Source organism: Rhineura floridana, chromosome 15, assembly GCF_030035675.1.
Source record: "Rhineura floridana isolate rRhiFlo1 chromosome 15, rRhiFlo1.hap2, whole genome shotgun sequence".
Taxonomy (NCBI): Eukaryota; Metazoa; Chordata; class Lepidosauria; order Squamata; family Rhineuridae; genus Rhineura; species Rhineura floridana.
The window spans coordinates 36,848,143-36,915,132 of NC_084494.1; the positions used below are offsets into that span (position 1 = coordinate 36,848,143).

General features: G+C 45.6%; 3 protein-coding genes, 1 long non-coding RNA gene and 1 pseudogene across 10 annotated transcripts; 2 read left to right on the plus strand and 3 right to left on the minus strand.

Annotated features, from left to right (window-relative positions):
- Positions 1 to 5,364: 5,364 nt before the first annotated feature.
- On the minus strand, positions 5,365 to 8,071 carry LOC133370555 (uncharacterized). The gene is made up of 3 exons (XR_009759155.1): positions 7,911 to 8,071; positions 6,000 to 6,271; positions 5,365 to 5,889 (listed from the first exon to the last, which is right to left on the minus strand). It is a non-coding gene; the product is annotated as an uncharacterized LOC133370555 (long non-coding RNA).
- Positions 8,072 to 11,059: 2,988 nt separating this feature from the next.
- Positions 11,060 to 25,328, plus strand: LOC133370554 (transmembrane protein 229B-like). 4 transcript variants are annotated; one of them, XR_009759154.1, is made up of 3 exons: positions 11,060 to 11,144; positions 19,447 to 23,607; positions 25,218 to 25,328. XR_009759154.1 is itself a non-coding variant. In XM_061597025.1 (3 exons), the coding sequence occupies exon 2, from the start codon at positions 19,457 to 19,459 to the stop codon at positions 19,949 to 19,951; it is 495 nt and encodes a 164-aa protein (XP_061453009.1). In that variant the 5' UTR covers positions 11,060 to 11,144; positions 19,447 to 19,456; the 3' UTR covers positions 19,952 to 19,961; positions 23,212 to 24,115. The 4 variants fall into 4 exon arrangements, 3 of the variants coding, with proteins under 3 accessions (XP_061453009.1, XP_061453006.1, XP_061453008.1); XM_061597025.1 differs by lacking the exon at positions 25,218 to 25,328 and having other exon boundaries at positions 19,447 to 19,961; positions 23,212 to 24,115; XM_061597024.1 differs by lacking the exon at positions 25,218 to 25,328 and adding an exon at positions 16,873 to 17,047 and having other exon boundaries at positions 11,062 to 11,144; positions 19,447 to 24,107.
- Positions 11,116 to 34,159, plus strand: LOC133370553 (transmembrane protein 229B-like). 4 transcript variants are annotated; one of them, XM_061597019.1, is made up of 2 exons: positions 11,116 to 11,144; positions 30,812 to 34,159. In XM_061597019.1, exon 2 carries the CDS (start codon positions 30,822 to 30,824, stop codon positions 31,305 to 31,307), a length of 486 nt encoding a protein of 161 aa, XP_061453003.1. In that variant the 5' UTR covers positions 11,116 to 11,144; positions 30,812 to 30,821; the 3' UTR covers positions 31,308 to 34,159. The 4 variants fall into 4 exon arrangements, with proteins under 4 accessions (XP_061453003.1, XP_061453002.1, XP_061453005.1 ...); XM_061597018.1 differs by lacking the exon at positions 11,116 to 11,144 and adding an exon at positions 25,571 to 25,653; XM_061597021.1 differs by lacking the exon at positions 11,116 to 11,144 and adding an exon at positions 26,432 to 26,820.
- A 6,506-nt stretch (positions 34,160 to 40,665) lies between these two features.
- LOC133371084 (5S ribosomal RNA) lies at positions 40,666 to 40,774 on the minus strand (annotated as a pseudogene).
- A 143-nt stretch (positions 40,775 to 40,917) lies between these two features.
- On the minus strand, positions 40,918 to 50,794 carry LOC133370710 (mRNA decay activator protein ZFP36L1-like). The gene is made up of 2 exons (XM_061597389.1): positions 50,619 to 50,794; positions 40,918 to 45,383 (listed from the first exon to the last, which is right to left on the minus strand). Exons 1-2 carry the CDS (start codon positions 50,670 to 50,672, stop codon positions 44,472 to 44,474), a joined length of 966 nt encoding a protein of 321 aa, XP_061453373.1. The 5' UTR covers positions 50,673 to 50,794; the 3' UTR covers positions 40,918 to 44,471.
- Positions 50,795 to 66,990: the final 16,196 nt, after the last annotated feature.

The following is a 66,990-nucleotide window of genomic DNA, read 5'->3' on the forward strand; positions in this document are numbered from 1 at the left end:
ATTTATAGTCATATCTTTTTACCCAGGCTTTTGCTAACTCATCAGATTGGACTCTGTTGTTCCTGAATTCCTGTTGTTAACCTGTTCCTATCAGTTTTTATAATGCTGTTTTACTCTTTTGATGATGCTGTTTATTTGTTTTTATGTTATTTTTATATATTTTTGTACAGGAATTTATTTTTTAATATTAAGTGGTTTAGAAAAGTTTATAATTAATTAATTTAATTGCATTTTCATACAGAAGGTCAGGTCTCTGCCCAGAGGCCCTTACAGTCTATAATTCAATGCAGGGAAGACGGGGAAGAGTCTGCATTTATTTCAGTTACACATAATGTTTTGGCTTCATTACAGGGAGGACTAGGAGGTTGCACCAAGGGCTCTATAGGAAAGGCAGGTTTTGAAAGGAGGGAAATTGGTGGCATCCTGCCACCATACTGGTTGTCATCATACTCAGGGCCAGCACCAGAGGACAGCCAGGTCGGGCCCTGGCCTGGGGCCCCAAAAGGGCCCCTCCTTAGGACGGGAGGGTAGTGCTCCCATTCCGCAGCAGTGTCGACTCCCGATCTTACTGCAGATTGCAAAGACAGAGCTCCCAGGCACACACCCCATACAGACCACATGGGCTTCAATAAGCCCCACACACACACACCACCTACCCTATTGCCGTGAATGCTGTGTGTGCTGTGTGTGCATGCTTGACATCAACCAAGATGGCAATGGAGGCTTCCCTAAGGGGCTGACACCTTGGTTGATGGCAGGCTTATGTGTGCCAGGGGCATCAGCCCTTTATGGAACTCCCCCCATCTTGGTTGATGGCAGGCATGTGTGCACAGTGCACATGGCATTCACATGAGGCAATGGGAGAGGTAGGTGAGGCGTGTGGGCGAACACTGCAGGCCTGGGGCAGGCTGGTGCCCAAGGGCCCAGTCATGCCTGGTGCTGGCCCTGACCATGCTCCTGAGCTGATAAGTGCAGTATGACCCAACACTGAGGAGGAAAGCTTTTCCTGGGGCTCCGCTGGCTTGCACTGCATGTGCTAGGCCGCTTGTGCTGCCAGCAAGAACTTCTGCCACCCAACTGCCACCCAGCTTCTGACTTAATGGCCCCCACCCATACCCAAGATGTGTGGCATCCATATGACTGCAATTACACAGAGGTGAGAAAATGACACTCTGAACATGCCCAGAAGCTGGTTTCTTCTGTCCCTCCCATTAGGCTTTCTTTTCCTTTAAAACCAGCATGAGGCAAAAATTCAGCGTGCAGCTTTCCCCAACATGGACATGCAGTGATGGAGCATAGCTTTACCCCTGAATTTCTGCCTGTTGTTCAGCTCTTCAAAGTGCGGAGCATTTCCAGGGAATATAGCAGCCGCTCTACCTAAGGGCTATTCCCCTGAACTCAAGAAATGAAAAAAGACAGTAGGGGAGGGGGACCATTAAACCCAGCCATCTCGTGCTGAGGCTCATGGGAGTTGTAGTCCAAAACAGCTGGAGGGCACCTAGTTGGAGAAGAGGCTGATCTAACAGTTTGCCAATTACACTTCCTCTTTTAGCAAGCTTTTTAAGTAAAGACCTTAGCCCAGTCTGTGCCTGTGTTGGAACTGCTTTTAACGATGTTTTTAAAGCTTTCTTTGAAAAGATGTTTTTAAAGGTGTTGTTTTAAGATGTTTTCAGAGTGCTTTTAATGTTTTTGTTTGCCACTCTGGGCGCCTTCTGGGAGGGACAGCAGGATATAAATTTGATAAATAAATAAAATAAGTGTATGTAAATTGTGGAACTTGCCAATGCAATCGACAGGGTTTATTATTTTCCCTCACCCTCATTGCTTAATTTGGGGAGTGAGGGGAAAAAAGGAATAGAAGATTTTTAAAAAGGAGAAGAAGAAGACGAGGAGGAGGAAAAAAGAGGAACTGGAAAAAAATGAAAATGGAGGAAAACAGAAAAAAAAGCAATAAAGGGCACCGCGGGGGGGGCAGGGGGAGGAGGAAGCGAAGCAGGCAAAAGCTTCCCATAAATGCCTGCGTAGAGCGCACAAGCCTGGCAGATCCCTCCTGTCCCTCCAAAGATGGCGCCAGGCCAGGTACCTAGACGCACACGCGTGATGGCGTCATAGCTTGGGTGTGGCGTCCCTTAAAGGGCCGGCGGCGCGGCAGGTGAGAGGAAGGCGGCTAACAGCGGGCAGGCGGCAGGTGAGAGCTGCGGGGAGACGGCACCTGCGAAAAAGCGGTGGGTGCGTTGTATGGGTGCATGAGAAGCAGGGCTCAAAGCCAGGCAACGAGCGCGCAAGTGCAAGCAGTGTGGTGTAGTGGTTAGAGTGTTGGATTTAAGACCTGGGTGACCAGGGTTCGAATCCCCGCTCGGCCATGAAGCTCGCTGGGTGACCTTGGGCCAGTCACCATCTCTCAGCCTAGCCTACCTTACAGGATTGTTGTGTGGATAAGTGTGTGTGTGTGGGGGGGGTAAGAACCATGTCTGCTATGTGCGTGTCCTCACAAGAGCTGGTGTTCTTCCGCAGTGTGAGGGATCTGTGACCCCACCAGGTAAAACAAAACAAGAAAGCACGGTGTGCATGACAGGCAGTGTAATGTAAAGCAGCTTTTGGCAACCTGGCGCCCTACAGGTGGATTGGGCTACAGTTCCCATCAGCCCCAGCCAGCACGCTGGGAGTTGTAGTCCAAACCACCTGCAGGGTGCCAGGTTGGCAAAGCCTGATGCAAAGGACTGACAGTTTTAACGGAACAAAGAGGTGCTTGCACATTCTTAGGCTCAGGCTGCACCTGGCTGTAGATGAGCCTTTGTTGTACGAGCTCTGATCTGAAGATGGGTATTATGATACTGATCTACCTTACTGGGCCATTGTAAGAATGACTGGGGTTAAGTGCTCTGAACATTAGGAAGAAGTGTCATGAAAATGGTTGTTTGTGAGGATGAGGATTGCTTAAAAGAAGCACACATTGTCGTACAGCAGGGGTGGGAAGCCGTTGGCCTTCCAGACATTGTTGGACTTCCAGCATGGCCAATGGACAGGGCTGATGGGAGTTGTAGTCCAGTGACATCTGTAAAGGCACAGGCCTATTTTTCCCCCAAAGCTGGAGAGCGAACTGTTGAGTAGCTGTGTGCCTCTGTACTTATCCGTAAAATAGGGACAAAAGATCTGACCTGTTTCTTAGGGTTATACGTGTAGGTGGATAAATACCGGGTTGCATTGCTTGCACTGGTACCCAAAGCAAAAAAAAAAAAAAAAGCTTTCTTGGGAGGGGGCGAGAAGGAGTAAAGCACATTTCTATATGGCAGGGGGCGAGCTTTGAAGCACGTGTGAGATTCCTGAAAGAGACGTATTTATTTACGTTTGCTATTTAGTTATTGCGTTATTTCACTACTTTTTTAAAGGCAGTTGCACCCTACTCTTCAGTTGATAAGGCTTCCAGAGTGACTAAACTAAATTGAAAGAAGACAGACCCTCCCCACAGGCTTACAATCGCAAAGGCACAACCCAAAATGTGTGTGGGGGGAAGGGATGTGGAGGCAAGAGGGCAACAAGCAAACCCCACCCCCAGTTCACCAAATTACAAATAGTTCTTGTAGCAGCCTGCTAGAAATGGAAACGAGTCAGAGAGAGGCGGCTCCTGATGGAGCTGGCCCTGCTTGCTGCCTTTCTCTCTGCTGCAGCCTGATGGAATAGGTCACAGCGATGCTCCCATCTGAAGCCTATTTCCTGTGAAGTCCTGTTGATTTCGGTGGCATCAACTTCGGAACAAGCGTGCTTCAGATGGTACCCTTAGGTTAATTTCCAGTTTATCGCTCAGTTATAATTTGTATGTGAAAAGTGTGTTTCCTTCAAGTAACCCCAAAGACCAAACAGTGGAGGAGGCAGGTAGGATGGGCTGTTTGTCTGAAGCCACTGCCCTTTGCCCCTGCACCATTTATGACCAGGAGGACTTATTATTTATTTATTTATTTATTTGATTTATATCCCGCCCTTCCTCCCAGCAGGAGCCCAGGGCGGCTATCCTTGAAAGCCTGTGACATGAACAGGAACGATGTTCTCTGGCCACGTGCAGAGTACCTTTCCCTCACCACTGAATGAGAACAAGGAGCTTCCTGCCACATACCTCCACTATCGGAGGCAGTATGCTTCTGAATAAATATCAGTTGCAGGAAACCACAACTCTCCGAGTGCTGTTGCTCTCAGGTCCTGTGCCGGCCCTTGCTGTTGGTCAGCCACTCTGAGAGCAGGACGCTAGACTCAGTGCAGCCCTGTCCGGATCCAGCATGCAATTCTTATGTCCCTGTCTGGGGCTAGGAACAGGGCATCCCAGCATGGAAGGCGCAAGCTTGAGGTCAGCACTGTTATTTTTTTAAGCCACTGCCCCCCCGCAAAGGATAGGGCTGTTTTTCCTGACAACGTAACTGTTCACCCCGTCTTCCTGTTCAGCAAGGAGCATCTGTGACACAATCCTGAGTGACCCAAGGCCAGCTCCTTGTAGAAACCAAGCACCAGGTGGGTCCCTTTCCTTTGCAAATCTGTCTGCTCTCAGGCTCCTCCTCCTCTATTACCATCTTTACTTTGCCTTCCTCCCTTGAACAGACCTGGCAAGTCTCATTTTTCACCAGGACTAGGAAGGTTGTCCCACGCCCACACTTGACATTTAAGTGTCGCTCTCAAGTGTGGGAAGGCAGAGGCTTAAGCAAAAGCAACCTTTCCCATGTTGGACCCTTCCAGCTCATCCCCTCTCCTTGGCAGGACCCTCCTCTAGCAGAGTTTCCCCCTACAAGAGAAATGCAAGTCCCTTTTTGGCTCTCTAAAAGTTGGATCAAGCAGCCCGTTGCCTGGGCAGGTTGGAATGAGCCACCTGTGACCGGGGGGGGGGAGGGTAGGAGTTAACGTCTGTGCGCAACTTTTGGAGAGCTGGCGAGGGTAGGCAGCTTCGATGGCAGCTGTAGGTTGATTTTGTGAAAGGTGCATTTCCTTCAAGGGAAAGGGTTGTAGCTCAGTGTGAGAGCACCTGCTTGGCATGCAGAAGGCCTCAGGTTCAGTCCCCAACGGCATCTCCAGGTAGGGCTGGGAATATCCCTTGCCTGAAACCACGGACAGCCACTGCCAGCCAGTGTAGACAATACTGAGCTGGATGGACCCACAGCCTGATTAGGTAGAAGGCAGTTTCCCCTGTTTCCTTGTGCTCCTACTATGAGGAAGGGCGGGATATAAATAAAATGGAATAAATAAATAATAAATGACTAAAGAAATGACAACAGAAGATTTATGGAACTTTAAAGTTGACAATGAGGACACTGAACTTGTCAAGGATTATCAATACCTTGGCACAGTCATTAACCAAAATGGAGACAATAGTCAAGAAATCAGAAGAAGGCTAGGACTGGGGAGGGCCGCTGTGAGAGAACTGGAAAAGGTCCTCAAATGCAAAGATGTATCACTGAACACTACAGTCAGGATCATTTAGACCATGGTATTCCTGGTCTCTGTGTATGGATGTGAAAGTTGGACAGTGAAAAAAGCAGATAAGAGAAAAATAAACTCATTTGAAATGTGGTGTTGGAAGAGAGCTTTGTGGGTACCATGGACAGCGCAAAAGACAAATAATTGGGTGTTAATTGGGAACAAATTCAACCAGCACTATCATTAGAGGCTACAATTATGAAACTGAGGTTATCATACTTTGGACACATAATGAGAGTACATGATTCACTAGAAAAGATAATAATGCTGGGAAAAAGAGAAGGGAGTAGAAAAAGAGGAAGACCACACAAGAGATGGATTGATTCCATAAAGGAAGCCACAGGCCTGAACTTACAAGATCTGAACAGGGTGGTTCACAACAGATGCTCTCGGAGGTCGCTGATTCATAGGGTCGCCATAAGTCGAAATTGACTAGAAGGCACATAACAACAAAATAAAATGATGAAATGTTCCCATGTTTGGAACAGCAGACAGATTAGGGGGATTTCTGCTTTCTCATGATCCAGACAGGTAAGACATACCTGCCCTCAGGAAAGACATTCAGGCCTACTTCAGCCATGAGGAGCCAGAGTTTTCCTTATATCCGGCCACATACTTCAGCATCTTCTCTGGTGTTGCAAGGCGCTGTTTGAGCTCTTTGGAGCAGCGAAATGCCTTGGAGAGGCCTGATTTGTCTCTGTGTGTGTTGAGATGAAAACGGTGAAAGTAAAATCTCAAGTAAATGTTTGAAATGTGCTTGGAAAACACTGACTTTGTGCTTAAATTTTGTTCACCATCCCCGTCTATGGCTGCTCTGAAATATCAATTGAAAAATAAAAGAAATAATAAGCCGTAAAAGTATTGGGAAAATGGGGGAAACTGATACTGCCTCAAAATTCATAATCAAGATATTGGGCAACTAAGATGAGGAAGGAAGGAAGGGAAGGGTTGGGACTGGCCAGTGAGAAGTGATGTTGCCTTCCTGGGCTCCTACTGGGAGGAAGGGCGGGATATAAATTTAATGAATAAGTAAATAATAAATAATGTTCTACACCAGGAATAAACAGAAGGTTGATTGGGATCTTTGGGTGAGTTGCAGGAGATCAGCTTACTGTTGTTGTTGTTCTTTTAGAAATATATAAACTTTGTTAGTAATTAAATATCAATTACACAATGAAATTTCTTACTGGAAATCTTTCTGTTAAAAAGGGAAAGTGTTTTGTTGATATTTCTATGTGTATGATTTATACACAGTCGATCCCATAATAAATTATTACAAGTATAATATATAAGTTCATTATCGTCAGCTAGTAGGTTAATGTTGATCTACTTAGCCACCAGGATTAGGAAACCTCTCCCCTGGGCTGCCAGTGAATGCGCATTAAACAGGTGATGTATAACTTTCATGCATGTTTTGTGTAAATGTATCAACATGAATGCTCAATAAACAGCTGGTCTGGAAGCTCCCCAGTTTTACAGCACCAGCAAAAAACTGACTCGCCTCCAGCCCTAAATTATACAGTTGAAATAAAGTAAGTGTGGGAGGATTTTTCTGGAAAGATTGTGTGTTCCATTTGGTTCTTCTGATACTCACAATCTAATACCCTGGGCTCGGAAGATTTAGAATTCTTTCATTTTAAGCATATGTCATTGGCACCAGGCTCAATGTGGTGAATTTTGAGGTTTAAATAATAAAAAAGGAGACCCCTCACGTGTGAAATCTGCCCACCCCTCTTCTAAACCTCCCTGGCAGTGAAAGGCACAACTACTGAAAGGGAAGGAGAAGGGAAAGGAAGGGAAATGCGTGGTGGATGCATTGAAATGGTAGGAGAGCAAATATTAGAGGGGTAAACATCTAATTCTTTCCCACCACAGTAATGCTTTGTTAGTGGGGCTTTTTTACCTTTGTTTGTTTGTTCTCTGTTGCTAGTATTTTAGATGGCCCTCCCCCATTTATCAAGAGTCCAGAGACAATGTACAATTCAAATATTGCAATAAACCCCAACCAAATCCTCTTTAAACCGGTGTTGCCAAAATAAAATAGAGTCAGAACAGATAGGACAGACTATTCCTTCTGTGACTGCAGCCTCATTTATTTCCAGAGGTTTGATTCCTCCCGCACGGAGAGGCAGGACAGGAGCAAGCTGTCGAATTGCTTTGTCCGGTCCTAGCTGGTGGAACAGACTCGGCTGGTTTGCAGAGAGGATGAGCGCAGGTTTTGCCTCCCTGGTGCAGGTGGTGAAAAAACCTCCTTGCAGGCTGAGACGAGGCATTGCTGGAGCCAGAAGAGGCATTGCACAAAAGCACACAATGAAGCCCTAGTGGGTGTGTTTGTCTCTTTAAAATGTAAACCAAATTGGTAGGTGTGGAGGAGGTACTTAGACCTTTCTCTTTTGGTTGTTTCCCTGCTAAACATCTCTCTCTCTCTCTCTCTCTCTCACTTATTTACTTACTTAATGGGACGCAGATCAGAGATCAGAGCTGGCTCCAGGCTTTGGTGGACCTGTGGGCAAGACACCGTCCACGGGCCCCACACCGTCAGTGAATCTACCTCCTCCTTGCCCTTATCACCAAAGGCTTCTCTGGCTTCTCTTCCTTATCATTTGCTACCACCCGCCTGGGTGCCCAGCAACAGGCGAATGAACAAGCTGACAGTGCCATTTCTAGCTCCTCTTCTTCACACACACCCCTCCGATATCTGGGGGAGGGCAAGATGTGGGTGAACAAGCTGAAGAGCAGGTCCAGAAGGCTTTTGTCAGTGGGACCCCTCCGATGATTTGTCCCATGGCCGGAACAGAAGTCAGCCTGGTGAATATGATTGGTATTCTCTCTTGGTGTTGCTTTCAGTCCGCAAACAATACATAACTGCATTATGTTTCCGTTCCATTGAAATGAATTGGGTGGAATAATATAAAGACAACGTAATTCATTAAGTAAGTTCTGTAATTTCGCGACAGCAGGCAGTGAGATGAATAATGTCATTTTTGGTGGAAGCTGAACTGCAGCAGAACGGAAACAGTGCTGCAAGTGAGGAATGCCAGGCGAAATGGAAAACAATCCTTTCTTACATCCCTCATCTGTACAATAGAAGCCAAACCTGTGGAAAAGCCACCTAGATTCCTCCATTCTGCCCCAAAAACTCTGTAACCGTTGTCCACGGGACAGGCCAAGACTTCTTGGTATTTGATGTGAGAAACAGGATGGCATATCTCCCGTTCCAGATACAGAAGCTGATCAGACTAGCAGTTGACTCCTGCTTTGACACTGGTGATGGAACAAGATCCTACCTGAGGGCGGCTGGCTCGCTTAGTGGGTGCAGAGCAGTCTGCCTGGCGCACACAGCTCTGTCCACTCCCTGCCCCTCAAGGGCTGCCTTATTCTGCCTAATGCATGTATGAGGAACCTTTGGCTCTCCAGAGATTGCTGAGCTACAGGCCCCACCAGCCCCAGCAAGCATGGCCAATGGCCAGGGATGATGGGAGTTGTAGTTCAGCAACCTCTGAAGAGCCACAGGTTCCCCACACTTGGCCTAATGATAGGACCGGCTTTGTAGGTTCACAGTACGCAAGTGTCCTCTAGAAAGAGACATTCAGTGTTTATATATATTCAATGTTTTTAATACATTTTAAAGTCTGTTTTTATGATGGGTTGATAGTGTTTTTGTTTGCCACTCTGGGCTCCTACTGGGAAGAAGGGGGAAAATACATTCAATAACTAAATAAATAAAGCAAGCAAGCAAGCCTTTCCAGTGTTCAAAGTGCATCAAAGTGCAACCCCATAGGGTAGTCCAGAACTGTGGAAACAAGTTGCACAGATCAACCCCCCCCCCCATGTAATGAGTAAGCAGCTTGGGTTGCCTGTCAAAATACAACAGAATTGCCACATTACTGTGGATGCATCAAAACACGGAAGGACGAAGCTGTTTTTAATTGATGTTGCCGCTGACACAACCTTTCCTGGGGGAGGACTGGGTAAGCATGCCTAAGGATGGCAGACACCACAGGTTGATAAAGAGAGTCACAGGATCTAGTGGTTGCACCAATGGTATTTTTCACCTGTGTCAATCTCCCTCCTTCCCTGCCTCTCCCCCGTCCCACTAAGGGAGGGTTGCAGAAAGAAGGAAGGATGCCAAAGGGAATGTCTCTGCACTGGAAGGGGGTGCGTTAAATACCATTTTGTCTGCTTCAGTTCAAACTTGTCCATGCCCTGTGGAGAGTTGTGGGATGTAATGGCGCAAAAGCCACAACTGCAACGTAAAGAGCAATTTTTTTGGGGGGGGGTCTGCACGTGCATGCAAATGCATTTGTGTTGGATAGAATCCAAGTTTGCCTCTTTTTTCTTTGAAGAATATGAGCCTGTGTGAAATGCTAGAAATGCCTTTGCTTTCATACCATCGCAGCCTTGATTCTGCTAGATGTGTAGCTGCAAAGTGGATCATTCTTCAAAATGGATATTAAAATGCATTGCTGAGCTCTAAAAAGCTTTTGGGGTTTCCTTATTTTATATATATATATATATATATATAATTTTCACACAGAGGTTTTTGGAAAAATAAGCCATTTATAAATGCTTTTCAACAAGTAATATATAGATAAAATACAATGAATGTAAAATGTACTTATATTGGAATAATCTTACAAAAACTGAATTATCTGAATTAACAAAAACTGAATTAACTCTGAATAAAATAGACTAGAGATGTTCAATTAAAAGACTACCCTATCGTAGCGACAACATGCTTTTCTTTTCCCTGTTGTTCACTTGTTTTTGTTGCTATATTTGCTCCAAGAAGAAGGACAGGATGTAAATTCAAAAATATATAATAATAACAGTAAAAATAGTTTTTAGTGGAAAATGAACTGCAGTGGAAGAGAAACAGTGCTGCGTGCAACAAATACAGGATGGAACAGAAACCAATGCCTTCTTGCATCCCTGTCTCAGCCAAACGTGGCCCTCCTGCCCTTTCTATCTGGCTCTTGGGATTTTCTCTAGACCTTCCTGCTCTCCAGGCCACCCCTCTCACTAGCCCTGCACCACACCCTCCTTGAGTGCTTTTCACTAGCTGAAATGTGGCCTGATTTGTGATAAAGCCCCTTCTGGAGACATCTAATTTTTGTATGGCTAGAATGTAGGATCCTAAATCTAAGCGCCACATCCATTGGCCCACCCCCTCTTGCTCCTGCCCTCACCCGCCACTGGCATGTGGCCCCCGGAAGGCTCTCTGTGAGGGAATGCGGCCCTTGGGCTAAAATGATTATCCTCCCCCGGCTTAGACCTTCGTAGGAATAGGCCTCTGACCTATTTATTGGCTTTATTTTATTGGGGTTCTAGTTTGTCAAGTGATTATAAGGCCACAATGGCAAGAAGGAAGGAAATGGTGCTTCCTGCATCTGTTTAATTACCCCAGCCTTGAATGGTAGAACCTGGTACCTTGGCAAGAGGAAGTGACTCACTCACAAAACAGGGAGTAGGACTTGCTATTCTGGCACCCAACATCGCCCTAATAAAAGACTGCTCTTCTCCCACAGCCGGAAACAGACTTCAGGGATTTATTCCACCCTGCTCCAACCCCTAGACAAGAGTTCTTCTCTACCTTCCAGTTCTACTCTGCCTCCCTTGTCATTTGTTGGTCCATATATGTGAACAAAAGGTACATTGGGGGAGAAAACTGTAGCAACAATTCTGGGGTAAGTACCTCCTTTTTGTACTGTTTGGATGAGAGGGAGTCTGGAGAACGGGCTCTAACGAACTTCTTCCCCATCTGGATCAGGGTGCATAATTTCATGTGTGGAACTCTCTGCCACGACAGCCACTGCTGGAGGGTTGTAAGAGGGGATTAGGCCAGTTCATGGAGGAGGTTAGTCATGATTGCTACAATGGCTGAACCTCCATATTCAGAGGGAGTCTATCTCTGAATAACAGCAGCTGGGAAGCAACGGTAGGAGACAGCTGTTGCGTTTGTGCCTTGTTGCAGACCTCTGACACAGTCAGGCACAGGGTGTTGTCAACTGTGGAGGCACATCTGCATGAAGGGGAAGGTGCTGTGGAGTGGAATGGAAGAGAAGCTCTGGCTCATGGCTGAAGTAGGCCTGAATGCCTTTCTTGAGGGCTGAAAAAATGTCTTTGTGGCGTGTGAGAAGCAGAAATGCTGACAAGGCCTTCATTGAGCTATCACAATGCTTCAGTGTGAAGAAGATACAAGATTTGTTACTCCATGCAGCCAACAGCACTGGGTGACCTTCCTGTACCCTGATAAGGCTGGAGACCATGTCAGCCCCTAAAACAAGGGAAAATTCTTCCTGCAGGTGTTTGTCCTGTGACTTGTTGCCGTTTACCGACATAGAACTGAATTTTTAGTGAGAAAAAGTGGGCTGAGAGGAAAGGATGAATCAGAAGGCAGAAAACTTGGGCTGTCAATGGGGATCAAAAAGAGACCGCTCAGTGCTAGAGCCCGCTTTTTCTTTGCGTCTGCTTTTATTTTTGCTTTTGCCTTTTCTTCTAGGAAAAAAGGGGATTTCTGGCATTGAACCTGTCTAAACTGTTCTGAAGCTGTTTGTGGCAATTCCCCTCCACACTAGTCCTTTGGGGCAGGGGATTTGACTCATGAGCAACTTCGAACAGATTTAGCTTTTCTAGTTCATATATATGTCTTTGCTTATTCCCATTTTGTTTTTCAACCTTTCCCCTTCATCTGGATTCTTCTGGATCCTACCCAAAGGATCTTGAATTCATCTCCCAGGTCTACATCAGGCACTCCCAGGTGGGCTGTTGATTGAGCAGTCATCCTGATTCATTTGCAGGGAGGGCAAGTGTCATACCACAACTTTCCAGTGCATTTCCCTGTCACTTTCCTTATCGCAAAAGTTCCATTTTTGGGGGGTAGTGAGTTTGTTGCGCAAGAGCTCCCAACCAAAAATAATTCTGCAACCTGAATTTGCTGGTACTGTATGTGATTGAATCCCATTGAACGCAGCAGCAGTCTGGAAAAGCCTAGAAACTGGTTCCTTTGAACACCTGCTTGGATAGGTATCTTACCATTTTCTCTCGTTTTCCTTTTTCTTAGCAAAACTTTTAACTGATGGTGGGAATTTTAGGGGGCAAATGAAAGTACAGTTGAATAGTAGTCAAAATTACTACTAGTTTTGCTTTCCATAATTAATGTTCTAGTCATTCATAATATCCTTCTTCTGAGTCAAGTTAAGTTTAAATGATAAGTTGTCTGTTCATATCCTGTTTTGTTTTCCGTGTAATTGTTGCTTGCCTATCCTCTTGCTTCCCCTTACTCTTCCCCTTCCATGAAATTTGTATGTATAATGTGCTGTTGATTCTCTTTGATATTATTAGGCTTACATCTTTCATAAACTGAAGTGCATTCACTGGTATTTAAAAGAAATATTTCCAAATTGATTTTACCCTCTTGGGTCCTCTTTCGTCACCACCACCTCGCCCACTGGGGGAAATTGAGGCTAGGGGCTCCCCCAGATAAACCTATTTATTCAGCACTCATCCTGATTTCCTTGCATAAAGCTTACACAGTGGTTAGACAATGTACAGTTATTATTCAGCATTTGTTCTGATTTGTGGGGTGCTTATTTGACAGTGAGCATTCGTCCTGAATCCCTCCTGATTTGCTTGCAAGGTGGTTTATATATCTTCCTGTTATTCATTCATTCATTCTGCAATGTTCATGCATTTCCCAGTCACTTTCCAAACTGCAAAAACTCCATTGTTGTCCTTTTTTTTCATAAAAGTGTGTGTGGGGGGGGGCTTGTGCCAGGGTGACAGAGCCTTGAACCTCTCCTGCAAAATACGAAGCGTTTAGCAATACCCTAGATGGTCCTTTAATCTGATCCAGCAAGGCTCATATTTATGTTCAGGGGTTGGTCCAGAGCAGCTGGAGACATACACAAGCTCCATCTCCTGCAGGTGGGGGCAGCACAGTCCTCACTCCTATCTCTACCACAGTAGTGGAGACAGGAGAGAAATCTGCACATGGTCAGAGGTCCTCTTGCATGTCATGAATTCGTATATTCCACTTCAGTCTGAGCCACAACATCAAAGTCGTAGTAATGACGATTAAGGTGGGGGTAATAAAGGTTGCTCTGGGCGCAGCCTGGACGAAGGGGGAAATAAATGGGCATCACAATGTCATGTAACGCATTGACAGTTAAATTGCACAATGTTTATTTCTCCATGTGGAACAATTAGACACATTTTGCAAGTTGGTAGATGAAAAGTCAGATATCAACTTGCTGGGAGGCTTACAGCGCCATTCTAACCATGGGTACTCAGAAGTAAGCTCTATTTAATTCAGTGGGACTTACTCCCAGGTAAGTGAGGTTAGGATTGCAGCCTTAGTAGCACTGTCACAGTTCCCATTGGCCCACTGCTCATGGCGTAATGCAGTGCAGTACAGTACATTCAAAATATTTGTGATGTGGGAGATTTGTGATCAGATCTTCTGGGGTCAGTTTTCCAAGGAGGGCAGGATTAAATGATAAATAAACAAGTATTATTATGTTTACATCCTACCTTTCTTCCAGAGAGCTCAAGGAGTGTATACTCAGTTCTCCCTCTCTGCATTTTATCCTCACAACAACCCTGCGATGTAGGGTTAGGCTGAGAGACAGTAACTGGCCCAAAGTCACACAATGAGCTTCATGGCTAAGGCGAGGGGGGGGGTTGAACCCTACTCTCTCAGGTCCTCTAACCCAGCCTTTCCCAACCAGTGTGCCTTCAGATGTTGTTGGACCACAATTCCCATCTTTCCTTTTTTTTTTATAATAATTTTTTATTATTCAAATTTTTATAAAAACAAAAACAATACAACAGAAAAAAATAAAATAAAAAGAAAAATTTGACTTCCGACTTGTCACAGATCAGCTATAAATATATAATATATATCAAACCTGTCCCTTAATACATACAAAATCACTTTTCTCCATAGTCTATCTTAATTAATCGTCAAATCCCATTATCATCATTTCATTTTTTTCTTTCAACGAAAAGTCTAAGAGAGGCTTCCATTCCTTAAGAAATGTATCTGTCGATTTTTCTCTAATAAGACATGTCAATTTGTCCATCTCAACTAAGTCCATTAATTTCAATAGCCAGTCTTCCGTTGTTGGTGTTGATTCCATTTTCCACTTTTGTGCATATAGTAATCTTGCTGCCGTGATCATATATAATATTATTCTTCCATATTTATTTTTCCTTTTGTTTATCCATAAAACCCAATAAAAAAAATTCTGGTTTTGACTGAATATTTATCTTTAAGATTTTTTGCATCATCCTACCTATCTGTGCCCAAAATAATTTTGCCTGTTTACACGACCACCACATATGATAAAAAGATCCTTCTTGTTGTTTACATTTCCAACATACATTAGAAACATTACTATACATTTTTGACAACTTTTCTGGAGTCATATACCAACGATACATCATTTTATACAAATTTTCTTTAAGATTATAGCATAATGTAAATTTCAAACCTTTTTTCCACATATTTTCCCATTGATCCATTTGTATATTATAACCAAATTTTTTTGCCCACTTAACCATACACTCTTTTACTTGTTCTTCTTCCATGTCCATTTTTAATAAAAATTTATACATTTTTGCAATTATATTTTCATCATTTGTACACAAACCTATTTCAAAATCAGATTTATTTATTTCAAACCCATACATTTTCTTGTCCATTTTAAATCTTTCTAACAATTGTAAATAGGCAAACCATTGTGAACTATAATAATAATAATAATAATAATAATAATAAATTTAATTTCTTCGTCGCCTATCTGGCCAATGGCCACTCTAGGCGACTTACAAAATTATTAAAATACAATTAATAAAATACAGTAATACAATAAAAACAATAGATCTACAACAACAATATTAAAACTGGGTAGGAGGCATTACAATTATATCGATTAACCCTCCCCGGATACCCCGAAGGCCTGCTGAAAAAGCCAGGTCTTTAAGGCTTTCCGAAATACATTTAGGGAAGAGGCATGCCAGAGATCTTGTGGGAGGGAGTTCCAAAGAGTGGGGGCCGCCACTGAGAATGCCCTCTCTCTTGTACCCGCCAATCTGGCTGTTTTTGTTGGCGGGGTTGAGAGAAGGCCCTGTGTGGCCGATCTTGTCGGGCGGCATAATTGGTGGCGTTGAAGGCGCTCCGTGAGATAAACTGGGCCGAAACCGTATAGGGATTTAAAGGTCAATACCAACACCTTGAATTGGGCTCGGAAAACAACTGGAAGCCAGTGTAGGTCGAACAACACTGGTGTGATGTGATCTCGGCGGCGACTATTCGTAAGTAGTCGAGCCGCCGCATTTTGTATCAGTTGTAATTTCCGGACCGTTTTCAAGGGTAACCCCACGTAGAGCGCATTACAGTAGTCCAAACGAGAGGTGATCAGGGCGTGTACCACCAGTGGGAGCTGATGAACAGGAAGGTAGGGTTGCAGCCTTCGTATGAGGTGTAGTTGGTACCAGGCTGCCCGGCTCACTGCCGAAATCTGAGCCTCCATGGACAGCCTGGAATCAAGCACAACCCCAAGGCTGCGGACCTGGTCCTTTAGGGGTAAACTCACCCCATTGAACTTCAGGTCAATGTCACCCAACCTTCTCTTGTCCCCCACAAGTAGTACCTCGGTTTTATCAGGGTTCAACTTCAGCTTGTTCCTTCCCATCCATCCACTCACGGATTCCAGGCAGTTGGACAAGGTCTCCACAGCCAACTCTGGTGAAGATTTAAACGAGAGATAGAGCTGAGTGTCATCCGCATATTGATGACACTGCAGCCCAAATCTCCTGATGATTGCTCCCAGCGGCTTCATATAGATGTTAAATAGCATGGGAGAGAGGATAGAGCCCTGTGGCACACCACAATTGAGAGGCCAAGGGTCTGATACCTCCTCCCCCAACGCTACCTGTTGGTACCTGTCGGAGAGAAAGGAATGGAACCACTGTAATACAGTGCCTCCAATTCCCAATCCCTCCAGGCGAAGCAGAAGGATACTGTGGTCGACAGTATCAAAAGCTGCTGAGAGATCGAGGAGGACAAGAAAGGTGGATTCTCCCCTATCTAATGCCCTCCTCAAATCATCAACCAGAGCGACCAAGGCTGTTTCAGTTCCGTGACCAGTCCTGAAACCCGATTGGTATGGATCCAAATAATCTGTTTCATCCAAGTGTGCTGACAACTGGTTGGCCACCACTCGCTCAATGACCTTGCCCAGAAATGGTAGATTCGAAATTGGGCGGAAGTTATCTAACACTTGGGGATCCAAGGAGGGCTTCTTTAAGATGGGCTTTACAATTGCCTCCTTGAAGGCTGATGGCATCACACCCTCTTTCAAGGATGTGTTTACCACCGCTTTGATCCCCTCGCCCAATTTCTCTCTGCAGCTCACAAGGAGCCACGAAGGGCAAGGATCAGTAAGACAAGTGGTTGGCTTCACAGATGAAAGCACCTTGTCCACTTCCTCAGAAGGGAGAAGCCGAAACCGATCCCAATTTACCGGCTTGCAACTGGCCAACTCTGGTTCATCGACTGTGTCCATGGCACGCGGGATCGAGCTCCGTAAGTGTTCGATTTTATCAGCGAAGTGTTTTGCTAATAGGTCACAGGAGGCCTTTGACTGTTCCAAGGGTTCCTGAGCAACTGGACCAACCAGGCTTCGGACCACCTGGAACAGCCTCCTGGGACAACACTCCGCAGACGCAATAGAGGCAGCAAAGAAAGCCTTCTTTCCTACCTTTATTGCCTTTATCCTTCCTTTATTAGTTGTTCTCTCTCTTTCATTATATATTCACCATGCACATTTTCTAATAGTTCTTGGTAAGTTAACCATTTCTCTTTTCCAGCCATTTCTTTTCTATAAAATGCTTCTTGACTTGAAACACATAGTGGTATTTTCGAAAAAAACCTTGTTTTGTATTTATTCCATATATTCAACAAAGGACGTCTTATAAAATGATTATTAAAATCCACATTAACTTTTACTTTATCATACCATAGATATCCATGCCATCCCCACTTCAGGTTGTGACCCTCCAAATCCAATAATCTTTTATTCCTCAATAGAATCCATTCCTTTATCCAGACTAAGCAACAAGCAGCAAAATAAAGTCTCAAATTTGGTAATCCCAGCCCTCCTCTTTCTTTGGCGTCTTGTAATAATTTAAATTTAACTCTTGGTTTTTTCCCCTGCCAAACAAATTTAGAAATATCTTTTTGCCATTGTTTGAAAGGTAGATCAGAGGATATGACAGGTATTGTTTGAAATAGGAACAACATTCTCGGCAATACATTCATTTTTATTACAGATATTCTACCCATTAATGACAACTGTAATTTATCCCATTTTAACAAATCTTTCTTAATCTCTGTCCATAGTTTTTCATAATTATTATGAAACAACTTTGATTTTTTATTTGTCATAATGATACCTAAATATTTCACCTTTTCTTCTATTTTAAAATCTATCTTCTCCATTAACTCTTTTTGATCTCTTAAAGATAAATTTTTCACCAACATCTTCATTTTTTGATTATTGATCTTAAATCCTGCTAATGGTCCAAATTCTTCTAATTTATCCATCAATACTTTGATTCCTTCCAAGGGATTTTCTAATACAATTATCAAGTCATCAGCAAATGCTCTCAATTTATATTCCTCTTTTTTAATCTTTATTCCCGAAATCCTTTTGTCTTGCCTTATGTCTCTAAGCAGCACTTCTAAAACCAGAATAAACAGAAGGGGGGACAATGGACATCCCTGTCTTGTACCCTTTTGTATTTCACATGAGTCCGTTAAATCCCCATTGACAATTATCTGTGCCTTCTGTGATGTATAAATCGATCTGATCCATTTTATAAAATTATCTCCAAAGTCCATTTGCTCTAGAACCTTAAACATAAATTTCCAATTCAAATTATCAAATGCTTTCTCAGCATCCAAGAAAATCAAAGCAGCTTGTATGTCATTTCGTTGTTCTAGATATTCCAACACATTCAAAACATTCCTGACGTTATCACGTAATTGTCTTTTAGGTAAAAACCCCGCTTGATCTTCCTGAATAAATTGTTGCAATATTATTTTCATTCTTTCAGCCAAAATGATTGTAAAAATTTTATAGTCATTATTCAGTAAAGATATTTGCCGATAATTTTTTGTTTTAGTTAAATCCTGCTCCTCTTTAGGTATTAATGTTATATTGGCATTTTTCCAACTATCCGGTATCTTCCTCTCTTGTAAAATAGAATTCATTGTATACTGTAAAGGTAGTAAAAGTTCCTCCTCCAAGCATTTGTAATACATTGCTGATAGTCCATCCGGTCCTGGCGCCTTTCCTAATTTAATTTTACTTATAGCCTCAGATATTTCTCTTGACGTAATAGGACCATTAATAGCTTGTCTCTGAAGATCTGTAATTTTAGGCAAATTCTGTTTGGATATATACTCTTCTATTTTTTCTGAGGGAATTTCCTGACACTTGTACAAAGTTGAATAATATTGATGGAAAACCCTTTGGATTTTTAAATTGTCTGTCATCATCTCATCTCCTACTGTAAATCAAATTAAATTAAATCAAATTAAAATGTTACAGAAACAAGTGTCAATGTTGACAGTTAGAGAAATTGAAAGGAAATTAAATTTTGCTAAACAAAGGACTTTTGAATTTGCAAATAAACTGGGGAAATTGCTAGCATATAAATTAAGAAAAGAACGACAAAAAAATCTTATTTTAAAGATACAAGAAGGAGATGAGATGATCACAATTCCCATCTTTCCTGACCATTGGCAATGCTGGCTGAGACTGATGGGAGTTGTGGTCCAACAACACCTGGAGGCACACTGGTTGGGAAAGGCTGCTCTAACCGCTACACCGCTCTGGCTGTCATAAATATTAGATGTTTCCAAGCACGTGAAGGCGGCTCGTTCCTCACAAGCCCTCCCGTCCCTCTCCCCGCCTGCAGGTCCCAAGTCATGGGGAGCACTGCTGAGCCTCTGAGCCGCTTTTGCCGCTGGTACATCTACGCCATCCACGGCTATTTCTCGGAAGTGATGTTCACGGCCACGTGGGCCTTCATCGTGGACCAGGACTGGAAGTTCCAGGGCGTGACCAGCGTGTGGGCCCTCTTCATCTACGGGACCTGCAGCCTGGCCTTAGAGCGCATCTACCTCCTGCTGAGGGGCCGGACTTCCCTCCTGACCCGCGGCACCCTCTACACCTTTTGCATCTACCTCTGGGAGTTTGCCACGGGCTACGTCCTCCGCTGCTTCAATGCCTGCCCGTGGGACTACAGCCACTTTCGCTACAACTTCATGGGCCTCGTCACCCTGGAGTACTGCCTCTTCTGGTTCATCGGCGGCCTCCTGCTGGAGAAAATGGTCATCCGCAATGTCCTCCGGCTCCGGCTGCATGCGGCCTGCAAGCCCCAGGGGAATCCTTTCCCCAGATTTGAACTTAAAGAGGACTGACCTTCGGGAGGTGAGAAAGAGATGATGGGCAGACTCCATCTCCTGCTTTCCTTGGACTAATCCCTGAGCCTTTCTTTCCCTCCTTACAAGGCCAGGAGGGAGGGCGGGGGACATCTGCTGAGAATGTCTCCATGAAGCACTGGGATGTAATGGAGAGAGTGCTGGACTCGATCCAGGGGGACGGGGTGAAAATCCCCCATCATCCGCAAAGCTCATTGGGTGAGCTTGGGCTAGTCCCAGTCTCCCATCCTAACCTACCTCACAGGGTTGTTGTGAGGATGAGATGGGGGGGAAAGAAGCTGCGTTATACGGAGGTCGACCCTTGGTTAGTTTAGCTCAGTGTTGTCGGCACTGGCTGGCCGGGGGTGTCCAGGGTTTTAGTCTCTCCCAGCCCTCCCTGGAGATGCCATTAGGGATTGTACCGGGGACCCTTTGCACCCTAGAATCATAGACTTGCAAGCAATCTAAAGACCATCTGTTTCAACCTCCTCTTGCTATGAGCGAAGCTCCCAATCCATAGCGACACAGGAATCTGCCTTATACCGAATCAGGCGATTGGTCCATCTAGCTCAATATTGTCTACTCTGACTTGTCAGCAGCTCTCCAGGGTTTCAGGCAGGAACTTTCCCAGCCAAGGATCGAACTTTGGATCTTCTGCATCTAAAGCGAGTGTTCTGCCCCTGAGCCTACAGCCCTTCCCCAAAAGCTCCTGCACAACTCACACCCCTGGTGGATTGCACTGCTGCCACATTCTCCGGACAGCTTCCAGTTCCTTCTCGAAGAGCAAGGAGCTCTTGAAGCAATGTTTGAGGAGCCGGGGGCGGGGGGACTCTTGGAGTGGCTCAGGCCCCCTCGATCTGAGATCTGTCCAGCCCTCCATCCCCTCAGAGCAATGATGTCACCGTACAGCCAGGCCCACGGGTCAGTTTTTGGACGTTTCTGAGTCACACCAGCTTAGAAAACACAAACACAGGCAAGCCTTGTTGTAGATTGCACAGAAAGGGAGAGCAAGGCATTCTGCAAATACCAGCAATCATTTGAAGGGGGGGGGGAACCAAAACACTCAACACACAGATATACAGGCTATGAAATCTTAGATCTATGCAAACATACATCTTCAGCTGGAATGAAGTTTCCCGTGGGCTGTACAAGAGAAAAGTGTGTTTTGGCCGTTTTTATATGTCAGGGTAGCCCCTGCCCCCCAAAAACCCAGCCAGCTCAATGGACAGACTCCTTCATAGATTTTTTTACCAATCTGGTTAGATGTTTGCCTGTCTGGCACTTGCAGATGCAGATTCAGGTCTGCTGGTAGTGCCCAGTGCCCCCTGGGGCTACTAGGTGTAAGGCAGGGAGTAGCTAGAGGCAGAGCCAAGGACAGGCAGAGCCAACCAAGGCCACTGTTGCATAGATCATCTTTTTTGCATAGGGGCTGTTACGCTCAGGGCCTGCTAGCAGGATTCCCATTGGGGCATCTGGTTGGTCACTGTGAGCACTAGATGACGGACTAGAAAGTCCACTGGCCCGATCCATCTGCAGTTCACTGGCAAATTCAGGTTGTGCAATTAAAGTTGATTTGGTGCTCTTGCACAACAAGCCTGCCTGAACAGAGAAAGAAAAGAAAAAAAGGACTTTCTGCAGTAAGGAACATGATGGAGGAATGCACTGCAAGGTGTGAGGCAACAGTTGCTTGATGCAACGCTGTCTGGCCTCCCTGCAAACAAATTGGAAGGAATGCTTGATAAATAGCTAACATCATCTAACCTCCCAGCAACCTCTGGGTGCTTCCAGGCTATTGCTATTTTGGAGTGGGATTCAATCACGTACCAGCATGTTCAGGTTGTACAATTATAGTTTACCAGCCTTGCATGTGCCATTGCTCAGGAATTCTAAAAAGCCAACAAAACGGTGCAGGTTTGAAATCAGTGATTAAAATCAGTGCAATTTTGAAAGGCTCAGTCCACCATCTTGATTCAAAATGGCATCCAATGGTATCCAAGCATAGATGAAAACCTGCTCCTCAATCTCAAGAACCTGAATTTGGTTACAATGTCTTAAGAGGGGTCTAAATGCTTAGCACAGCAAAGACACAAGCAACTCTTTGAAATATGTGGTAGACTGGGACGTCTTGCACAACAAACCTGCTTCCCCCAAAAGGCTGAGCTTTTTGTGAGAAGGAAAGTGACGGCGGGAAAATACATTGGAAAGTGTGGGGTTGACATTGCTGTGATGCAACATCATCTAAACTCCCAGCAAACAAATCAGGACGAATGCTTAACAAACAGATCGTTTGAAAGCGGCCTTACTTGACCAAGTCCATATTTCTCAGCCCCCCCCCCTAAAAAAAATCCTTACTGGAAACTGCCTGCTTGCTTGGATGAGTTGCTTCTGTTTGCAAATCCAAGCCTGTCATCCAGCAGCTCCTTAGTTGCCAATGCCGATACAGTTCCAAGTGCTTGAACAGTGTTATCTTGTTCCTGTGAGACCGGGGGATGCGAAACACTGGATTGCTCAGCACATCTCAAGGGCCTCCTTCTCGCACGTGCCTGGATGTTGTGATCATCAGCAAAGGCCCTGTTCTGGGTCCCACCATCACACTCTCTATAGCCAGACAGTTGACAGGGGAGAGAGCAGGTTTTCTCACTTGTGGCAGCCCACGAGTGAATGCCATCCCAGACTCCAGGATCTTTGTCTTTGCGATCCTGGGCAGGGGGATACATTTCTGTTTGCTCTCGCCTTCCAACCAGACATCTGAAATGATGCTGGGAACATACAAAGCTGGTCTTATACTGGGTCAGACCATTGGTCCATCCAGCCCTATCATCTAGGCCAGCTGATAGGGGCTCTCCAGGGTTTCAGACAGAAGTCTTTCCCAGCCCTACTTGGATGCAACTTGTCACCTTCTGCATGCAAAGCAGGTGGTCTTCAGTCTGTCCCATGAAAATAAAACAATGGCCTTATGGATGGTGCTGGGTTTTTTGAAAACTATTTTACTGTTTCTGCTACATTAATTTATGGGGGTGGCATTGTTACTATATTTTACTTGTAGTTCATATTGTTTTAAAATTGTTGAGCCACCCTGGGAGTTCATTAAACTGAAGGATGGCGTAGAAATTTCACCAACAAACCAAATAATTTCCATTTCAGAGCTTAGATGCAGAATTCTAGCAGTGATTTTATGTTGGTTTAATAACATGTGTATTAAATGTTTCTACTTTATTTTGTGTTTCATATGTGCACCTTCACTCCTCTTTGAGCAACAGGAATTGGTCTACAGTCTACATTCAAAGCATGGTTTTTCTGTCCCTCTGTTGTACATGGATTCCATCTATTCAAAAGCTGGAGCTGAGAGAGTCAAAGAAAGCTTTTCTGTGCCTAAGAAAAGCTGCTCATCTTGGCCTAGAGCATCCTTCGCCAATCTGGTGCCTTGCAGATGTTTTGGACTATGACTTCCATCAGCCTGATGGGAATGGGCGGCCAAAACATCTGGAGGCGACCTGGTTGGAGTAGGCTGGCTTAGAGGGAGCCCAGGTGAGCGGTGTGGACCACAGTGAGATGATCTTCATCTTTAGAAATGGGCTAAGACGTAAAGGAAGGACCATTTTCTGCAACCAAGTATATCAGGAGGACCCATCAGGTCTGATAACATCAAAGGCCAGGTGTGTGCAAAACTTGAATTGCGAATGTTATGTTTTGTCATGAATGTTTGAACATTTTTTGTTTACCCTTAAGCTTTGATTTCTTAAAATAAACTCAACATTACATCTTTAATTAAAAGTCTGTGGCCTACAGGGTTGCATTCCACTTCACCATGCCACAGTGCGGGTGTTACCACGTACAAGTTTCATTTCTGGACAATTTGGGGTTTTTTCTTTATTCTTTCTATGGTAAATTTTGACTCTGGCTCCCTGTTTAAATACCTCTGTGTGAGCATGTGCATGCTTGCATGCGCGCATACACCCTGAACTTTCCCTTTGTTCCTGATGTGCAATATCTCCCACTGTGACCTGTGAGCACGCTCAGCCTGCTGCTACAACTGCTGATGGACAACTTCAAGTCTCTTTGTCTTTAAATCAGACTTGGCCCAGGCAGCCCTTCAAACCAAGGGCTTCTGTCCATGGTAAAACAAGACACATGGCCACCCTCAGCTCAGCAAGGGTCAGGCTCCAGGCCATTGTCCTCTAGGACTGAAGAGAGGAGAGCTGTCCAAGTAGGCTGGAGACAGAGGCACCTTCCTCCCCCCACCCCACCTCTCCAATTTACTGTTTGGCTCTTTAGTCCCCAGTAACCCACCCCTCCGCCCCCTAACTACTGTGCCCCACTTCCTTTAGCTCTCCTCTCCTTCCAGTTCCTAATGATGGCAAGGCTTCTCCAAAAGGCCCTCTGTCTTTGCAACACATTTCAGAGAGGCTGTGTACATGCTCCCCTTTACTCTGCATCCAGACTGGTGCTCTCACCCCTGGCTTGGGAAGCAGTGTACACATGACTGACATGGGCCACAATCCAGCTCTGATGTGCTTCTGTCCTGCTGTTTCATATGAAATCCTGCATTTTGATGCTTTTCCCCCCCAAACCAGCCTAGATCTGAACAGTGGCAGCTGGTGACTCCATGTCAGTGGGGCAGTGGAATCTGCCCAGGGTTTTAGTCCGAACTTTTGAGGAACTGTCCAAGGTACTGAAACCATCTTGGACAGAACCACTGCCTGAGTATGGTGTCGCTTTAAAGACCTTTTGGGTGCTTCCAGACTGTCACAATCTTGTGGGTGGGATTTGGTCTCATACCAGTAAATTCATGTGGTGCAGTTCGACTTGATTTGACACTCTTATGCAACAAACCTGTCTCCCCCCTGCCTGCCAAACTGGACTTTTTGGTCACTTCCAGGCAACTTATTTGTTGAGCATTCATCCTGATTTGTTTACAGGGAGGTTGGACAACCATGTGTAAAAGCAAGTTTTGTCCTGCACTTCTCATTGCATCTTCCCATCACTTTCCTTATTGCAAAAAGTCTGATCTTTTGGGGAAGCCGGTTCATTGTATAAGTGCACAACCTGAATTTGCCAGGATGGGGACTGAATCCCATCCGCAAAAGAGAGAGAGTCTGGAAGTGCCTTTTTTGATTAGGACAGTGACAGGGAAATGCGCTGGAAAATGTGGGATAACAACTCCTTAGCACAACATCGTCTAACTTCCCTGCGCACAAATCAGAATGAATGCTCAATAAACAGCCAATGTTGTCTAACCTCCCCCCCCATAAACTTTGTGCATCAGGATGAACGCTCACCAAACAGGTTGCCTGCATTTCACTCACTGGCCAGCAGAGGATGCTGTAGCGGCAATTGGAGAGCAGGCGATGGATGTGCGACTAATATCAAGTTTGGAGAACAGGCAAGTTTTGCAAGAACTTCAAGTTCAAAGGAAAGAGATATTTCCACTGCACACTTTTGTTCAGCAGGGAGAACCCTTGGCTTTCAGCTTCCACCGCACACAAGCCAGGAAACGCACACTCGCCTTTTTGCAGCCACTTGCCCGAACTGTGTGCATAAAACTAGCAGTTTGGAAGCAGAAATCGAGCAATAGCTCTTTAAGTCTGAAGCAGGCCTATGTGCATGGAAGAGTTGGGTTGTTGTGCTGAGCACCAGTTAATGAGCTGCTGCTGCAAGAGAGACTGCACACTGCTGCAATTGTGTGCTTCATCCATAGACAGGTAGATCAAGCCAGAGGCTGGCCTGGGCAGGGGGCATACGTGTGAGCGAAGTCAGGGTCAGGGGGTGATGTTAACATGTTGGCTATATGCCCCACACCTATTTGTTCCTGGCTGGGTTCACCCTGACTAGGGATGTGCAAATCTGTCAGTCTCAGTTTCTAATTTTTCAGTCTTAACCTCAGTTTTCAAGCATTACTACCCCAGTTTGTGGGTGTTTTTTTTTAAAGTCCTCATGAAAATTCATCACCATTTTTGTGCAATTTTCTGACAATATGCACAGTTTTGTATGCTATTTCTCCTAAAAAACACATTTTTGTAAAGCTATTTTCCCTAAAAGGGTACATTTTGGTAGGTTATTTTCTGCAATATATTCGTTTTTAATGCACGCTTTACCCTCGTATATGCATTTTTGTATCCATTACTGGGCTGGAGATCTGCATTGCAAAATTTGGAGAAATGTGAATTTCAAAGGATGAGCTATGCTTCAGTTTGCTTATTGTTTTGGAAAGTGAGTTAGGTAAATCCACGTTAAAATGCAAATGGAATCAAATTACTCCCCACATCCCTACCCCTGAGCATGTGCAGATTGTGGAGGCAGGGCTGCATGTTTCAGCACATGCACCATTTGTGTATAAATGTCAGAATGTCTCTCCCCCCTCTCAATTTATATCCCATCCTTCTGCCCAAAGGAATATGTGTGTGTGTGTGTGTGTGTGTGTGTGTGCGTGCGTGTGTGTGCGTGTGTGCGCGCATAATATACACAAACATGACAAGGCACTGTACATTTTGCCCAGGCTTGAGCGGCTGCTTCCTTTAATCTTCAACAGATGCTTCGGGGAGGGGCTGGAGGAGGGAGTTTCCATCCATCCACCCTGGAATCCTTCCCATTCCCTGTACGGTGTCGGCCCAGCATATCTGATGGAGCGCCTCCACCGTCACAAATTGAGCCGCCCTACAAGATCTGCCACGCAGGGCCTTCTCTCAGTTCCACCAACTAAAGTGGCTAGGTTGGTGAGGACTCGAGGGAGAGCTTTCTCTGTGGTGGCCCCCTTGCTCTGGAACTCCCTCCCAATAGATCTTCGTCATGCCCCTTCCCTGGATATATTTCGCCGGGGCCTGAAGACTTGGCTGTTTAATCAGGCCTTTGCAACCTTTGAGACCTCTAAGGTGAATCAGCCTTGAACTAAAATGTTGATAAATCTATCATACTGTAAACTTTGTATTGTACTGTACTGACTATATTTATTATTGTATTTTATCGTGTTTTATTGTTCGCCGCCTAGAGTGGCCATCGGCCAGATAGGCGGCTTATAAATTAACGTTTATTTATTATTTATTTATTCGCTTTAGCAGTAACAAAGGGGCTTTTTCAAAGAAGAGAGGGGAGAAGAATCCCATCCCCTGTGATGTATTGCAAGGCTGCCAAGAGATTCTCCAGCCTCCTGGTCCCCTTTCTGCCCTGCTCCCTCCCCCTGTGCATCATTCCGTAGGAAATCACAAAATCACAAAACCCCACCGGCAGCCTGGGAGAGGAGGGGTTAAACAACGAAAACCTCCCACCTCACCCTGGACAACTTATCCCCTTAAGCAGGGCTGGATTGCCTGAGCTCTCCATAAGGCAATTATTGAAAGGGGAGGGAACACCCAAAAGCTCAGTTTATGGAAGGACAGTTAATATGAACAGGCAGAAGGAGAAGGAATATCTCAAGGTCATCCAGCCTGACCCCGGATGTGATGGTGAGCTGCTCCATTCCAAATGCTGAAAGGTATTTTAGGTGGGAGCAATGGAGCAAAGACCTCACAGAAGGAAGGTGACACATGAACATTAACAAACTGTACACTCCAGTGAAAAAGAGAAGGAAAGCGCTCTTCAGATGAGCATTCATCCCTTTCAGCTTCTCAGAATCTTAAGAAGATCCAGCGTGCAGTAGCACAGTTCACTAATTAACCAGTCAGGTATTCCTAAGCATTTGTCATAGTCTTTCTTCAGAGCCCCTCATGAACAGCAACATCAAGAGGAAGTAAACCTTTGGCCCTCCAAATCTCCCCAATACACATTTCTTGAATCAATACAAGAGCTGAAACAGTCACCCATCAAACATTTTTCTTCTCCAACTTTTGCAATGTGGTTCTCTAGTCAAGTAATGTGACCAAGGATATAGATACTGGGTAAAGCTTGCCTAAAGAGGCATGTATTAGTGGGGCGTGCCGCGGGAATAAAACATTCTGTTAGCGGGAATTGCTTACAAATTTTAAATTTTAGACAAAAATGTCTACGTTGGGAGAAATTTGCCCAAAAATGCTGACTCATGGGGGCTTTTTTAAAAAGGCTTTTCACAGTGGTGTGCAAATGTGCAGAACTGATCTGAAAACTGGAAAAAGTAGAAACTGACAGTGTCTGAAATGGACAGATTCACCCACTCCCTCTTACCTTAATCTGAACCAGAGATCACCAAGGTTTTGCTTCAGCCCTTCACTTTCAGCACCAGGAAACTGCCCTGGAATGTATGAATTAAGGGGAGAGTGCCTCTGAGAAGGTACAGAGTGCTTTCCCCTGATCACTGAGGGTTTAAGCAGGGCAGGCCTTGAGCCTATTCTTCTGAGAAATTTAACCCCCTGGGATTATGGTTGCTGCCCTGTTTCTAAGCAGGGGGTTCCTTTTAAAGCAGGTGGCTGGTGGTCACACCCTCCTGGAACCTTCCCGACCTGGTTGTTTTATTTCTTTGCAGTTTTATTTTGTTACATGTTTACATGGATGCAGCAAAACCAAAAAGGAGTAGGACGGAAATTGTTTCTCCTGCAGCATCATCTAATTATCTCAGCTTCCAGAGACTGACACTCAGGCTCATTAAATTGCCTTTTAAAAGCTGAGGGAATGGAGGCCTTTGCAAGAGGAAGTGATTCAGCCCCAAAAGAGGGAGTGGTGGAAGGAGTTCCCACCTTGCTGCTCCAACCACTAGGCACCATTCCCTTCCAGCCCTGGGAAGAGCTCGCAGGAGTTCTCTGCCTCTGAGTCCTCCTTGCTTTAAGCACCAGCTCTTTCCTTCGAGGGCACTGTGGTCCACATATATGAACAAAAGGCAGATTAGGGGGAAACTGTAGCAGTAATTCTAGGGTAAGTGCCTCACTTTTGTACTGTTGGCATGGGAGGGGGGGCTGGCTCAGAGTGCAGCAGAGTTTGAGGTGGCTTTGAAAGGGTTTTCAAACACAGCAAGCCATCTTCACACACATGACCCTGAACAGGTGTGGGAGAACATCCTTGGCCCTCCAGATGCTGTTGCATTACAGCTCCCATGACCCAGGACCATTGGCCATGCTGGCTGGCGGGGCAGATCAGAGCTGGAGTCCAACCACCTCTGGATGGCCACAGGTCCCCTAACCCTGCCCTCAAAGCACTTTTGGGTCTCTAGCTCAGGGCTGTTAACGAGATTGAGCGTGTGTGACTATTGTAAATGCAGAACAGGAAGAGGAGCATTTTTTTAAAAAAGCAATTGTACATTTGAGGCAATGTCATGCCATCAGTAATTTGAATTGTTGCCCTCCCCAAATGAACGCCGTTGGCGGCAGGTTTAGAACAGACACATGAAAGTTCCATACCTTGAGGAATCCTCTGCCTGAAGATGCAGCAATCCTAACTGGCTTAGAACCCTTTAAAAAAAGATTGGACAGCTTCATGGAGGAGGGAAAAAACAACATCAATCGCTAGTAAATAGCGATGGAAAAATGGAGCCTCCATGGTCAGAGGCAGTCTATCTCTGAATACCGGTCCCTGGGGGGGGGGGAAACAAAAATGGAGAAGGCTGTTGTTGCCTCCTTCCCTGCTTGGCTAGCCACGGCTGGAAACAGGATCCTGGGCTTTGTGAACTCTTGGCCTGATCCACTGAGCTCTTCTTACATTGTTATGACTTACAGCAGGAGGGAAATGTTGAGAAACCTATTTTGATTACGCCACTGCTGCCCTGAACTGGTTCAGTCACTAGACGTGCCAATTTAATGGGTCCTGGTGATCACATTGTGCAAGCTCAGAATATTTGAGAACCTGAGAATTTCACGTTTTCTAACTGGTAAAAAAATATGCCTCTAGCCCTCAAGGTTGCAAAAATAAGTTTAAAAATATAAAGCGGGCGCCTGGTGCAATGAGTTCAGAAGCTCCCATCATAGCATCACTCTCTGGCATTGTGGGAAATTAAAATTGTGTTTCCTGGTCCAGCTGCCTGGGGTTGATTAGGACCCCAGAGATATTTTGTTTACAAAGGTTTCCCCCACATGAGGCATACAGTAACTGGTGGGTCAACTGCCTAAAGGTGCCTGTCTCTGCCCCTGACTGGTCTGGTAGTCTGCTTTAAAATTAGTTCTGATGTGTCGTGCAGATATGTAAAGTGCACAAGGACTACAAGCAATGAAAGACTTGCAGCTTGAAAGTGCAGTTGACTAATCAAACACACCTGTTGCAAACACCTTTGTCTTTTGCAATACCATGCCAGAGCTCATATCTGTGCCACGAAAACTAGATTCTTGAGAAACACTGCTCCTGTAAAAACAAAAACAAAAGCAGGTTCCTAGTCCTCATGAGTGCTAAGGAGGGCTTGAAACCATCCTGGCTAAATTTGCTAAAGGCTCTAACAACCTTAAAGTTCCTCTGTCATCCAGAACTCACCTTACATTTCAGTTGTGGTGCCAAGTCCCAATCTGGGAGTGGGGTGGAGGCAATGGCATTTCCAGGGCACCAGTGTAGAGGAAAGCCAGGAAGTGGGCAGGCAGTCAAGCAACAAAGTAAGGACGGGAAGACAGAGCTCAGTCTGTGCTGTGTAATAAGGCACAAGATAATGCAGACCCACACATGTGCTTGGGGATATGATGAGATCTGCACACTTTATCTGATCATATACCGGAAATTTAACAATGGTTTGTAAAACTAGCTGCCTGTTTTATGTATATTGGACTGATTGTTATAAGATATTTACCTGAATCTTATTATTTAAAAGAAAACAGCGACACACACCCCCAAAATGGTGCCTGGCTTGCACTGTCCAGCTGAAGCCCTCTGGCACCTTAGCAGGCATTGAAAAAAGGTCCAGGGGCTCAGATGGTCATCACTTCAGGATATTTGAAAGTGCAGAGACTCTACATGACCCCCACCATCTTTTCCTGCCCACAGGTCACAAGCTATGGGGAGCGTTGTCGAGCCCCTCACTCCATTGTGCCGAGCGTACATCTATGCCATCCACGGATACTTCTCCGAAATTATCTTCCAAGCCATCATCTTGGATGAGGAATGGACCTTCGGGGGGGCGACCAGCTTGTTATCCCTCTTCCTTTACGGGACCTGCGGCTTCGCCTTAGAGCGCATCTACGTCCTGCTGAGGGGCAACTGCTGCCTCCTGACCCGCACCTCCCTCTACACCCTTTGCATCTTCCTCTGGCAGTTCACCACAGGCTCCGTCCTCCGTTGGTTCAACGCCTGCCCGTGGGACTTCAGCGCATTTCACTACAACTTCATGGGCCTCATTGCCCTGGAGCACAGTCTCATCTGGTTCGTGGGCGCCCTCCTACTGGAAAAGGCGATTATCTGCAATGTGCTGAGGCTCCGGCTGGACAAGCCCTGGAAATCCAAAGAGTGCCCCGTTCCCAGATTTGAACTCAGAGATGACTGACTTTGGGCTGGCTCAGAGAGGAGAGCAAGAGATGAGATGATGGGTGGTCTCCATCTTCCTCCTTCTCTTGAGCCCATCCTGATACCACCATCCCCTCCTCCTGGCCTTGGATTGATTCCCACACCTTTCATCTCTCCCTTTTTCCAAGGTTGGGGAAAGGTTTTGGGGGAAAGACACAGCATGTAGCTTTCTCCCGGAGCCCTAAGCCAGCGTGCTGTCATGGTGAGAGCGTTGGGCCATGGTCAGGGAGACTCCGGTTGAAACCCTCACTAGGAGCCACAGGCTTGCTTGGGTGACCTTGGGCTACTCAGGATCGCACCGCCAAACTTATTTACAGGGTTGTTGTCAAAACAGAGGGGTGGGGGAGAAGCATTAACACCTTCTTAAAGCACATGACTTCCCCCAAAGAATCCCGGGAACTAGGGTTTCCCCCTCACAGAGCTAGGACCACTTTCACACCATATATTTATTGAACAGTTATTCCATCTTAAACGGTCATGACTTCCCCCAAGGAATCCTGGGAGCTGTAGTTTGTGAAGGGTTCTGGGATGATTAGGAGGCACCAATTGCCCTCACAGAGCTATAATCCCCAGAGTTCTCTGGGAGGAGGGTCTGACGGATAAACCACTTTGTCGATTGTAGCTCTGTGAGGAGAATAGGAGTCTCTTAACAATTCTCAGCATCCTTCACTAACTACAGCATTCTTTGGGGAAGCCGTGACTGTTTGAAGTGGAATACTAGTGGAATAAATACATGGTGTGTGAATGTGGCCCTACAGATTCCCAGCACCCTTAACAGTACATGATTATTTGGGTGATGTCATGTGCTTTAAATGAGCACTGGGTGTGCTTGAAATGTGTGGTGGGGACCTGTAGGCCCCAAGCCACTTTTGGATGACCCAGTTAGACTTTCTACATGCTCAGGATGGGAGGGAAGAGAGCAGGTGCAGGGTGTGGACTCCTGACCTTCCAAACAGGATCTGCAACAGCTTAAAAAGACATGGGTGGTGTGTACAAGCAACCCCTTATTTTTTTTGGGGGGGAGGGATTTCTATATTAGGGTTGGGTGGCAATTCTCAATGCACAACCCTGTTTTAATTGTTATGCCACCATGGTGGGTGGGGTTCAATGTAGCAAAATGTGCCCCCCCCAAAGTTGCAAAGACCTCTTAATGGATCTATTCTGGTTTACATTCATAATTGCCAGAGACGGTGGGTAAAGGGTTGCAGCCTTAGGCCCGTCTGTGAGAGCTGGTCTGGGGTCCTGGCTGAAACATGCTGAACCAGAAAACCAGGAAGTCCCCGGTTCAAAGATTGCCTCTGCCATGAACCCAGAAGGTCAGCCTCTCCCAACCTGGCACCCTCCAGATGTTTCGGCCCACAAGTCCCATCAGCCCCAGCCAGCAATTTCTTAGCACTCTGCCCCAGGACCCCTCCATATCTTTCCTCCTCCAAGGGTCCCTCCTCTCCTAGCACTTTCTTAAGTTTGACTCCTTTTCTGCCTTTCCTATCACGTCTCACTAAAGTCTGTGTAGGCAGGCAGTTTAGAGTGGATTTGAATCATCCCATGTTGTACATGATTTTCTCGCCATCCACATAACATTGTCCTCATCCCCCCCCCATTTAATTCAGATTTTCCTGATCCACAGATAATGCAGTAAGGAAAAAAACACAACATATCCAAGCACATTACGCAAATGTGGATGTACTAAAGAGCATGATATGGGTGGGTCTTGGTTGTGTGTTTTTACACGAGTCGTGATGCTTTGCTGGGTGCCTTATATCAAGACACCCCCTACTTCCACTGATGAGTCCCTGTTGGCAGGCTGCTGGTGGGACTGGGCCCAACATAGGTGCTAGGGATGCGGGTCTGTCAGCCAGGGGTGAGCAAGCTGAGGACAAGATTCTGGCTTATTAAGCCATTGATGGAGTGTGCCAGCTTACTGGTGGGGAAGAAAAGTATAGCTGCTGGATGGTTTCAACACAATACATCTCCAAATCCCTGGCCATGGACATACAACTTGTGCTACTGCAGATCACTTTGCGCATTATCCTCAGGATGACTGTGTTACCCTTTGTTGTTGTGGCTGTTGTGTGGGGGTGGAATGATTATGGGTGCTCCCCGGTGGGAGGAGGGAGCTCAAGGGGTGGGGTGGGGGTGTAGTGTTGCCCAACCTTTGGTGAGAGTGTAGGTCGGGGTGGTAGCAGCGGAAGTGGAAGTGATGGTGTGACCTGTACACACACACGGGGTTGTTTGTCTTCCTGGTATATTTATCTTTTAATCTGTTAGTAGTGATTATGATTTATTCTGTTAGTTATTTTAGGTTATATTAATATTTAATAAGATTTTTTAAAAAATGTTTTGTAATGTGTTAAATGCGTAATTTGGTTTTTATGATGTTTCATGTTAATATTTAAGATGGTTTCTTTTAAATGTTTTGTATTGTTTTAAATGTGTAATTTTGTTTGATTTGTGTTTTTTTTTACAACATTGTAAAGCACTTAGAGGCTTCTGTTCAAGTATGAAGCGGTATACAAATTAAGTAAATAAATAAATAAATAGGGCTGGGGGAATTAAATTCAGGTTGCAGTTTAAGACAAATTTATCGAATTTGCACTTTGTGAAAGTGTGAGAATCAAAACACTCCCGTCCTTTGAAATTTGCACTTATTTGAATTTTGCAATGCAGTTTGCAATGCAGTTCGCCAACCAATGTTTACAAAAATGCATATATTAGGAGAAAGTATGCATAAAAATGAATAATGAAATAACATACAAAATTGCATTAGATGAAGAGAAATTGCTTGAAAAAAATGTGTACAGTAGTCAGAACTGCCTGCAAAAATGTGTTTATTAGGAGAAAATGTGCATTAAAATGCTGGAAAATTGTCATGAGGATTTTTTTCAAATCACAGATTGCTGCAGAAATGTGGAGAACTGAATTTAAGACTGGGAACATGAGAAATTGACAGATCTTTCCATCCTTCACACACACATATTATTTTTCTGTTTTAACCTGTTGTTCTGTGCAGGGCTGGTATATCGGAAAACTTGTATCTCAAAAATATATTTTTTAAATGCCTGGGTGCGCATGTAAACAAATACCTGTGTGCATGCCCACAATGGTCCTCGGGTTTCTGGCGCTCGGGGAAGGTGGGGGAGTACTAATTGAGGGAAGGGGACAAAAGCCAACAGTGCAGATCCATGGTGTGGATGGGAAACCTTGAGAGAGAGTTCAGCTGAAAATGCTCATGTGTGGAGCACACACAGAAAAATCAGATCTGTGTGACCACATGCATGTTAACACTCTGGTATGCACACAGCCTAAGTCCCATCTCCTTGCTTCCTTCGGATTCTCCCCTGAGTCCACCTCCTCACCATCCCTCCAGTGTAGGTGACTTGTCCATTCATTTCCCTCTCTCCCAGGACTCTTTCCTAATCTACTGTTTATTCCTTGGGTGGTTTTAATCCCAAACTAACAAAGTGCCCTTCCCTAACAAAAGAGGGGCAGCAGAACTGCTTTATTTCTTGAGCAACTGGACATTCTGAGCCACCACAACCAAACTACGTCAGGAAGCTTCACCACCACGAGCGCAATATGAAAGTTCCTTGGACAGCTCCTTGAAAGTTCAGACTAAAAGCCAGAGCGGATTCCACTGCTCCACTGACATGGAGCCACCAGCTATCACTGCACTTGTTTGAAGTAAGCAAAACAAAACAATAAAAGGGGCTTCCTGTGACATCACTAAGCAGCCAGAGTCTAAAATGACCTCATTTCACTGCTGAACTCCCATGTTCCAGACTTGAGTCTGCAGCAGCAAAAGTTACCAAAACATTTAGCGGCACCTTGAAGGCTCTCCATGCAATAACACAGCACCTTTTGTGTTAACTGCATGCCTTAGCCGTGGACCTTGTTCACCATGCTCACTGGGCCTGAGTTGGTCTGCCTCTAATCAATGTATGCCATGGCTACACTTTTTAACCATACCGAAGTATAGAGGATCTGTTCTGCTGGCACATTTTAACATTTTACCCTCAAAGATGTTAGAGGGCAGATTTGCCAAAGTTCCTATTAAGGATAGATGCTGTCCATGTAATCAACTAGAACTTCAAACAGTTTCCCAAGTTTTTTTTTTTACTGTAGATTTTATCAAAGGGTCAAAGAACATCACGTCTACCCCATTATGAGGCAGTTTCCCTGTCAATCTTTAGAGACTCTTCTGAGCATTTTCCTTGAGGGATCCAATAAATTCATTACTGAACAGACAGCAATATTTCTGATTGCTAGCTCTTAAATCCTCACCTTTGCTCTTTTGATTTTATGATTATGTATTTATCCAGTTGTGGAGTTTCTAATGGTTGGGTGACTGCAATAAAATGTTGTTGTTGCTGAACTTCTGCATTTCACCAACTGGCCAGCAGAGGGCTCTACAACAGAGTTGGATAGCAGATGATGGCAAACAGGTTTGGAGAAGCAGTAGTTTGGCAAGGGTTTCAAAGGAAATGGCTAGCTGTGGCTGATGGGAACTGGGGTGCAATCTGGAGGGCCACAGGTGTGCCATCCCTGATAAGGTTAAGTTTTCAACCAGCACGGGGAGATAGCACTCTCACTGAGAAATGTAAAAGTTCTAGGAGCCAAAGCCTTCCACTCCAGGTGCAGTAGAGGGTGTTGCAACAGCCCAGGCTGGGGGTGGGTGGGATCATAAAACCAGGCAACTTCCTGGTAAATTGCAGTCCCATTGCTTTGCTTTTCTGGAAATTTACCTCTTGTCATTCCATCGGAACACGTGAGACTGAATATCAGACATGGAAATATAATCATGCTGGGGGACAAGGAAGAAAAGGTAGCCACATCATCAGAAAACAAGATGCTTCTAGGTTGGCTAACCTCAGCCAAGCCCAGCAAGGCAGACAGGTGGACTGGCCAGCCTTGCTTTTAATCACTGAGGTAGTTGCCAGAATGGTGGTATTTGAAGAAACAGTATTTGGACTTATATCAATATTTCTAATTATTATTATTATTAGTAGTAGTAGTAGTCGTAGTAAATTTATATCCCGCCCTTACTCCCAGTAGCAGCCCTACTGACAGCTGGAAGGGACTGTTCCTGGCAACCAGAACACTAGTGAGGGAATGTTTTTAACTGTACTTCGGAACATTTTTAACTGTGTTTTAGAATGTTTTTAACTGCATTTAAAAATATTTTAACTGCCATTTAGAATGTTTATCATTGTAATTGCTTTTTTGAATTTTTCTTTTTACTGTTTTAAAACGTTAAAGAAATATGCCTTTTTTTTTCTTGTTAAATTATTTTGTTTATGTTTGCTGCCCTTGACCCATTCAGGAGGAAGAATGGGATATAAATTGAATAAATAAATAAAATTAATAACAAAGCAAAAAGTCTTCACTTTTTACTTAGTGCACATACCTGAAATGTGTCATGTGCACAGCTCCAATAGGAAGGTTGTGTTCAGCCCCAACACACAATTCCACATGCCACCCTCCTGCAAGATGGCAGGCTGTGTGCATGCTCAAACCAGAGCTTAATGTGGGAAAGCCGCACAGGCCCAAACTCCCCCTTCCCCCAATTCTGTGGCAGTTGCCCAGTGGCAGTTTCTAGGCCTTTTAAGGCCTGCATTCAACAGCCAGCCTCTAGCCACATGCAGAGTCCCAATGTTATGGCACCCCCCTGCCAAGGAGGGGCCTCAAGAGATATCAACATTCTCTTGTCAAATCCCAGATCAGCGCTTGCTTTAAGCAACCCATAGTGGCAGTATATCCCCTGCTCTTTCTTTTCCATCCACCCACACTTTAAGGGTCTGTACATTGTGTCCAGGCTGGACTGGCTGCTTCTTTGAATCTGCAACAGATGCTCCGAGTTGTGGGGAGGGGGAGGTGTTCCCATCCATCCTTCTTAGTTCCCTTCCCCCTCCATTTTGCAGTAACAAAAGGCTTTTTTTCCCAAAAGAAAGAGGAAAAGAAAAAAGAGTCCCAAGCCCTGTGATGCGTTGCAAGGCTTCTGAGAGATTCTCAAGCCCTCGCCTCCACCCTTCCCCTCTCCCTTCATCAGGGCATAACTTTATGGGAACAGCCCCAAATCACAAAGCCCACAGGCAGCTGAGAGAGGAGGGGTTAAACAGCTAAAAAAAAACCCCACTCCAGACAACTTCTCCCCTTCAGTAGGGCTGCATTGCCTGGGCTCAGGGGCAGAGAAACACAAGGAGAACTCTGGAATGGAAAAACACCAAGAGTTCCATTTTGTGGTAAGACAGTTAATAGGCAGTAGGGATTCCTCTTTTTTTTTTTCCAATAATTTTTATTCAGATTTTCATAAAACATACAAGACAAAATCATAAAACATTCAAAGACAAAAAACAAAATCAAAAATAGTTAAACAAAAAGAAAAAAAGAAAAAAAAAAACAAAAATAAAAAATAAAGAGTAAAATATTGACTTCCCATTTGTCAAAGATCAAATCAGTTATAAGTCTATAATATATAACAATCCTGTCTCTTAAGTCATATTATAAAATCACTTTCCTCCAGTAGTTATCTTACTTAATCATCAAATCTCATAAACATTACTTTATTCTTTCCACAAAAAGTCAAAGAGAGGTTTCAATTCTTTAAGAAATATATCTATCAATTTTTTTTCCAGATAAGCATATCGATTAATCCATCTCATTACTAATTATGATAATCTTATTGTCATAACCATAGTCAAAATAAACATTTCAATTAATCCATCACATCAGAATCTGTTAGGTTCAGTAATTTCAGTAGCCATTGTTCTATTATCCCTATTAGTTCCATTTTCCATCTTCCATCTTCAGTAGTCTTGTTAAGTCCAGTAATTTCAGTATCCAATCTTCCATTATCAGTATTCCATAATAATCTTGCTGTCAAAGCCATAGTCATATAGTAAGAGTCTGATGGGAATTACCTCTATCCCAAATATTTTCTTGCCATCCATTCTGAATAGGTTGCTGAAATACTGCTGTAAAATCATATCTCTGTTCTTTTTTTCAAAATACACTGGGTCATCTCTTGAAAGTTTTTCCATTGTCACATGGCTGCAGTTAATTCCATAGATTTTCTCTATATTGGGCTCCATCACATCATTCCAGTCCAGAAGATTATCCATGCCATTGATAACTTTATCTCTAGAATCTTCATTAATTTCTTCAGAGATAACATTGAGTTCCAAACAATAGATTTTATTTCTAAAGTCCATAGACTCCAAATCTTGTTCCTGTTCCACGTTTGTTCCAATCTCCGGGATCTCCTCTCTCACAGGGACCCCTATTCCAGTCTCCAGGGTCTCCTCTCTCACAGGGACCCCTGTTCCAGTCTCCAGGGTCTCCTCTCTCACAAGGACCCCTATGTCTTTAATCTCCTGTGTCTCCAAACAATAGATTTTGTTTCTAAAGTCCATAGACTCCAAATCTTTTTCCTGTTCCACGTTTGTTCCAATCTCCGGGGTCTCCTCTCTCACAGGGACCCCTTCCAGGGTCACCTCTCTCACAGGGACCCCTATATCTTTAATCTCCTGCTTCATTTTACTCAATTCAATTTTCAGCTCCTTACAACCCTGTCGCAGGTTTTGTTTCGTTATCTCAATCTCATCCATTATTTTCTGAAACATAGTTATTTCCAGCTTCTCAGCCACTTTCTTAATTGCCATTTTAAAAGAAAAATATAGGAAAACCACTTCTTATTTCAGCAACAATTGGGTTAATACTCCAAACTTGGTGACATCACAGTATAAACAGAGCAGACAGCCTTATCTCTCCATGCTTAAGTAAACAAAATGCAGTTCCCAGGATCGAAACAATTAATGGCGGTCGTCAGGAAACAGATTCGTCAAAATAAAATAGACCAAAAAGAGAGTAGTCTCAGACAATATAATATTCTTCAAAATAAAAATCTGGAATAGAAATCCCTCTTCTGTGTATATCTTTAGAATGCAAATCCAGGACAGCTTTTTGCAACAAAAACAGAGATAAGCTATTAATTAGTGAGTAGCAGAGAGAAGTTATGGCTCCCCAGTGAGATGTCAAAAACCGATCAATCTGGCAAATCTCTTTTAAACAGCAACAATTTAAGTCAAGTAAAAGAAAAATATAGAAAGAAGGGTGCTTGCCTGTTAGTGCGTTCTCTCTTAGAAGATAAGATGAACGTTCGCTTTATCAGATAGAGCTTGTTGTTGAAAATCCGTCCCACCTTCGTCGGCTGGACCTCGTCCCATAAATTAATGAGATCTGGTCGTCCCAACAAAAATAGGCTTTGAGGTTAATCTCTTCGTTTCTCCCTACCCGGGAGAAGTTTAATCAGTCAAAAAAAAAAAAAATCTGACTGATATATCTGAATAAGCTTCTTTTGAGGCAGGAGCCCGTCTCAAAAGCAGGCACAGGCTAAGTCACCCTTCCCGGAAGTCGGCAGTAGGGATTCCTCAAGGTCACCCAGCCTGACCCCTGATGTGATGGGGAACTCTTCCTATCTAACTGTTAAAAAAGCTAGCCTGCACAGATCAGAAGTTTTTCTCAAGCAAAGTGTGCTTCCAGCTGACCTGTTTACTGAGCATTCAGCCCAATTTGTTTGCAGAAAAGTTATATGTTGCATCATAGCAAATGTTATCCCACACATTCTAGTGTATTTTCCTGTTCCTTATTGCACAAAGCCAGATCTTTGGTGGAAGTGAGCTTGTTGTGCAAGACTCCCCCCCCCCCCCGTTCATCTACTATAAATGCATAATCTGAGTTTGCTGGTATGTTATTGAATCCAACCTAAAAATAGCAACAGTCTGGAAGTGCCCAGACACAATTAAACTGTTGTCAGTGCTTGTTGTAAAGCTCAGAGCCTTGTCTCATAACTCATCTCCAGACTTCAAGATAAAAATTAAAATTAAAATTAAAATATGATTTCCCAGTAGACTCAGCTCTGGCAGTTTGTTTTGAAAATTGAAAAACTGTTTTCTCAAGACAAGGGAGAAATTTTAACCCTTGCAGTTTCTCCCCTCCATCATGGTGCTGCATGAACCCTGATTTCTCACATAGGCTTGGTAATGAGGAGGAACCAGTATTCATTCACGCCTGCCACTTCCACAAATGCGAACACTGGAAAGCTTCTTTAACCTAGCCTCAGTGGCACGTCTGTAAATGATCTCAGAACATTGCAACACTTGTTGCAAAGATTCATGAGAACATGTTACCCATCAAATTTGTTGTTATATGCCTTCAATTCGATTATGACTTATGGCAACCCTATTAATCTTTCATGGATACACACCACACAACCCCCCACCTACCCCCACAGTTTTCATGGTAAGAGGTATTCAGAGGTGGTTTACCGTTGCCTTCCTCTAAGCCTACAGCACCCGGCATTCCCAGGCAGTCTCCCATCCAAGTACTAACCAGGCCTGACCCTGCTTAGCCTCCAAGATCAGGCGTGTTCAGGGTAGTATGGCCATAGGCACCCATCAAATAAGCCTAATTTAAAATGCCCCCCTCCATACATAAGCAATCCTGCCAACTGTTTCAATTAAACAATACCAGTGGGTTTTTAAAAATGAAGATGAGATTTTTTAATAAAATTAAGACAAAAACAAGAAAAGGAACTTTACTATAGCTGGGTCAAGTTGAAATACAGACACATTCATTTAAAACTCATACTGATTAGCTTTGAAACCCATTAACAAAAAGAGAGACCTATAAATAAAGACAAAATCAGCAATAAGTTAATACAGAATATTATCTCCCACACTAAATTAAGGCAGATATTGGCTTTTCAAATTTTAAAGTTAGCTAATAAACTAAGAACTGTATATACACTTCTATTAAAAGAAAAATATTTGGTTCCAAATATCAGAAATAATGTTCTTTTTTAAAAAAGGATACAATAAATAGCTTACAATATATTAAGAATTAAGGCTGAAAATTTGCAGAGTTACCTTAAACAATATAATATTCATACAGCTTCATCCAGGATTTCCTGCTTTTCACATTGTGGGACTTGGTTACTTAGAGGAGTTCACACAATCAAGTATGTTTATAGGCACACAGATAAATTCTAGGGGCCTTGCCCGGCTGCGCGCCCCAACATCCACTTTCTGAAGACACAGGTAATATGTATTGGTAGGGAACTACACTCCTTACACAGTACAAGGTGCAATAGTTGTGTAGGTATTCCTTAATGGGTGAATCTCCAATGATCCAAGATTACTTGTTATATCCCTATGCTCACCACATCAAAAGTTCCTGGGAAAATCCAGAGCTGAAAAACCAGTGCTAGATTAAGGACTGTGTTGTATGCATTCTTATACACAAATATTTTAGCAGGGTATAAGAGGGGTTATTCTTTTTAACACCCTCCCCCCAAATCTGGCAACCCCCATTCATATTAAAGGAAAACCCTTCTCTTCCTCCAATTGTGTGCTACATTATCTTAAACTGCAAACGCTGCCAGTTATAATTTTAAAAGAAAAAGAGTCCCTGAAAAAGAAATCACACTTTCTTAAAAAAAAAAAAAAAAAGGAGAGAATCTCTTAAAAAAACCCTGGAGAACCTGGATGATAGTCCAGCCCCAGCATTTTCTCATAAAAGAGGCTGTTTAGGGACACCGGTGGGTCTGGCAATTATTTATCAAGAGAGGCTGTGAAATAAGGAGATGAGAGTGATTAATGCGGGAGACAAACAGTAGCTCCCTCCACCCACAAAGAGACTCCAAGGCAGTTTTGGATCTCACCCCTCCCTCACCAGGGGCAAACGTGTTTTTGCAGGGTCCTCCTGCAAAGCCCAACAAAAGCTGCTTTGATGAGGGATGCCGGCGGCAAGGGAACCCGCTCAATCCACTTTTGAGTCTCCGGAGGACTACTGTCACATCTCCAGGTAGTGTCTTCCAGTTCTGTGTATTAACACTTATGAGAACTGGCAGCAGGCCTGATGAGCACATCTGAAGTATGTGTGTGCGTTTCAGAGCAAGTCACACGCTTGCCATAGCAAGATGCAAGTGGAGGGCTACACATGTCACCTTCATTTAAACACACACACACACACACACACACACACAGCTGTGACCCAAGCGGCTCCGGATTCATCCATCCCTGTACCACACAAGATGTATTCTCCTTTCACCTCTTGTGGCATGCTGAAGAGCAGCCTTTGCCAACCTGGCGCCCTCCAGGCGTTTTGGACTACAGCTCCAGCAGCCCCAGCCACCTGGAGGGCACCAGGTTGGCAAAGGCTGCTCTGAAGCCGCCAATTCACAAGCAGCTCAGGCTTACCCCCCCCCTGCCTGTTCCATGTGGGCAGTGGCTTCCAGCAGATTCTGGCAGCAGCTGCCACCACACAGCACCATGCACCCTTGTACTCACCCATCCCACCTTCTGCAAAAAATAAAATAAAAAATTAAGAAGCACTTGAGTGTTTGGCCTGAGCAAATACAACCCACAGTGGATACAATCTCTTTCTCCCACTCCTGACTCAGACTGGAAGCCACCGTCAACGGTCCAAAGGTTTCCCCAGACATTCAAAAATAGCCTGTCAAAACAGTGTATGCACATTCTTTCCGATATCGAGTGCCCAAATGCAACACTTCATTAGAACAGTTTCCATTCCACCCCGTCACGCTCTTTAAAAAATTATAAAAATGATTTTGACCTCTGGTCAGTTTTCTACTTCCTCCCCCCTTCCTTAAAGAAGAAAAAAGAAATCACAGAATTCGTCAGTTTCTCTTTTTGTCAGTTTCACTTTCTAGCTTGCCTGCCTGCATTTGCAAAGAGTTAAGGTCTTTCTCCAGGGTGAAAGCTTTGCACTCTACAGGAGGCTCTCCACTGAAATCATACTAGGTCACGTCCAAAGCAGTTCCTTTGCTCAATGCTCTTAAACAGCACCCCTCAAAAATTCATATGATGTTGCAGCTTTGAAAAGACAAGGATAAAGGGCTACAGATTTTTCACATACCCCTCCACACAAACGGTTTAATGTTAGGACACTGAAGTTCAATTGTGTGCATTCGGGGTGGTGATGGATACAGATGGGTCACAATAGTTCAAGCCTTGCATTTTAGAAATTTTATTTGCCAAGCAAGCCCTTAAAGCCAGCTTTCCCCAAAGGCCTTCAAATGTTTAGGACTACGGCACCCAGATAGCACAGCTGACAGGAGTTGTAGTCCAAAAAATGTGGAGGGCAGCAGGTTGGGGAAGACTACCTTAAGCCTATATGTAAGAGCCCAGCTGAAAACATCAGCCTCCCTCACTTCTAAATGGCACATGAAAACTCTGGCCCTATTACTGCTCCTGATCCAGGGAGCGCTGCAGCCATCTTCAGACACAAAAAGCAGGATAGCTGCCTATTGGATGGGGGAAGAAGAGCCAGGAGAGTGAAGCAACCAGTGGTGGCTGTTGACTCCATGTCAGTGGGGCAGTAGAATCTGCTCTGGGTTTTAGTCTGAACTTTCAAGGAACTATCCAAGGTGCTGCACTTGGACAGCTCCTCGAAAGTTCAGACTAAAACCCAGAGCAGATTCCATTGCCCCACTGACATGAAGCCACCAGCCGCCACTGGAAACAACCACCTGCATTGTGTTCCAGCATGGTCTCCAGTGACATGGACCAGACACTCCCCCACACCCAAAAGACTTACACAGCAGCCTGCAGGACAATGTGGGCAGCCAACTTTTCTAGCAATTACATGCATGAAATGGCAGGTACCATTCGGCACAGGAACATCTTGATTCCTCCCTCAAGCTGACAAAATGCCATCAGCACGGAAGTGGTTCATCACAATCCATCGCTTGAGAAACATCCATTTGTTAAAAATAAACACAAATCAAATAATTGACAGCATATAAACAACACCCCTAAAAGACTCAGGGTATCCAAAGAGGACAAACAATTTTAAAAGAGTTGGAAGAGGTTTGAGAGAGACTTTGCGTTCCATGGAGTGGAGCAGAGACCTTCCGTCTCACTGGTGCCTCCGGCCAAAGAGATTGCACAGGTTTCTGAAGTGATAGGAAAACATACAGAACCTGTTTAGCAGAGGCAGAAAGTGGGGCAAATGTACACACACCATGAGCAGTCATTCCCAGTTGCCTTCGGCTCTTGAGGGGGAAAAGCCAGCACCTTGCCTCCAGCCTTTGCTGCTTCCACTTCCCCCAACTCAGAACGCCCCTTCAGTCATCAGAGATGGAGAGCTGGCTGAAGATGGGGAGTCGGCGGCCCAGTGGGCCCAGGCCTGGGGATTCGGAACCGCTGCTTCCTCCGGCACTCCCTGAGTCTTCCTGATCAGACAGGGAATCGGCAGAGAGGCTCTTCTGCAGCGTTAAGAGGTTTGGGAAGGCAAAGGGGCCCGGCGGAGAGCCCAGTGCAGTCTTGCTGGAGCCGACGGCGGAAAGAGGGATGCCAAGGGGGGGCTGGCTCTGGGCGTTGCAGGGATAGAAGGTTTGTGGGAGGCACAGGCCATGAGGGGCTGGCAGTGGGGGAGACAGAGAAGGCTGGGGATCCGCAGCAGCGTAGCCTCCAGAGCCGCCGCTGTGGCAGAAGGGTTGGGGGTTGCGCGCCAGCTGGCGCCGTTCCTCAGCATTGTGGATGAAGTGGCAGCGAGCACCATAGGGGCAGATGCCTGAGGTGTGGAAAGTACGGCAGGGCTCTGTCTTGTATTTGGGGTGGCGGCTGAGCCCCCGCAACTCCACAGGGCCGTGAGCAAACTGGCACTTGGCCGCGTACTTGCAGGTGCCACTCTCCTCAAAGGTCCGGCAAAGCTCCGTCTTGTAGCGTGACGAGACCGCCTTGCCCTCGCCGCGGCAGCCCTCAATCATACTCACTGACCGATCCACCCGGAAGGGGATGTGCTGCAGGCTGGTGCGGGGCAGTTCAGAGTCCCGGCACCATTGCCGCTGGAGGGGCCATGCTGGGTCAGCCTGGCTGGCAGCAGCATGGGGGGCAACGGCATCGCCCAGGTGTTCAGAACTGCCTCCACCGGAAGCAGAGAGCGCGATGGGGCAAGCTGAGTAGGTGCGCTGGAATCCAGGGAGGCTCTTGGCGTCTGGGCTGCCATCCTCATTCAGGTTCAGGCTCAGAAATGTCTACAACAAAGATGTGGAGAACAGATGTGAATCTGGAGGTAGCCCCAGAGCTTGGAAAAGTTACTTTTTTCAACTACAACTCCCTCCAGCCCAATCCAGTGGCCATGCTGCCTGGGGCTGATGGGAGTTGTAGTTAAAAAAAGTAACTTTTCCAAGCTCTGCATGGTTGCTTTTAAACAAGGGGCCTGAAGGCAAACTGGGTCTGCATATACCCCATACATCCCCCCCGCCCAAATAATAATCCTGGGAACTGTAAATTAAGGGTGCTCAGAATTGTAGCTCTCTGAAGGATTAAACTACAGTTCCCAGGATTCTCTGAGGGTGGTGGAGGATGCGCTTTAAATGTATAGTGTGTACAGAGCCTGGATCTGTTTAACTAGCTGGTTTACTACTGTTGTTTTAAAAAACTAGTTAGTCCTGCCTTTTCCAACCTGGTGCCCTCCAGATGTTTTGGACTACAACTCCCAACAGCCCCCAGCATCGTACAGCTGGCCTTGCTGGCCTGATGGGAACTGTAGTTCAACACATCAGCAGGGTACCAGCTTGGGGAATGTTGTCCTAAATTCTCTGAACTACTATTCCAAAGCTTTTTCAGACAAAGTCACTGCTGGTTTAAGGCTACAATCCTGTAACCACTAACCCGGGAGTAATCTTCATGGAACTCAGCGGGCCTTGTTTCGGAGTGGACATGTCTAGGATTGCACTCTTAAATCTGTAGCACCAACATGACCCGACGGCAGGAAAGGTTAACCTGGACTGGAGATGCATGAAAGCAAAGGCTAGGGAAGGCCAGGCCTGGAGGCCAAATATGACCCTCCGAACCCACGCCAGACCACCCCCCTCCCTGGCCTGGCTTTGCACCATGAGGGTTTTTTCCTGGCTGGGATGTGCCCTTCAGCTCTGTCAATGCCTCTTGCTTCTCTCGATGGAAGACAGAGAGGGGTGTGAGAGTATGTGCTAGCTTACTGTACAAAGGAAAAAATGGCAATCATGGCTCCACCCAATTTGCATCCACCCCCTCCCTGCTGGCATACAGCCCTCAGAAGGTTGCCCAGATGGGAATGTGGCCCTCAGGCTAAAAAAGGTTCCCCGCCCCTGCTCTATAGTTTTCCCCATCTTCCATCCCTGCAGAAAGATTCCTTTGCGTTTCCTCACCGGCTGACCTGACACAATGCAGTCCCCAACACAGAGGTTGCATTAAATCAAGCAAAAACACCTGTGCACATGTGATCCGACACCCAATGGAAACTGCGCTCAAAGCCACATGACCTGCATTTTCTCTGCTCACCCCTTGTCACCCTTGCCACCCTCTTCCTTCCCTCCTTGTCACCCCCCCAATGACGAAGTTTAAATGCTATGCTCCTCAAGGTTCTGTCGCCTTTGCTAACACTGCTCTGCAATGCACCAGTCTTGCCAGTTTTAGCAGTCAAAGGCTACTGAGTATGAGGACTGGGGTATTACAATGTACACATATGCAATATGTATACTGTATATCACACATACCCCTCTGCTGGGAGACTTCACACAGTGTGCAAACTAGGAATCAGCAGCACAAAGCCTCTGGGCCAGTCTAATCCTTTAGTGGCTAATGTAGAGAAGCCTTCCTCAACTCCCATCATCCCTGACCATTGGCCATGCTGGTTTGGGCTGATGGGAGTTTGTAGTTCAAAACATCTGGAGGGCACCAGGTTGTGGAAGGCAGATCTATAGGATGGTGTCAATGCAAACATGAGTTTACTGGACCCACTTTTCAAGGGGTCTCTCTCTCTCTCTCTCTCTCTCTCTGGGTCTGACCTGCTAGTCTAACCCACCCCTCTCTCAAAGTGGCCCTTCAGGTAAATGACCAGCTACACCTGTGATTTGTGTCTTATCAGGGATGAACACCCAGCAAGAGACGCCATTGCTCAGTTGTCACATATGAAAGTCTGCAAGATGTTTCCAAGCTCCGTCTTGTGTAAGAAACACTTTAGCTTGTGACGGAGCAGGCAGGTGAAAAATCCTCCAGATGAAACCAAGATGCAAATACTGCCATGGAGTGGCTTTATCCCATGACAGAGGACCATATGACACAGGTCAATACTCTTGTTGCCAGGGAAACAGACGGGCAGCAGGAACAAAAGGAGGCAGGAGCCCCCCCCATGTCTCCTTTGAGCCATCACCAATTCTGATGGAAATTTCCACACTTGATTCTTGAATACCAACACATGTAGAAGCCTCCAGCCCTCCCAACCCCAAAATGCACAGCAGAACCACAACCCCTTTCCTTCCTACGCTGCTAATATTTCCTGTACGTTAAGAACACTTGATTAGTTACATGATAAATCGAGTGTTTGGGTTTTTTTTTTTACTTTTTTCACCCCATTGCAATTCAGACTTTATTTTGTGTACAACTCAGGCAGTAATGCCAAGCCAGAGCCTGTTAGGATCAGGTCCAAGTCTAGATCCAACACCTCAACTTTACAGCCATGTGTTCTGGCCAATACTTACATATACACCTCTATTTCTGCCCATATTAAGCAGGACTACAAAGTCACAAACGGTCTCAACTGGTTGCAAACCAGGGGCTCTTACACCTCTAATTAGAAGCTGCCTCAAATAAAAACACTTGACTTCCAAGAGTGAACTCAAAGTTGCTCAATTTTTATTTTTCATCAATGGAAAAATGAAACAGGGGGCTACAACATTTGATCACTCGGCTTTAACTGGGAAATGAACTTAAGATTTAGAGCAGGGTGGCCAATTTCTATGTGTTTACACTGTATGCGTGCACCGGGGGTGGGTGGGAGGACAGGAGATTGAGCTCCTGTTGGAAAACAGGCCAGAAGACATTATGCTTCACAAACTCTCACACTCATCAAAATAGCATGTTGGAAATGCTCAGGGCACATCACATACATTTGCTTGCAATCCTTACAACAGAGGTGGAGGACTTTTTCCAGCCTGAGGGCCACAGTCCCTTCTGAGCAACCTTCTGGAGGCCACATACCAGCAATGGGTGGGGCCAGAGGTAGATGTGGGAGCAGCTATAAATGTGAATGTTATCTTTGTACAGTACCCTGGTTTCTTCACCTTCACACACCCCTCTCTGTCCTCCATCTCCAGCCAAGCAAGAATCATAATCCGTGTTCAAGGACTCATTTCACACTCAAGGAGGGTGCAAAACTGGGATGGCGATGGGACTGCCGTGGGAGGGTGTGTGGCCTGGGAAGAGAGTCCCAAGGGCCAGAAAGGGAGGACTGCACTTGGGGCCCAGGCCTGAGGTTCCCCATCCGTACCTTACAACAACAACTCTGTAAGGTAGGTCAGCGTGATTATCAGACAGGTAAGAGTGGGGCGACAGAGCCTCCTTGTCTACAGCCACCTAGTGAGTTTGTAGCAGGTACAAGATGCAAACTGGGGAACTTCTCGGTTTCCAACTGTGCACCCTGACCTGGGACCAAGCCTCATGGCATACAGCAGGAAAAACATGCTTAGGACAGTGCTGGCTGCCACTCTGCTCTACCAGCTCACACGTGGCTGGGTACCATAACGAACATGGCGCCATCCAGCTGCAAGGGCTTCTGGGATAGGAAGTTCAGGCACAGCATGACATCTACAGAGCCCCCATCCACAGTTTAATGCTGCACCCCCACTCTGCTGGCAAAGTGTGGAATCTCTGGTTGCTTTTCTTGTGGGAAAGTCTCCTTACTCCTTTGAAGTGGGTAAATGCCAGACCTCAAATAAAATCCAGGGGTCAGAGAGACCCAGAGCTGCTTCAGATGCTCCCCCGACTCAGGTCTTAAATTATGGGGTGGGGAGATAAGAGGCCCTTATAGAAGCCCAGATGCCCTTGACTCAACAAAGCACTGTGTTTTGCATGCAAATAGCCCCCAGTTCAATTCCCACATCTCCAAGTTGGGCTGGGAAAGTCCTTGCTTGAAGTCCTGGAGATTTACAGCGTAGCTAAGGCTGGCCTCGAAGGCAGCTGGCCACATTTCTGGGCTTTCCCCGGATTAAGTTTGCCTGTAAGGTTGTGCGTGCACCATTCATTAGCAACACATTGCAAGCATGTTTCACCCTGCCACAAGAATCCTGTAGTTTATCTCTCACAGACCTACAATCCTCAGCACCCTTGACAGATTGGTTTTTTTGGAGGGGGATGGGGGGGCTTTAAATGTATGGTGAGTATGCAGCCTAACCTTTAGAATTGGGGTAAACAATGGGCCATCCCATTAATCAGTACACCCACCTACCCAACCCACTTAATGAAAAGGTTTTAGAAATGCCTCCTTGAAAATTTAGGGCAGGGGTTGACCCCAGCCCTGACCCAAGCAGCAATTATCAAAATGCGGAACTACTATCTACTTGGAGACCAGAGGCCTTGTGAATGAGGTTCTCTGAACAGAGAGAGAGAGAGAGAGAGAGAGCAAGGCAGAGGGGAAGAGCTTCAGGGTACAGAAGAACAGATGGTTTTTAAAAAACTGCATCAAAACCAAACATAAAAGCCTCACTATAAAAGCCCAGAGTAATCGCTCAGTCTTTTCAAACGGTGCCCTCCTACCGCTCTGCAACAAGTGTTTGCAGAAAGCCACTTCACAGGAGAGCTCCTTGAACTGGTCTCCTCCACAATCCCTCCCCCTCCCCCCCCCCCCCGATCACTAGGCATATCCCACGCCCTCAGCCATCCAGGAAGGCTGCCCCACACAGCAGCATAATTAAGAGCCAACAGCCCAGAAAAGGCCAAAAGGAACGATTCAGGAAATCGCTGCATCTTTTAGACAATGCTTGAGCCAGATGTAGCCACTGGTCTGACTCGGTAGCAGGCAGATTCCCCTGTTCCTGATTGGAGAAGAGTTTCTGCGCGTTTGCAAGTCAAGTCACAATTGGAGAGACGAAGAGTTTGTTGCATGCCTTAAAAACTGATTTTGACTCTCAGCCTTCAACATTCCCCAGGAAGATAGGGGAAGAGGCCTTTGGTCCTGCATTCGGCAGAAAAGCCCTCACACCCCGTCCAAAAGAAGCCTGGAATGGCCTGTAAAGAGTTTTCTGGATACTCCGTGCCTTCCCCTTGGAAAAGGTTATTACCAAGGTTTTTGTTTAAAGATTGAGGGAACTTACAGAAGCTTAAACAAAACAGGGAAGGGACAGCTGCAAGGTAAAAATAAACGCGTGCAAAAGAGCTGCTTCTTAAGTTGCGGGAAAAGTTAGGCGTTTAAAAGGAGCTCAGCAACGGCAAACTCCTGAGTCCCACCTTACCTTGCAAAGAGCATCATCCAGCTCCAAGAAAGGACTGAGAAAATCGGAGGGCATCTTTCTTTGACCCGCGTGTCGCTCTACCACTCGCGCGCCCTCATCTTTCCCCCGGGGGGAGACCCGACTGAACCTGTGGGGGCCTCGAGGCGGCTCTTTAAATACCTTCTGCCTCCCAACTCAGGCGACTTGGGGAGCCCCGCCTCCCTGGTCCAAAGTGGGCGTGGCTTGGCTGGGGAGGGCAGAGGGAGAGGCTTTCCGCAGTGAGATGGTTCAGGCTGCTGGGATGAAATGGGGGGGCGGGGGCGGGGAGGGATAAATGTTTGGGTGCTGCCCCATAGCATAAAATTCTCTGGTGGAACAAAAAGGCATGTACAGGCTTCTGACGTTTTGGTTGGCAATCAACAGATTCTTGAAATTGCCTATGCTCAAAAGAGCCATTGCTGGATCAGGCCCAAGTTCCCCCTAACCCAGTATCCTGTCTCCAGCAGAGGCCAGCCCAGTGCCTCTGGCTAGCTCAGAAGCAGGGCAGGAAGGCAATGGCCTTCCTTTCTTGCCTGTGCCCAGCATTGGACCACCCCTCCCAGGTATACTGCCTCTGGACATGGAGGTTTCCTTTAAGCTAGCAGGGCAAACAGCTGCAGAGAGACTGTTCATCTATTAATATGACTGATTGTTTTATAAAACCACCAAAGTGAGTGGCCATCGCCATTCCTTCCAGTAGTGTATTCCACTACCCTAATGAATTAGTGAATTCATAAGGGTAGGGAATTCCATACCCTGTTAAGAAGAATAAAACAATAAAGGATACTTGTCCAGCCTGCTTATTCAATAAAAGCAAATTTTGTTGGAGTGCATGGGGCTGATGAGAGTTGTAGTCCAAAATGTCTGGAGGGCACTGGCTTGGTGAACACTGGGTTACAGTGCCAAACTAAGACAGGGGAGACTCAGTTGCAGATCCCTACATGGCTGTGAGGGTTCCTGCATGACCCTGGGATGGTCACTCCCTCTCAACCTGATCTACCTCGCTCCTCGCTGGGTTGTTGTGAGGATGTTATGTGGAGGGGAGCACACCACGGAGAGCCAGTGGTGGTCTATATATATATTCCCCTTTTGGCATTTGTCCTGCACCTTTAGCAGTTGCCCAGCAGGTGGGAATTCAACAGGTGAAGCTTGTTGAGCTGCTTTTCTCCATGCCAGAAAGTCTTCACCTGGTAAAATGCAGCACCACAGGTTCAGGGACAGAACCAACCAGGGCCCCCCGGACTGGTTGGTTCTTTTTGCAGGTGATGTCTGTAACATGTCATTGACACAATAATAGTACATTGGTGGTGGATTTATACTGGATTGTGCACACACCATTCCACTTTATACGTTATCCTGCAATGCTTCCCCAATGTCGCCACATTATTGCTGTCTGGAGGGGCACTCTTGTGCTGTTGTGCAACAAAAGTGGGGCAACCTCCCCCACTGCCCCGGGAACATTTGTGGTATGAAAAGTTCCAGGATTTCAGCAGGAAGTTATGGGACACTCATTGGAAACAAAGCAATATGTCCACCCTGAAAGTTTCACAGGCGCAAACAATATTGAAAGCGGAATCGCATCTAATCACCCTGGTACCATCCTGAGCACAAATCGTCATGAATGCATTGTTGGAAGTGGGGCAAGAGCAACTCCTGTTTTGTCCTTTTGTTTGTGCTCCAGAGGGAACATAGAGCTAGGGTCCACCAGATGGATAGGCTTTGTTTACCTTTACCTGTGATGCTGATGCAGGGTAAAAGCCTGCTTTCTTAGGCAAACACAAGCACACACTGGTACACTCGCATTTAAACGAAATTAAGCACACAAATTACACACAACGCAACATGCATAATAAAAAAGGACACCTGCAAGGGCCCTAAGAATTTCATCATTGATTATCAAAGTGGAAAGCAACAATGTCCAGCTCAGACACCCCCTGGGTCCTATTTACAGCTCTGGAGAGGACCTTTAAGCCCCTCTGTAATTTCTTCCTCACTCTCACATTTTCCCCTTGTGATTAACAGCCATTGGCCTTCTCATCCCACAGATGACATAAGCTCTGAGGTAAAGTTATATAATGCTTGGAGCAACGGTTGAAACCACACACATGCTCCCCCAGGCACACTCAAGACGAAGCAGGCATCCGGCGCACATGCCTTCATTTTACAACGACACTCCCACACAGTCTGCTAATGTCTACGCCGCACGTGCAACTTTGCCCCCTTTGTTTATTCCAGGTTATTTGATCTAGAATTGTGACTGTCTCCCAGGCTCAAGGAGGTTGAGCCAGGACATGTTGATGCTTCAGGCAGAAAATCCAAACGGATTTTCAGAGATGATGTCATACAAAGGGGGGGAGGAAAGTGACATTAAAGGGTGGCATCTCTTCGGCTCAGTCTCTCTCTTGCAGTCTGGCTCCTCTGGGAATCTCTAACAGTTTTGACGGGTAGGCCAACTGTGGCCGTTCCTGGACAGAGTTAGCCTCACCATGGGGACTCACACATGGGTCATTTCTCGCCCCTTTCTCTGCACTGTGCATCAATTAATGCACCTCTGTTTCCCCCCCCTTCTTGCTCACCTTGGCTGCAATCCAATACATGTCTATTTTATTTATTTATGATTTGATTTATATCCCGCAGGAGCCCAGGGCAGCAAACAAAAGCACGAAAAACACTTTAAAGCATCATAAAAACAGACTTTAAAGTACATTAAAACAAAACATCTTTAAATCTCCTAGAGACATCTGTTGTTGCGGAAGAAGGCCTTTACAAGGATCTCATTCTCAACCCAGGAGCAAAAAAAGGAGGGAGGGGTGTGGCTGGGACTACCATGAAGGGACCGTGCACTTCTGAATGTGCCACTACATTCCTGGCCCCCCACCCTCCCCGACCCTGCAGCCTTCAAAGAGCAGCAGGCAAAGGAGCCATCACAACAACCAAGAGACTGTGGCCCCTCAAAGGCACATTTGATTCAGGCAGAAGGTTCTGTGGACTAGTCAAAAGCTTCTGCTTCTGTTTTCTGTGTTTTCAACACTTTTTGAGCTGTTTTAATTATATTTTGTACAGTCCTTTGAGACGTGTGGAAGGTGAAATAACAACAACAAACAACAACAATAATGATAATAATACATGTTAGTTTTTTGGGTGCCACAAGACTGTTTGTGGGGGTTTTGCTAATGTGGTGACCCCCGTGGAAGTTATCACAAGACAGGTAAGGGGGCCAAGGCTGCCCCCTCTCCCCTTTACAATTTAAGTACTACCAAGAACCTATAGAGGGCTTCTCCCTCTTCCCGGAGTGACTGATTTCTGGTGATTTGCAGAGTAGGATTTTGTTAAGAGGTTGGTTGTGTAGTGTCCATGTCTAGTGGCTTCTTTCAGCAAAGCTGTTTTCTTTGAAAGAACTCCGCGCAGATTGTCTAATGTGCTTATGATGCACACCGATGTGCGCAGCATTTCATCACATCATGAATCCCATGGTGTTGTGAAAATCGGTGCCTGGGGCTCACCAAGGAGTCTTCTGCAAAGAGAGAGAGAGAGGGGGGGGCTTATTGCGTGTTCCAGAAAGAAAGAAAAACCTGGTAAGATGGAGGCATGTCCTAACATGCCGTTCCCATCCATGTCCATACATTGAAGCAGAGAACAGCTGCTTTCTCGCCCCTTTAGAAGTAGCCACAATAAGTCCTTTAAAAGATTCTGGCTCAGTGGTTGCCCAGGGAACCAATGGCTATTGCTAAGAGGTCATTGGGGGGCTTGGCTTTCTTTTGTAGAGTGGGGAGGACATATGGGGCCAAACCCACCCTTAGTTTGTCTGCCCCCAATCTCTCTAAAATGGGGAGGGAGGCCTTTCACGTTGGAGTAATCCATCCCTCTCTATCCCCCCCCCCGCTGCTGCCATTTCTCTTCTCTCCAACACAGATGGTAAATTCCATCAGCTTGGCCAGGGTCTTTTTCTAAAACCATTTCATCGTTGGCTTCATTCAAAGTCCATATTCCTTGAGGTTTTCTCCCCAAAGTCTTGGGACTTTATCAGTGCTGCTGAGATGCTGGTTTTCTCGGTAGAGAGGCTGGTGGTGGTTTTGATTTTTTAGAGACCTGTTGTGAAACTCTTGACCTCGAACGGAAAATCTTGAATTATAGGCTGTGGTGTACATACTAAGCATTTGAAAGGCACAGGGCTCATTTCCTCCCAAAGTGCTTCTGTACACATCGCTTTGCAGATGTCCAAACCTGTATGACCTACACCTGTAAATGTATCACTGCTATCTGCATGTACAGGTGAGCATGGACTTTGCAGGTCATGTGCATCAGTGTTTACAACTCCCTCTCCTCAGTATTTCCACAACCCATTGTGGGCCTCTGCCCAGGTATTTGTTTACCTGTGCATGTGTCAACTCTATGCAATTTAAATGGCAATACAGTAAAGTACAATATATAAAGAGTAAAAGAGACAGTAAAGTACACTTATAAATCATATAGTGCCTAGCATAGTGATTTACAATTGCCACAACAGGCAGAAAAATCATTACGTGGGCCGCCAAGACCCTCAGCCATTTTCAAGTGGTCTGTAGGGGGAAAGGTTTGGGATCTGCTCGGGTAGACAAAAGGCACTTCCAGGCTGTGAGCACATTAGTCGCCTTCAGCAAAGCCTTTTCATTGCTACATCCAGAGGGGCAACATTGCCACATCCAGAGGTTGATCTGCCGATCAGTTGTGAAATCTATTTAAAGATGATTTTTTTTAAAAAAAAAAGTGCACTCAAGCTGCTCCCACCAGCTTTTACAGTTAAAAGGAGTGGGGTTTGACTAGCATCACATGTCCCTGTTTTCTGAAGAGAGAGATGCAGACGCACTGGGACTGGCAGAACGGGGAGTGTATTTCTACCCTCAAATGACCTGTTTATTGAGTATTCATCCTGATTTGTTTGCAGGGAGGTTTGATGACGACGCACCGAGTGATTGCTGTCCTGCACTTTCCAGTGCATTTCCCCTGTCACTCTCCTCATCACAAAAAGTGGGTTTGTTGCGCAAGAGCTCTAAATCAATTATAATGGCGCAATCCCAATTTGCTGGTGTGTGATTGAATCCCACCTGAAAATGGTGGCAATCTTGAAGCACCCAAAAGCTTATTTTTGAGTTCAAGGATGTATTAACTTCTTTTTGAAGTTTTTTGTCTGAGCTGTGTTTCAAACTTTTCTGCAAATAAGGACCTAGCTACCTTGGTTAATTCAGCATTGTGCCTGTTGGGCAAATATGAGCTCCTGGATACATTCTTAAGAACTTGGATGCAGATAACAGCCAGTGGTGATGAGAGCTACATGCATGCTGGGGTCCTTCATTTTGACTATGGGGGTGTGAGGGGAGATCCATATGACCCATCTATTCAGCATCCATCCTGATTTGCAGGCACAAAGCTCACATGGTAGTTTGACCATGCCCGGTCATTATTATTGAGTATTCTTTTTGTTTGTGGGAAGGTTATATTACAGCAGAAGCGCTGGGTCCCTTCATGATAGTCATGCCATGCCCCCTCACAGCCTTGCCTCCACAGCCACACCTTCTTCTAAGATTACACAATAAAATGAGCTTTCCGTCACTTGCTTTGGAGTATATTCCCGTAATGATGCGTTGCAAGGAGCAGTGCAGATCCCAATGCAGAGAGCCCCCCTTCAGCCCAAGTCCCCCCTCCCTTACCTCCTTTTCCACTTTCCCTTAATTGCTTGCTCTCCCTCGCCCCCCCCCACTCCTCAGGCCTTCCCACGTGAACCTTTTCCTGCAACAAGCCTTTTGAGACCTATCCCAGTCTGCATCTGTGTCAGAATTGTTTAATATGTTTTTAATAATGTTTTTATGATGTTTTAAAGTGTTTTAGTGCTTTGTTTGCCGCCCTGGGCTCCTGCTGGGGGGAAGGGCAGGATACAAATTAAATAAATAAATAATAAATAAATAAATAAACAACAGATTTCCCTAGGAGCTAATCAGCGTGAAAGGGGAGTGTGTTAGCTACTGAGAAGAATCTCCACTGTGATTGGCTCCAAGCATCAGCAAGGATGCTGGAGACATAGGAACCCTGTTGGGACCCTGCTCCCAAAAATGTAAAGGGCCTAAGACCCCTACCCCCCCACGGGACCCTGGACAGCTACATCTCTGAGTGGAGTATGGTGAATTTGGTGGTGGTGGGAGCCCTGGGCAACCTGTGGCAGGCTACATGGGGCCTGCGGGCTGCCCACCTGTGCCATGCAGAGTTGCCTGGGAATAAGCCCCATTAAACATAGCAGGACGTTCTTCTGAGAAAACATGCATGCAACTGCGCTCAAAGTTGCATCCAAAATATAAAGTGTCAAGTAGCAAGACCAAGAATGCAAGGACCCTGGGATATTATATATATATATATGGCTCAAGTTGTGTGCATCCAAAGCGAGTGTTGGGGTAGGGCCATAGCTCAGTGGTCCATTCCCCGCATCTCCAGATAGGACTTGGAGAGACCGGGATCTGAAATCCTGGAGGGCTGCTTCCAGTCAGTGCAGTAGACAATACTGGACTGATGGTCTGACTTAGTAGAAGGCCGCTTTGTGTATGTGTGTGTGTGCATGTGTGTTTGTTCCTGTGAGCTGTCCATGTGGCCAGCAAATTATTGCAAGGAGATCCTGCTCTCCACCAGCAGACATGTTAGCAAAGCGAGAGGCAAGGACTGTGCACCTGAGGTGACTGGCTAAAGGCCAATGGGGATCACCTAATGGGAACAGGTAAAGAGAGGGAGGTGAGTGGGCGTGCCTTTGCATTGCTGCAGAGGGAAAATGCGGAGGAGAAAGAGCCCTGGAGAAGGGGGGTGTTGCCAAGGGGCTCTCCAGGTGTCTCCTGTGGGCATTGCCCACGAAAGAGCCGTTGGGCTGTGGGTTTTGGAAGAACCACAAAGGGGCTGTTTGGCTCGGCTGTCGGTCAGCCTGTCAGCTCGTCATTCTCTAATCAGGAAATGCAGAGCCAACAGCCCTCCCCGCCTCCTGGGCAGTTTGCTAAACCCAGGGCAAGCAGGGAGGAATAGAAGAAGCTGGCTCCCAGCAAGTCAGAGCAGCCCAGCCTAGCGTTTCTTTCAGTAGTGTAGTGGCACATTTAGAAGTGCAGGGTTCCTTGTTGATGGTCACAGCCACGCCCCCTCAGATAGCCATGCTCCTTTTCCACTTTCCCTTGTCTCCCTTGCGCTCCGTGTTGTCCCCGAATCCACACTCCACTGCAACAGATATCCCATAGGAGCCAATCAGCATGAAAGGGGAGGCTGCCCTTTAGCTACTGAGAAGAGTCTTCTCAGTGGCTGATTCACCTCCTGTCACTGTGATTGGCTCCAATCAGCACAAAAAGACTCTTCTTAGTGGCTAACATGCTTTCATGATGATTGCCTCATACATAGTGACCTGGTGGGACCTTGCTTCCAAAATAGTAAGGGGTCTACAACCCCCTGTGATTCTGGATGACTACATTCAATTTGTTTGCTGCACTGTTATCTTGAAGCAAATACAAATGTGCCTGGAGATGCAAGCGATGCAAAGCTTTTCTCAAGTGAGTCTTGTGCCAGACTCTCTTTTATCCCACCTTGCAGACTGCTGGAGGGAAAATGAGAGGATGGGTGGGACAATAGTCCCCTGGGATCATGTAACAACAGCCTTCCCCAACCTGGTGCCCTCCAGATACTTAGGGCTACAATTCCCATCAGCCCCAGCCAGCATGCCCATAGGATACTGCGGCTGATGGGAAGAGCATGCAGGTTAAGTGTACTCCAGGGACGGGCACCCTGCAGTTCTCCAGATGTTGCTGAACTAAAATCCCCATCATCCTTGACCACTGGCCATGTTGGCTGGGGCTGTTGGGGATGAGAGACCCATAGCATCTGGAGGGCCAGAGATGTTCCCCATTCCTGCAGTAATGGCAGGCCTTGGATGGGTCTGAAGAGGTGGAGATTCCTTGGACTGACAAAAGAAAGTCCTTCTTTGTGCAACAGCACGTAGTTAAACTGCGGAATTAGCTCCCAGGAGAAGTTGTGAGGGGTCACCAGCTTGGATGGCTTTAAAAGGGGGTTAGACAAATTCATGGAGGAGAAGGCTATCAATGGCTACTAGCCAGGATGGCTATGTTCTGCTTTCACAGGGGAGTAAATGTCTCTGAATAACAATTGCTAAGAATCGTAAGTTGGGAGAGTGCTGTTGCGCTTAGGCCTTGTTTTCAGGCTTCCCATTGGGGCATCTGATTGGCTACTATGAAATCAGGGAGGGTGCTGGATTAGATGGGCCCTCCTTGGCCTGATCCAGCAAGCTCCTCTTTTTAAGATTCCTGCTCTCTGACATATCGTGCTGCCACCTTGAGACCTCAGCCAGTAAATGCACGTTGAAAGATGATTCCCCACTCCACTGCTACTCTGCTGTCTGTTGAGCCACTGTCCCAGATACAGAAACCTTGCTAGGCTTACTGATTGGCATGCCTCTTTCCCTGTCAGATCTCTTCCATCTCAGACACTGATCAATAAAGGCTATGCTTCTTCTTTGTTGCTAGGAAGTTGCAGATTGGGACCCCTTTCCCTTACCCTGCTGTGAGCTTCCCCCCAGCACAGTCCCTGATTGGTGGGCTTCAGCAGTGTTTCCATGGCCTCTGGAAAGGCACCTGATGTGTCTATGCTGTGTGGGGATTTTCTGAATGGTGTGCTCCCCTCGCCTCTCCTGGGCTGGGTAAGTTTAGGACATGGCAGTTGTCCCACTGGTGTGGCGGCAACATTTCTCCCGGTAATTGGGGTATGGCAGCTTTTGCCAGTGCTTTCTAGTGCTTTCTAGACATTTTGAACTAGCCTGGCTGGGGCTAATGGGGTTTGTAGTCTGCGCCATCTGGAGGGCACCATGTTGAGGAAGGCTGAGGCATAGGATTGCTTTGCCCATCTCCAGGACCTTCTCCAAAGGAAAGGGATATAGTTCAATAGCAGAGAATGTGTTTTGCATGTAAATGGTCTGCGGTTCAATCCCTGACATAGAATCACAGAACAATAGAGTTGGAAGGGGCCTATAAGGCCATCAAGTCCAACCCCCTGCTCAACGCAGGTATCCAAATCAAAGCATTCCCAACAGATGCCTCTCCAGATGCCTCTTGAATGCCTCCAGTGTCGGAGAGCCCACTGCCTCTCTAGGTAATTGGTTCTATTGTCGTATGGCTCTAACAGTTAGAAAGTTTTTCCTGATGTCCAGTTGAAATCTGTCTTCCTGCAACTTGAGCCCATTATTCCGTGTCCTGCACTCTGGGACGATTGAGAAGAGATCCTGGCCCTCCCCTGTGTGACAACCTTTCATGTACTTGAAGAGTGCTATCATATCTCCCCTCAGTCTTCTCTTCTCCGGGCTAAACATGCCCAGTACATCTCCAGGTAGGGATGGGGAAGACCTCTGATTGCAACCCCGGGTAGTGCTGCTGCCAGTCAGTGTAGATCAGGCTGGGGAAGGTGGGTCCCTCCAGATGCTGTTGGACTCAAGCTCCCATGTGCCCCAGCCAGCATGGCCAATGGTCAGAGATGAGGGTAGTTGTAATCCAACAGCATTGGGAGGGACACAGTGTCTCCCCCCCCCGGAATGCTGCTAGGTGTGCCAGTAGTTTGGCCCAGGATGTGCATAGTCCAAGAGTTGCTGAACCACAGTTCTCCGTTCTCTGACGATTGGCCAGGCTGTGCAGGAGTCTGACTAGGAACGGGTGAATCCGTCCATTTCAGTTTCTTTCAGATTCCCGTTTTTTCAGTCTTAAGTTCAGGTCTCGATATTTCCATATCAGTATGCAAATTCTTTTTTTAAAAAAAAGTCCTTGTGAAAATTCAGCAGCATTTCAGTGTGAATTTCTCTTAATATACATATTGTTGAATGCAATTTTGCCTAGCGTACACATTTTTTGCTAAGCAATTTTCTGTTATAGAATTCATTTTTCTACGCCGTTGTTGCAAATATACGCATTTTTTATGCACCGTTTATCCCAGCAGATGGATTTTTGTACACATTCATTCAGTGAAGAACTGCTTTGCAAGATTCGGAGAGGGAGACATGCGGATTCCAAAAGACAGCCGCGTTTCGGTTATTGTATTGTTTCAGAAAGTGTAAATTAGATAAGTTCGCCTACAAATGTGAACTGAATTTAATTTCCACCCCCCATCCCTAGCTGGGGCTGATGAGAATTATTGTTCCATAACATCAGGTGGGCACCATGTTGGCTATGCATCTCCTTATGCATACCAACCTGGACCCTGCGTTCAGTATAGGAGGCCTTTCTTCACATGCCCTCTTTGAAAGAGGTGCAGAGAGTGGCAACATGCGCATGGGCCTTCTCCGCGGTGGCCCCCCCTTGGTGGAATGCTCTCCGCTGGGAGGTACACCTGGCGCCGTCATTATCCATCTTTAGGTGCCAGGCAAAAACATTTCTCTTCTCCCAGGCATTTGCTTCTTAACTTTGGAAGGCTCTTGGAGGGCTTCTGTTGTCACAGAATCACAGAATTGCAGCGTTGGCAGGGCCTATAAGGCCATCGAGTCGAGTCCCGTGTCAATGCAGGCAGCGCAGCCTTCCTAAGAAGGGTTGCTCCATCACCTCATGTCCTGTTTTGTTTTTAACTTTTTATATGTTTTTAATCATTTATTTAAATTTTAAATTTTTTATTAACTGTAAGTTGCTTTGAATGTGCATGGATGTTTAGACAAGCTACTTAACAAATTTAATACAGAGAGCTTCAGCTATGGGGCAGTATACAAATGTAATCAATCAATCAATCAATAATAAAAATAAAATAAAATACCCTTGCATAGATTATGGGGATGGACAGTATAGTCAGTGGCTAAGCACATGCTTTGCACATTGAAAAACCCCAGATTCAGCCCCTGGGACCTACAGCAATGGGGATCTCCGGTTTCAAAACTAGAGGAGAGTTCCTTATGCCTGAGATCTTAGAGAGCTGCTGCCAGTCAGAGTAAGCAATGCTTGGTTAAATGGACCAGTGGTCTGACTCAGCATAAAGCTACATTCATATACACATGCATGAATGCAGGTATAGTATGTTTATGCACATGCATAAAGTGATGTGGTGATGCCTTGTTTCCAAAAGGGGGCAGTGTTGACAAATTTTGCAGAAGGAACCCACCTTCGGACACTGCTGTTTTGCATAGTTCTGGGCTGGGCGCTCAGGTCTTGCCATGGCTTCCATGGATTTTTGTTTCATTGCTATGCTTTCATTTGTATTTATTTTTTTAATCCCCACAGGTCAGAACAGTTTGTTCCACCCTGCTGCTGAGTTCATCTGGTAGATGCAAGGTCTGTGTGCTGATGAATCATGATGGGGCACAAAGAAGAGGTGTCTATCGATCTTTGGCTCGGATTTCTTGGAAACCAGAAAGGGTTCTTGGAATCAGAAGTTAACAAGTTTTGGCTTGTAAACAGCAAGGCCATATCAGGGAAAATGCTTGCTTGAAGTGGATGGAGGATCGGGTAACCACTGGAAAGAGAGGCACCGTGCCATTAATTGCTGCACAACAGGCAGACATTCTACAGGTGGAGCCTGGTGATGGTTAGAGGGTTAAAATCTGTCAGTTTCTGCACACTGTGCAGTTGCTTGATAAACCACACAGTCTCAAAACAAAAAGGTGTCAATGCTTGAGATGAAGCACATAGGAAATTTACTGTCACGCTGTTTGAAATATTATTGGTGGTTTACAAAGCTCAGCTCTGGTTGTGCTGGAGTCACCCGAGCAAACGTCAAAAGGGCATTAATTATCACGTTTGTTCTTGCATTGCTTTGTTATCTTTGTGCTATTGCTTTTAGGTTCTTTATTACTTTATAGACTGCCCTGAGGAGAGCCAGTGTGGTGTAGTGGTAGGTGTTGGACTACGACCTGGGAGACCAGGGTTCGAATCCCCACACAGCCATGAAGCTCCCTGGGTGACCTTGGGCCAGTCACTGCCTCTCAGCCTCATGAAAACCCCGTTCATAGGGTCGCCGTAAGTCGGAATCGACTTGGAGGCAGTACATTTACATTTAGACTGCCCTGAAAATACAGTATATGGAATTGGAAAAAAGGATGTACCTTTAGAAAGAAAAATAAATTAAACAAAACTAATTCGGTTGGGAGCCTGCAGGATACAGGGTTGCCAACTCATCTGAGCAATACCTGCCAGGCCTGTTCATGTGACATTTTAAGAGCAGCTTTATCTGTAGAAATCTGTAGCTGAAACTCTTCACAGTATGGAGGTTAGTAGCATCCACTGGTGGCATCTGCACAGCAAATTGCTGTGAAAGACACAGGAGCATGGGTCCATAAAGGCACTGGCACCCTTTGTAGCACATCACTCTCACACACATACGCACATGCACATGCACACATCATGAACTGGATGTGAAAAATACAAAAAGAGCCTCCTATGCCATTAATAACCATGCTAACAAGCAGAAATCCAACAGGCAAAGCTTTCTCCACTACTTCATCTGCATGGTGGGAAAAAGCATTGCCTGATGGATTTCTTCTTATCAAGTAGTTGGTAAAGACACAGGAGCCTTGCTAGAAAAAGAGTTGGCAACCCCAAGGTAGCCCTATTCATCCCCTACTCTGATTAACCAAAAACAATCCTAGAAACATCAGGGCAAAATAATCAAAGGTCCTGGGGATTTTTTTTTGAGAAAGAAACATGACGAGTTTCAAAGATTGCCAAAGTGTCATTAGCAAAATCTGAGGATTCACACACTTGCTAAAGACCAGCCCTAAAATCTAGTAAAACCCAGTATTTAAAATACAAAAATGTGAGTTTCAAACTCCAGCTGAATTTCTATACTTGATCATCCACGAGCAAAATCAATTAAACAATCAATAAAATTGCAAATCAGGAAATTCTCCTCCAGAATTATGGTTGGTGACATACTTTGGTGTCCAACACTGCAGCATAGTCCTTGCTATGGAAAGCTTATACCTAGGGTTGCCACCTTTTTTTTCTGGCCCTGCTCCCATACATCACCTAAATTAAGCAGGTGAAGCTTTTCCTGGCATGAGGTGATGGAGAAAGCTTCAGCTTGTAAACTTCTGCCTCTCAGACTGTTAGGAAAGCACAGGAGCAAGGCCTGTAAAAAAAAAGTGGGCAGCTTTTGGATGGACCCCACACTGTTGCCAAAGATCCAGTCTGCTCCCTCCCCTTCTTGAACTGCAGATGGCTTACGATCACCAGCTTTATCAAGAGAAGGCACCCTGTCTGCTGCCTGATGCACGGGTTTTCCCTAACCTCCTGCCCTCCAGATGTTGTTAGACTACAACTCCCATCAACCCCAGCCAGCCAGCATGTTGTGCTGGGAGTTGTAGTCCAGCAACACCTGGTTAGAGAAGACTGATGTACACCGCTGGAGGAGGCCAGCTGATACAGAGACACTGGTGTTGTCGGGCAACCAAATCCTGTAGCTCAGCAACAAGGGTCAGTATCCAAGGAAATGAACTGAGATGCATCCATCTGGATCACCTGTTCCAAGCTCGGGAAGCTTGATGGCTGGCAGGCCCGCACTCCCTAGCGGTTATGATGTCCTTGGAAGCAAGAATCGCATCAAATCAGCATTGTGCCAAAAGAGGAAGAGGCTTGGGTCCATTTGGATGCTGCACCCTCTAAAAGGGGTTAGCGCTCTGGTTCCCAGAGGTGAGAGGGTTTGTTGCCCACTGGCATGGAGTAGAGATGCCAGGAAAGGTCTCTACAGCAATCCAACCTGGTGCTCTCCAAATATTGATGGAATCCAGCTCCCAGCAGCCAGCATGGCCAAAGGGCAGGGATGATGGGAGTCGTAGTCCAGCAGATATATAAATACACACACGGAGCATTCACCTTCTTCCGCTGCTCTGATGTGAATCAAAAGATGCTCAAAGGCAGAAGCTGAAAAGTGTTGCTATAAAAAATTAATGTCTGCTTGGTCAGACTCCGCAGTAAATACGTGATTTAGTTCTGCAGCAAACTTGTCTAAAGTGTTGTCTGAAGCTTAAAAAACCATGTCTCTGTGTGTGCACATACATCTATCTGTCTTATCCATCTTGTCTAACAAACTATTGCGCATTGGATTGCATTCCCAGCTGAGCTACCCAAAGGGTGGGTGGTTTAGAGATGGAAGTGGGAATGCCACCCCCCCCCTGAAATGCCACCAGAGTCCATTTATTGTCCACTCCTTCACGGAGCTTAGGGTGGGATGAGTGTGTTCATTGGGGCTTATTCTGTCACAAGTGTGTTTAGGGCTACAGAATCACCCGAGTTGGAGAACTACAAAAGAGTCTTTGGCCTGGCTAGTCCAGCCCCAGAAAGAGAGGATACCTTGCTCCTAACATATGCCAATCCATCCTTTTGGGAAGGGTCATAGTTGTTGTTGTTATTTATTTATTTATTTATTTTATTTGTATCCCGCCCTTCCTCCCAGCAGGAGCCCAGGGCAGCAAACAAAGCACTAAAAACACTTTAAAACATAATAAAAACAGACCGTAAAAAATGTAAATGTACAGCCTTCAAGTCGATTCCAACTTATGGCGACCCTATGAATAAAGTTTTTGTGAGGTTGAGAGGCAGTGACTGGCCCAAGGTCACCCAGTGAGCTTCATGGCTATGTGGGGATTCGAACCCTGGTCTCCCAGGTCGTAGTCCAACACCTTAACCACTACACCACACAGACCTTAAAATACATTAAAACAAAACACAGTTCAGTGGCAGAGCACCTGTTTGGCATGCAGAAGACCACAGGTTCAATCCCTTGCACCTCCAGGTATGGATGGGAAACAGCCCTGTCTGTCTCTCTGTTTGTTGCTTTTCAAAATTAATTTACAAAACAGTTTAGAATATGAAAAATGAAAAGAAACATTGTTATAATATTAACGAATATAACTAGAATAGGAAAAGGAAGTGAAAGCATCACAGCTAAAACACGTACCTAAAATATACTCCCAGGAAAGAACCTTCATTAGAAAACACGCTATTAATCTAATTTGTTGCAGCTCTTGCAAAGCAGGAGAAGGGTTAATATCAAGCACCATCTCGTCATGTTTTTTATTCCAGATATTTTTTTTAAAAAGCAGCCCATTCTTGTTCAAACCCACTAAGTCCCCCCTCCATTGCTTTAGAATCCAAGAGATATTGCTTAGTATTGTGAAATGTTGCAATGTAATGTACCATTCTTGTAATTGAGGAGATTCTTTCTTTTCCCACTACTTTCCATAAAGCACCCTCCCTGCAACAATCATATCATGTACAACAATAATTTCTCTTTATTCTCTGAGATGCCTTTTAAATAGGTCAATAAAAATACTTCAGGATCTAAACATAGCCTGTATTTCAAGATCATCCGGAGATTCCATAAAAATCTCCCACCAGTAATTCAGAGCAGGTCCACTAGCAATAAAAAAAAGTCAACCGTTCCACATTTCCAGCAGTTAGAACTGTTGGCATTATAAATCCAAAATAATCTGAGAGGGGCTAACTATCACCTCGTCCACATTTTTCATACCTTATTTATTAAGGTTAGTGTGATGCAGTCAGTGGAGACTGGTGGCCCCAATGTCAGTGAGGCAGTGAATCCGTTCCAGGTTTTAGTCTGAACCTTGACTCTGCACCTTGGACAGCTCCTTGAAGACTAAAACCCAGAGCAGATTCACTGCCCTACTGACATCAGGGCCACCAGTCTCCCCTGGATGAAGTGCATTTGTTGACACTTAGCCAAACATATTTCCATATGTCATCAGAAATTGATTTTTCAACCAATACTTCCTATTTTGGGATATAACTGATTCAATTCCCTGTCTGAAACCCTGGGGACAGCTGCTGCCAGGGGCAGTGTAGAGTAGGGGCCACCAATCTTTTGGGGCCAGTGAACACATACGGAATTGTGGGAAAGTGCCATGTGCGCCAGTCACAAAATGGCTACTGTGGGGGTGTGATAACTCAAAATCTAAAAGAGCAGAAAAAGAGATAGAAACGCAGCATGATGCAGGCATCCCCCCAATTTAAAAAAGGCACCTAGATTAGCCATCTCCACTCTTGCTCACAGAGAGAAGCTCTTTGCATCTCTCCTCTGTTCAGAATGGGAGGGTGTCCAGTCTGGACATCCAATGAAATGTGCGCATATTTTGAGGGGGCATGTTCACTGTGGGAATGGCTGAACCAGTGCAAACAAGAATCAAGCAGGAAGTGAAAACAGTTTCTTGTTTTCTGTGGATTTTTGACAGGCTAGTTACTGAGACTTTTTGTAGGCACCATAGGAAGTACTGGTGGGCACGCTGGTGCCCATGGGCACTCTTTTAACAATCCCTGATGTTGATAATACTGAGCTAGATGGACTGTTGATCTAACTCAATATAAGG

Excerpts from the sequence above, each read along its gene's own strand:
- LOC133370554 (XM_061597025.1), top strand. The coding sequence starts at position 19,457 with ATGGGGAGCACTGCTGAGCCTCTGAGCCGCTTTTGCCGCTGGTACATC.
- LOC133370553 (XM_061597018.1), top strand. The coding sequence starts at position 25,592 with ATGAGCTGCTGCTGCAAGAGAGACTGCACACTGCTGCAATTGTGTGCT. Across the intron at positions 25,654-30,811 it reads TGTGCTTCATCCATAGACAG|GTCACAAGCTATGGGGAGCG; the intron begins GTAGATCAAGCC and ends TCCTGCCCACAG.
- LOC133370710 (XM_061597389.1), bottom strand. The coding sequence starts at position 50,672 with ATGCCCTCCGATTTTCTCAGTCCTTTCTTGGAGCTGGATGATGCTCTT. Across the intron at positions 45,384-50,618 it reads TGGATGATGCTCTTTGCAAG|ACATTTCTGAGCCTGAACCT; the intron begins GTAAGGTGGGAC and ends TCTTTGTTGTAG.